We start from the raw sequence: 72089 nt of genomic DNA, 5'->3' as shown, positions 1-72089 counted from the left end.
CACCACACAAGACTTGTACAGACTAGACTCTCTCTTTGGCCTATGGCCAGGTGGATCCTGGACTCAACAGCAACAGAGGGAGGGGGAGAACTTGAAACCCTTGCCTCCACACAAAACAGATTCTCATTTTTAGGCCAAATAGCCCTGTTCTCGGGTCCCAAAGTCACCACATGTAGCAGTACTACAGCAGTGATGGGGGGGTGCCACAACATTCACAATCTGGAGATTATGTCAACCTCCTCCTGCCACAAGGAAGGCAGCCACACACACGCAAGCTGTCCACAGTCCACCATTTTCCCATCCAATCCTCCTATTCCTCACTCATAAAAATGCAATATAAAAACAATTAGGAGACTTGTATTGTGTCTTCTATGTCCACCATGCTCTCTCTTATTTCCTTTTTAAAATTCAAACAAAAACATTTCTCTGATGGGAAATTAAGAAATCTTAGCTAAAAGATGAAGCCTGGGTAGAGAACATTTAATCTAGCCTACTTGCTTCTGGCAAGAAGGATTGAAGTTCCCTAAGGCCAGGCCAGTCACCAAAAGGCCTAGTGTCGTGGAGATGTTAGATGGGAGCACTCAAATAGCAAAGATGGATGCTCTGAAGGCTGCAATTCTAAAGCCCCATAGACTTCAATAGGGCTTACTTCTGAGTAGATATGGTTTGGATTGTGGTGTTGGTGAAGCTTTGACTAGGGATCCTTTGCAAATATATCCCTATCCAAGCAGGGTTGGCAACCCCCTGCCTAGAATGCCCTGCCCATACCTTCTAACATGGCTGCCCCAAACTTCTGTACAGATTTGACCCTTCAGTTCAGAAAGAGGTTTCAGAAATGAGCAAGAGTAAGAAGATTCTCCACCCTTTTTTGTCTACCCTGTGGGCTGCTATAAATTCACTTTGACAGCCAACCCACTTCCAGTGAGTAATAATTGACAGAGAGAAAACACACATGGTTAGGTCTACCTTGACAGGCAGCAGCTTGGGAACAACAATTGCAGCCACACTTCACAGTACATGAATTCTCTTTTACCACTATTGGCTAAGAAACAAACTATCATGCATCCAACAAGGTGCATCATCATTGGGTTTAAGGGAGTTGAGCTGAACGCCTGGAACCACTGTTGTTGCTTCTGTGGATGTAAGGTAAATGAAATGCAAATTAAAAAAAAGACAGTGATGCTTTCCTAAATGCACTACCATACCAACATCAATAAAATTCCTATGAGTAAGGCAGAACACTCAACATCCCACAACCAGTCAGGATTCCTAAACAAAAACAAAACTAAAATAATCCTGGCAGCCAGGCAGCCAAGCTCACAGAAATCTCCATGCAGCACAACCTGACCTGGGGGCTGAAGTTAGTGTAGAATGCTGTGGCATGATTGTTGACATGAGTGAGACCCTATCAGCACATTACACCTCTGCTCTGAAATCAGCACTGGTTGCCAATTTGCTACCAGGCCAAGTTCAAGATGTGCTTTCCATATTACGGGTTCCACATAGTACTTGTTCTAATCTTGTAAGAAATCAGTCCTTTAGTGTGACAGTACCTATACTTTGGAACTCCCTGCCTTTTGACATTAGGCAGACACCTTCATTGCACTCTTTTCAGCACCTGCTAAATACATTTTGTTTAAGCAAGTCTACCCAGGCAGGTAGAAGGTACTGTGTTTTTATCTGTTTTTAACTCATTGTTGGTTTTATTATTTTGAATGTTCTTAAATAGCTCTTTAACTGTTTTTGCCAATAATTTTATTGTTTTAATTCCTTCTGTAAACTGCTTTGAGATTTTTTACAATAAAGCAGTATATAAATGTTAAAAATGAAATACATAAATAAATTTCAGAGTTGCTGTGACCCTTGGGTCTCTTTCCACATTTAAGAACAAAGGAATCTGCCTTATACAGACTCAGGTCATTTGGTAAAATCAGTACTGATGACATGGACTAGCATTGGCTGTCCAGGATTCCAGGCAATAGTGTTTTCCAGAAATTGAATTTTGGACCTTTGCATGCAAAGCATATGCCCTACCATTGAGCTACAACCCTTCCCCCTGTTTAAAAATTAACTTTTTTAATTGGTCTTTCCAATTCACTAATGAATGCAAAACATACCTAGGGCAGATCCTCACCATGTATTTAAAGCACATTCTGTTGGCGTGTGTGCGTTGTTGTGTGAAACAGCATACATTACGTTGGAGTTAAGTTGAGCAAGAAACTTCTTCAGAGCATGTTAAGAGTCTTTATTGAAAGACATTAAGGCCAGAGGCTTAAGAGTAAATACATGTAGAGATTCTTCAGTCACCCCCCTTCTGGTACATCTCTCTCCATAGCTAAACACAAAAGACAGCCTCTCAGCTCAGAGGCATAATTCAGAAGAACGACAACACATAGACTCTGTTAGAACTTTCCCAGTCGCTATCAGATGGCTACCATAGCAACGGCCCTGGCAGTCCGTTCCCAGACAGGGCATAGACATAACTCCCCCTTAACCACAGTTACGTCTTCACACTTGCAGGCTTCATGGAAAACTACTAGAGACAATAATGCCTACTGGTCACCAGCCCAACAGCTTCCCTTTTTTCCATTAAGACTGCAAAATACACATGAAATACATCTCCATAATACATAGTCATACAGTCATACATTTCTACAATACCTCTTGCAATACATTTCAGTACATTGCATTTTCAGTTCAGTACAGTTCAAACTTACATCTCAGTACAGTTCAAAACTTTATTCACTCAAACTTTGGTTCAACACATGTCAAATAAAGTGTCTCAGGATCCATGTCTACAACTTTATTCATTCCAGGACTTGTTATTAATCCCACAGTAAATCTGTCAGGCGGTTTGCCTAAATTCGCTCTTGTGGAGCGTCTTAAAGGAACCAGATTCTTGGCTCTCTCTGCCCCCCCATTTGTGCTTGTGCTTGGCACAACCTGCGCAGGAGCTTCCATTTCCTCAGCTTTTCGTTTCTTTGATCTGCGTTTTCCAGAAATGAGCTCATTCAAAGCATCTCTGAGAGGTATTTGTGTACCTTCCACTTTAACGTGAACATCTGGCTGAAATTTCTGTGATTGTGTTCGTGTTTGTGTTTGTGTGTCATTTGTTCCTGTAAGAAGGACTGTCTCCCTTTGATCCCAAGGCTTTTCTGAGACTTTAATGCTTCTGCTCAGAATTAACTGCTGTGTTTCTGGACACCAAACTCTGTAATATGCATTCTGAAATCCCAAAACAAAACCTTGCTGTGCTCAGGGCGCAAGCTTGCCCCTCCCTTTTCCCTGTGGAATGTGGATCCAGCACCTTGCCCCAAATTTTTGAATGTGTTGTATTCTAGGCTTTCTGCCAGTAAGTTTCTCATAAGGAGACATTCCAATAGCACTGTGCAACACCCTGTTGTGAATGTAATTCGCATAAAGAATTGCTTCTGCCCAGAAAGAATTCCCTAAACTGCAATCCAGCAGCATGGCTCTCATTGCTTCCCCGAGCACCCTATTTTTTCTCTCAGCAGTTCCATTGGAAAACGGGCTGTGGGGAACAGTGAAATTCTGGTTTATTCCCTTACTCTCCAGAAAGTCACTCAATGCTTTACTCGTAAATTCCCCACCTTGGTCCGAGCATATAGCCCCCACCGTGACCAAGTGTTGAGTTTCAATTCTCTTAATGAACAGTTTCAGCTTCTGCTCAGCTTCACTTTTATGCTTTAACAGAAAAACATGACAAAGTCTTGAAAAATCATCTACCAGTACCATGTAGAATTTCGCACCTCCTCGTGAAGCATTTATTGGCCCTGCTAAATCAACATGTACTAGCTGGTAGGGAGCTGTTGTGGTTCTCTCAGCCTCCCGGTTTATTGGTGCAATAGTCATTTTAGCTTGATTACAAGAATCACAATCCATTAACTGTCCACAATCTTTTAAACGCATGTCTTCACTGTGCAAAGGGGTTTTCCTTATCGTGTCAAGGTTTGCATGCCCCAGCCTTTGATGCCATTCATGGACGCAGCCCTGATGTACCTGTACCTCAGCGTTTAACACAGCACACCCTGCTTGACTGCTCTTTATTACAAACTGTGAATCATTAAGGCTTCCCTGCATGCACACTTCATCTCCCCTCATTATAAAACATTGGTCTTTGTGGAACAAAATTGAATAATTACAACTCACCAGTTTGCTAACTGATAAAATATTATGAGCCAATTCCGGAACAAACAAACAGTCTGACATTATGCCAAGCTTGTCAAATTTCATCAGACCACGAGCTTCAACGTTCTTTCGCGATCCATCAGCAAGTAAAACAAAGTCTTTCACTTCTTCTGAAATGTAAAACAAACGTCTGTCTTTAATTAATATATGGCTTGCTCCGCTGTCGAGCAACCAGTTCACAGGTCGTAAATCTTGAGAGTTCTGTTTACAAACAAAGTTCACACTTCCCTGCTTCAAGCCTCCGTCCCTGGAGTTTCGCTTGACTGGACAACCCCGCTGGAGATGTCATCGATCTCCGCAAATAAAACAAGCCTTCAGCCTCTGTTGCTGCTCCTGTTTATTATCCTTCGGCACGGCATGTTTCACCTCTGGCCTCCTGACAGCCTCCATCGACTCGGCTCTTTTCGCCTCCTGTCTCCGCTGCCATTCTTGGGTCAACTTTTCCTCAATAAACGCAATGTTCAAACTTTCGTCAGGCATGGCTTCGAAAGCCATTACCATATTATTCCAAGTCCCATCAAGTGAAGCCAGGATCAGATAGGTTTTCTGAAGTTCAGAGTGTTCGACGCCTCGGTCTGTCAACTCAGCAAACAGGCGTCTGAATTCCGTGAGATGCTCACTCATGTCGCACTCACCCATGAAGTGCATTTGATAAAGCTTCTGTGCCAAACACAATCTAGATCCCGCGGTCTGTTGCACATGAATGCCTTCCAACCGGTCCCACATCTCCTTGGCGTTTGTAACATCTCTCATGTGTAGCAGTTGAGAGTCAGATAGAGCCAGAAGTATAAAAGCCTGCACCTTCTGATCTCTACGTGTCCAAGCCGCAGTCAGTACTGCTGGAATGGGTCCATCTATTGTGTCCCATAAATCCTCTTTTATCAGCAAAGCCCTCATCCTCGGCTTCTAGCTGCCAAAATTCTTTTCATTAAGCCGTTCCATCGTCAAGCCTCCCCCAGACAGGTTTACAGCCATGTTGCTCACCTCCGTCTGGTTCAATCAATCAAGCTGCCCTCTCTGGAACTCCGTCTGCCATTCAGACCAGCAACTTACTCCCGTGTAATGCGCTGTGGAGCGTAACCATCCTCTGCTACCACTGTTGGCGTGTGTGCATTGTTGTGTGAAACAGCATACATTATGTTGGAGTTAAGTTGAGCAAGAAACTTCTTCAGAGCATGTTAAGAGTCTTTATTGAAAGACATTAAGGCCAGAGGCTTAAGAGTAAATACATGTAGAGATTCTTCAGTCACCCCCCTTCTGGTACATCTCTCTCCATAGCTAAACACAAAAGACAGCCTCTCAGCTCAGAGGCATAATTCAGAAGAACGACAACACATAGACTCTGTTAGAACTTTCCCAGTCGCTATCAGATGGCTACCATAGCAACGGCCCTGGCAGTCCGTTCCCAGACAGGGCATAGACATAACTCCCCCTTAACCACAGTTACGTCTTCACACTTGCAGGCTTCATGGAAAACTACTAGAGACAATAATGCCTACTGGTCACCAGCCCAACACATTCAACATACATTTGAAGCACATGAATCCCACCACAGAATCATGGGAACTGTAGTTTGTTAAGGGTGGTGGGAACTATAACTGTGAGGGGGAACTACACTTCCCAGGATTCTTTCGGGGAAGTCATGTGCTTCAAATGAAGAAATATTTATATAAGCATGATTGTCAAATATGTTTATTATTTATACAACCTGTAAAGATATTTGTATTGCAATCCTATGTTTGTTTACTCAGAAGCAAGTCCCATTCATGAACATGTTTGTTTACCCAGAAGCATGCACAAACTGCAATCTCAAGTGATAAGAAACTTCACTCACCCATCCCAAAATTCAGAATCATGCCACTTTAACTATTTTACAACTGTTTATAGTCGTTTTTATGGTTATTGGATTTTAAAGGTATTTATTTCGTGTTGTGAGCTGCCTTGGTTTCCAATCACCAACCCTATCTCACAGGGTTGTTGGGAAGACTCCATACACACACACACACACACACACACACACACACACACACACACACACACACACACTGGAAATGTAAAAATACATACAACCCATATAATAGTTTATTATTGTCAAAACCAGTTGGTCATTGTAGAACATTTTTTTTAAAAAAATCAGTATTAGTTTCCTACATAATAAGCAGTGATACCTATGTAAGCCCTGCCTAATTGCCTTAAAATAGGATTGGAGGGGGAGAAACAGATTTACAATACAAACACAATTCTTTGCTATGTTCACTCAAAAGTCCCATTAATATATAGCACAACACTAACCATGTCTACTCAAAAGTAAGTCCTATTGAATTCAATGGGGTTTACTCCAGGTATGTGAGATTAGCATTGCAGTTTTACTCCCAGAAAACCGAGTATTGGATTAAAGCTTCATGATGGGAATGTTTTCAAAAAGCTGCCCTCTTCAACAGTCCAAGAAAACTTAAAACCTGTTTGACTCCTGCATACAAGAGAGAAAAAGACTGAAAGCTATATACTTACTCGATTTATGAAATTTTCAGATAAACTGGAAAAAACAACAGTTTTCTGAACTTGCAATGTGGTCTTGGTACTGCCTAAAGGTCAATACTTATTGCTACAAAGCTGAAAGGGCAGGGTTAGAGCAGCCAGCTACAAGCTGGTTCCACAGAAGTTGCAGCAGGGGAGGGACAGCTGACGTTTTGGTGTATAAAAACCAGACCACCTACGAACTTAATTTTTTTAAAAAAATGAAAGCTGAGAGTCTAGAGATTAAGGTGAGTTACCCGTAGACCCAGAGAGGACCCCAAAAATCCAGAGTCTCCAGGCAAAAACCAGACACCTGGAAACGCTATCTAGGATTCTCAAGTTCCAATGGATTATGGAAGGATATATGGGGCAGGAAAGAGCGTGGTTTTGAGATTTTGGGGGAAGCTTTAAAAGATACTAGGCATTTCACTTGGTAGGGTAGGGTTAAGCCCCAGTAGCCCTAACAAATCAGCCTCCACTGATTGTGTGAATGGAAGTCATTCTGCTCACTCAATCACTTTGTTGGATATAGTGCTAGTAGGTGACCAAAAAGTGATCCCCCCCATCAGCTAGCACATACATTTTGATTGTGATTTGCTGCATGTGAATACCACAAGCACCTGGTACATGAGCATGGCAAGAAGCCAATGTGGAATAGTGAGGGAATGGTGGACATGAACCAAGCACACTAGGGTTCAAATCCCTGCTGAGCTATGTACCAGCCAATTTCACTCAGCCTTGCTTACCTCACAGGGTTGTTGTAAAGGCACAACAATTACCATGTATGCTGTGCAATTTCCTTGGAGGATGGACAACATACCAGCCTGACAAATAATATGTGCTTGTCTTTAGTGATGTGTGACACAATCTCTCCTCCCATGCCCATTCTACACTATTGCTGGAACTAATACATTGATATGTGTGACACAATGTGAAATTAACTATAGTTACATCCCCAAGAAGACTGGCAAAGTAGGTGCTACTTGTCAAGCATGTTCTTGTGCCGTGTGAGAACAAGTGGCTAAAAATACTCAATGTACTTTGTTAATGTTGGTATCACCCTGTTCTTGCTAGAGCTTCAATAAAAGTGAAACTGATAAGTGCATTTTCTAATCATAAGGTGTAAATGAGCATCCAGCTGAGACGTTCCCATTTCTGAAGATGTGCTACATCTATGGGCTTCAATTGCTAGAAACTGAGGCTTGATAGGGATATTAGAAATTTATCCTGGGCTGGAGCCAAACACTGCTCATTTAGCCTCATGTTTAAATAGTGATTTCCAGCAATGAACTAATTGTGACAAATTAGGTGCAACAGCCCAACATTATGTTTGAGAAAATTAAACTTCAGGTGTGTCAGATAAGTTTGAATTAAACTAATATTCACTGTCAAAAGTTTCATTTTGCGGAGCTAAGGTAAAATTATTAATAAGTTACAAAGGCACTCCGGCACAGTTCATTATGCAGATAAGATGAATTCCCTGCAATGCTGAGCATTTCAAAGGCAGAGTTTTAACACTGGAGGACACACACTGGACTACACAGGATTATATCCCCCCGCAAAAAAATGTGGTCTGAAATGTGGAAGGTACAATGAGTGTGCTGGATGGGAGGAGAGGGCAATAGCGCACATGAAAGAATAATCCAACACAGCACATTGTTTTGAGAAACCTACAGTGGGTATGTGTGTGCATGTGTGTGTGTGTGACCTTTTTTGCCTGAGGGCTACACTGCCTCATGGGCAATATTCCAGGCGTGGTGGGTGGGGCCAGAGGCAAAAGTGGGTGAAGTAGCAGACACCGTGCTTAACTTTGTGCAGTAGGCTACATTCCAGCAAAAGAGACAGATCTCCACACAAACCTTTCCCCATCCAGGTGAGCAAGAGACATTATAATAACTCAAGGACACATCCAGCCAGGTGAAAGCACTTGAGGAGGGTATGGCTTCAGGGCCAGTGAGTGATGGGGTCTCCTCAGTGGCCTGGGGATGCAGCATTGCCTGGGGAGAGTTCCAAGAGCCAGCCTGAAATGCTGCATTTGGTACCGCACCCCTGAGGTAGAGTAATGGGGAGCTGAGGCAGATGGAGCAGGCTGGTGGCAGGCCCTTTCACTTCCATCTAACATTGAGGCTAAAATGTGGGACCCATTAGAAATGAATCGGTTGGGTGTGGTTCTAAATAGGTTGCTGTAAACACAGCTCCATCAGTTATCGTCTACAGCTCCTGCATTATTCTGGACAAACTGGGCCTAAGAATATATACAAGGACCTCCTTTCTACCATTTGGTGCTGTCTCAAACTGTCCTGTATGGGTTTTAACAGACTCTTGCTATGTGCCTTTCAGAACCAATAAGGCAAAACAGTGCAGCATTCTGCATGAAGCTCACTGGTTTACACTTCTCTGCTAAATTATGACCTCTCTCTGGATGAAGTGGTGCAAAAAGGCCTTCCTGCTGCCAAGTTTATAATCAAATTAAGATGTAAGAATATTGCTACTGTATTCCACTGCGTGAGCCAGGGCTGGCCCTGGCATTAGGCAGCATGAAGTGGGATGCCTCAGGCAGAGGATTTTGGGCACCACTGCCCACTAAAGAATAAAGTGCCAGTTTGTTTTTTTATAAAGTTATTTGCTGCGGGCGGGGAGGGGGGGAGGAATTAAAATGTTCCATCTCAGGCTCCAAAGGATTTGGCATCTGTTCATTCTGGCACAATGTCTTCTTGGTATAGACAGAAAGAGCTCTCCTGGTTTGGAGAGCTGCTCTTCTAACATGACTTAGAATCTGTAATGGTTAGGGTGTTTTTGGTCCTAAGATTTCAACTATGTCAAGAAACTTCCTGGTAGCTTTGAGTAGCATGTATGTATCTGTGAATCTGAGCCAACTGAAGTCTTGTCTTGTTATCTTTCAGGATGGTCCCTGAATGTTCATTCCAGGGCAAAATGAGAAAGGCTGCAATCCGATATACACATAGGAGTGTGCAGACATACATAGGATTGCTCTGTAAATCTTGTTTTGGAGAGAAAGCCTTGCTTGTCCTGCTTCTGGAATAATTGTGCTCCTGCTGCATGAAAATGATATTATAGTGACAAACTAAGGGGCAATTTCCTCACCAAATTCATACCTGAGCAATGAGTTCTCTGAGGAGTCCATGTTTACATTTGTTATCTCTTTTGATGTCTGTTATTCCTGTACTGTTTTACATCATTGTCAGTCATTTGGCAAATATCATAAATGCATTCACAAATGCTTGCTTGCTATCTTTGTGTCACTGAGGCCAGTAATAACACCCCTACCACAATAGTCATGTGAGATTTGACCATTAACTGTGCATTTATAGTGACTCAATCCTAACACACATGCAGTTTACAGATCAGATGGGGGAGGGGAGGGGTGGCTCCTCAGGCCTCTCTATCCAGCCCCAGGGCTGTAGCCTAACACACACACCCCATACAGGTGGTGCGGGGCTAAAAAGCCCACATGCCCCCCAGCTGCCTCTTGTGTTATCTGAACATATAGCACACATGCCTGCCATCAACCAAGATGGCAGTGAGGGCCCCTTAGGAAAGCCCCCATTGCCATCTTGGTGATGGCAGGCATGCACGCACAGCACACACACAGCATTCACATTGATGGGAGAGGTAGGTGGGGCATGCATGCGGGCTTATCAAAGCCCATGCTGTCTGTATTGGGGGGGTGCCTGGGAGTTCCCGCTCCGCAATGCAAGGCAGGGTTGAGTTGCAGGACCTGACATCGCTGTGGATCACGGAATGGGAGCGCCATCCTCCCACCCTAAGCAGGGGCCCTTGGTCAGGGCCCAACCTGGCTGCCCTCTGGCGCTGCTCCTCTGTGTGAGTGTGTGCACACACATGGGCACACAGGCGCACTCAAAAGCTGAATCATATGAGTTACCCTGCCCCCTTTTATCTCTGTGCCCACCCACCACTGGCAGGCAGATTCCCCACAAAGGAATGCAGCCCTCAGACTGAGAAAAATTCTCTCCCCTCCCCAGTTATAGACCTCAGTATGAGGAGTTGTTTCTGTTCTGTTATATTTTAAATATCCTATTTCTGGTTTGAGTAATTGATCCGGCTGCTCAGTCGTGCTAGTGCCTGCGCTACCTTGATATGTGATCATACCATCCTTCCTCAGCCATTGGACCCTTCTATCAGACACTGTTCAAGTCAACTGATTACTGATCAGTCATTTGACTGATTAATTCATTGTTAGCACTGTCCAATCAGCTGTTCCACCTTCTGGGCTTGTCACTTTCTGATAAGCTGTTTGTGCAGTTAGTGGTTCTTTTTACTGCCCTTTCACTAGGCTGACTGTTTGGCCATCACTCTTGATTGGCTCCTGTCAGAGTATAATTGATTGCCTTTTCCCATTCTTCATTCTTATGGTACATTTTCTCTCTCTCTCAGTCTAGCTCCACTGCATTCTAATCAGCACTGCCCAATTCTCAGGTCTAAAATGTTCAGCTTGTTTCTCTCTCTCTCTCCCTCTCTCTCTCTCTCTCTCTGGCCCTGATGAGCTTTTCTTTGTTTATTTCTATGTGAGATACGTTGCTTGCCTATTAAAAATACTTGACATAATGTACAATTCTTAAAGCATACATTTTCATACTGTTTTTAAAAAGAAAACACTAAAATCAGCAACATCAAGCAATCCCATTTTAAATCCAAAAGTCAAAACTGTTTTAAAAGTCCTTTGCAAATGAAATGCTTTTAACCTGACAACAAAACATATAAACAGAGTAAGCCCAGTGTATCTATCACAGTAGTCTATCTTGTCTGCCTCCCAACCTGTTGACCTTTGAATGCAGGCAAAGTATTATTTAATGACATGAACAAAGACATTTTATCAGTAATGTCAATGTTATTCTCTCTCACACATACATATGTGAGCTTCAAAATCAGTTGAATGTATTAAATATACATTCACTTGGTGGCTAATCATAATTCTACTAAATAATTCCATGCTAATAAACATCTAAAACTGCACATATGATCCCAGTGGATCCAGATCAGGAACTTGATTCATATAGCATGGATGAGCCTTGCCTTCTCTTCCTGAACAGGATGGATGGAGAGGAGACCTTGGGCTACCAAGCAGGATCTGAGCTTCTGAAGTCCCACGGATGAAAAAAGAGGGTTGAGAGTCAGTGTGAGGATATTGTCAGGAGGCGTTGCATCCTGTATGGAGAGTCACTGCAGGAGAGAGTGGCCTCTGGCTGTTCCAGAGAAGTTGTCAACCAGATCCCCATCTGTGCTGGGGGGCTTGCAGAATTCTGTTCAGAGCCTCAGCACTGGCAGGATCTGACACTTAGCCAATATGCAAAAGGATTTGGGCTCAGAAAAGGAGGAGGTATCATTTCTAAACACACACACATACTTCTGAAACTTGGCGACATAACAAGGTAGGATTGGCCCCCATCAACTCATTAACTAAAACTTTAATCAAACTGGTTGAACAAATAACAAAAGTTGAATGAATGAATAAAATAAACTGCTTACAGTGCTATATGATGATGATATTCATCGTCATATGTGTGCCTCTTACACAACAGATTTCTGCTTGTGCATAGGGACTTCTTTCTTCTCTCCATTGCAGCCTCCAAAACCTATTCTGGACCATCTGGAGCAGATGGGGGTTGTAGACAGTGCAGGGGAAAGGAGAGGAAGGGGATGTCCCATTGTATCAATTGGTGTGATATTGGATCTTGCTGTATGTATTTGCATGGACCTATAGTTCATATGCTATATGTAAGTCTTTATTCAAAAGCTCCCATTCAGAAGTTCTGATTAACGTTCTTGGTACTCAGATCCTGCAGCTATTCAGTTACTTTTCCCTGCTTTGCTTTCTATTGATTTCTATTGCTTGATGCATTACTTAACTTTTACATCCCATATCTCAACCTTCTTCCACCTACTTCCATCCAGTGGTTTTTGGTGCCTAATTGTTCAACCTCCTGGAGTCTTCCTCAGAGAACTCTTCTTTCCTTCTGGACATTGGTGTTTTAGTTTTCTTCAATAGCTTTGTTTCACATTTTCAAATGAATGGGCTGCACACTTCTTACTGCTGTAAGCTCAGTGGCTCTTATTGTCCAATCTCCTGCTGTCTAATTACTTGAGGGTTTTGTGTGTGTGCAATCCTGCTATTATCTGATCAGTTACATAAATCTGCCAGTTCTGCTACTAGATTATTATAGTTCCTGCTGTCTAGTCATTTTATGGAGCTTGCTTCCATTCCTGTCCTCTTCTTAAAAAAAAATCTCAGAAAAAAGCAAATATTTCAATCTGGTTGAATTTTTGGCAGCAATGTTAGACTGTAAAGCATTTAAACAGTTTTTGTTGACTTGGGACAGGATCCATTGGCCACTGCTGGTTCAAAAGCATTCCAGCAACCTAACAGGCTGGTATTGATTTGAGTTTTTTCTCTGTCTGCAAGCCGCTGCTTTTACCGATCCTGTTTTTTTCCCCTCAACAAAAATTATAGATATTAATATCTATAATTTAAATGGAATGTCAATATTTTGAAAAGAAATGTGGATAAATTGAGGGAAATATTGGTGTAAATATTGATAACAATATCAATATTAATATCGATATTAAAATAAATATTTTAGATGTGTGTTTAAAAAGGAAGTTTCCAAAAATAGCAGTGGAAAATCACTACATAAAAATCTGATCTGCAACGATAGCAAATAAGCAAATTAATGGAAAATTCAGTACCATATCCGAATTGGGCGGAATTCTAGCACATCCTTACCCAAACTATTTATTTAAATGCTTTAGACATATATTGTCAAGGCTACTTACTAAAGTTTCTATTTTTGGAACAGAAATAAAAAGCAGGCCATAGTGCTTCTGCTGAATGGAAAAACTGGTTTTGCCCATTAGTTTGCATATTCACTAATAGGCAAAAAAACCTTGCAGTTTAAGAACGTACCTATATCCAACAGATATTTCTATCAAGCTTTCAAAAGCAGGGAAATTGGGCAGCTATAGTGAATGCACCAGGGGAGCAGGAGACCTGACCTCCTCTCTGAGATATTGTACTGCCCTACAAAATTGTAAAAATGCTAACACAATTTGGCTTGATCTTTCACAGTCCAACCCACTTTCTGTGTAGCTCTGCTTTTTAATCCAGGAGGTAAGAAATGGGATCCTGTACAAGTTTGCTGAGAATGGATTGATCATTTGCATGCTTAATAAGTTCAATGGGATTTACTTCCCTGAAATCATGCTTAGTATAGATGAAACTGACCATGGGGGATGGGGAGGGGAGGAGGAGGAAGGGCAGGGGTAGGAGAGGAGAAGGGAGGAAGGGCAGAGGGGAATGGGAGCAGGCAGGAGGGGGAAGGGAGGGGGCAGGTTTGATCATTTGCATGCTTATTGAGTTCAGTGGGATTTACTCCCATGCAATCATGCTTAGGATAGGTGAAACTGACCATGGGGGGGGAGGAGGAGGAAGAGGGAGGGGGCTGGAGTAGACAGGGGAGGAGGAAGAAGGAAGAGGGGAGGGGAGGAGGAAGGGAGAGGAAAGGGGAAGGAGAGGAGGGACAGGGGTAGGGGTAGGGGAAAGGCAGGTCTGATCATTTGCATACTTGTGGAGTTCAGTGGGATTTACTCCCATGCAATCATGCGTAGGATAGATGAAACTGACCTGGGGGAGGGGCAGGGATGGGGAAGGAGGGGGAAGGGGAGAGAAAGGAGGAAGGGTAGGGGTAGGGAAGAAGGTGGAGGGGAGAGGGGAGGAGATTGGGTGGATTGGAAAAGGGTAGGGGGGAAGCCCCTTTCCTTTCCTAAAGGAAAACATTGTGAACAATATCTTTTTTTCAGGGTTTCCCCTACCTTTTTATTCTACAGCAGGCACATGTAGTCTCCCATCCAAATTTAAACCAAAGCTGTCCCTGGCCACATCTACACCAGACATTTATTTCACCTTAGTCAGTCATGGTTTCCTCCAAAGAATCCTGGGAAGTATAGCTTGTGAAGGATGCTGATAGTTGCTAGGCAAGGCTGTATTCTCCTCACAGAGCTCCAGTCCCCAGAAAAGGGGCTGACTGTTCAACCACTCTGACCACTGCAGCTGTGTCAGGGGGATAGAAGTCTCATAACAACTTTCAGCACCTTTCACAAACTACATTTCCCAGGATTCTTTGGGGGAAGCCATGACTGTCTAAAGTGGAATAAATATCTGGTGTGGGTGTGGCCCCCTGATGAGCCAAGCCAAACAGCTCTGAGTCTGCCTTTTAGAATCTTTTAGTTTCTTACTGAGCACGCCTGACGTTAAAATAGACTTCAATGAAAAAATTAAATTAAAAATCAGCCAGGCTTTTTTTTTTTAACTTTTAAACTGCAGAAGATGAAGGTCAGAGTATGCGGCAAGGTCAGTAATAGGATTTCAGGTACTCTGTGAACATGGCTGATTTTTAATTAATTTCAACAAATTATGAAACCAGTGACAGAAAAAAGTCCAACAGAGGTCTGGATTTTTTTTCTCATGGTTTACACTTTGAACTCTCAATTCTTTTGGAGTGTTTTGTGTATGGCCATAAAAATTTAGAGGGTTGTTAAGCAAGTGTTTCTGAGTTCAGGACTGTAAGTTTTGTAAGGTTTTATTTTAAAATGAGCCTATGGGAAGGATCAGAATGGCATGGGGGTATTTTCAATTTAACATTGCGGAGTGCGAAAAATCCATGTTGGCTATAGTAGACAGCCACTCTTGTCGCTATATAATAAATTAAAAATGTAAATGTACTGCCTTCAAGTCGATTCCGACTTATGGTGACCTTATGAATAGGGTTTTCATGAGGCTGAGAAGCAGTGACTGGCCCAATGTCACCCAGTGAGCTTCATGGCTATGTCGGGATTCGAACCCTGGTCTCCCAGGTCATAGTCCAATACCTTAACCACTACACCACACTGGCTCTATATAATAAATTACATAATATCAATGTATTGAACAGGGCTGTCCCAAGCCAAATCAGCCCCATTTGGACTTTTATGGGCCTCAGCCACGTTGGGTTCAGACAACCACAGATCACCACAGATCAGATTGGATGACCCAGTGGGACCCGGCTCTGTCATGGGGGTGGAGCATCAGGTAGGAAGAAGATGCAGCCATGGGTCTCCTTTCTGCCTGAGTGCTGCCTCACAGGATTGCCCCCTCTGCTCATCAGCTCTTGAGCCAAAGGAACAATCCTGGCGGGTGCAGAGAGTGTTTTGCAAAGGGCCGTCCTACAGGTTTTTTAAAACCCTAATTAAACATTAGCCCTTCCCCCAAACTTATTCAGGAGTAGCTCTGAGCCAGGGTTGGTGGTCCCTGGGTCAACCCAAGTCAGGTCAGTCTGATCCCCCTCCCCCCAGATTTAAGCCACAAGGCAGATCAGGGAGTCTGTTCACAGCCCTGGTATTGAAACTGAAATGTATTGGAGAAGGGCCATAGCTCAGTAGTAGAGCTTTGCATGCAGAAGTTCCCAGGTGGCATCTCCAAGTAGGGATGGGAATGTCCTCAGTTGGAAATCCCGGAGAGTCATTGCCAGACAGTACAGACAATACTGAGCTAGATGGACCAATGGTTTGACTCAGTAGAAGGCAGCTTCCTTTGTCCCTAAATTACACAGACTGTGTGAGAGACAGCCTGTTTCTCTTCCCCCAGGAGCATAGGAGAACAGGCATTTTTTCTTTCTGATGGAAACCCTGCATGCCTTATGGGGTGCTACTCCAAAGGGCCTGTGTGAGTAATGTCAGTACTGCTGTAAGCAGACACGATGCTGTAATGTGAGGGGAACAGTGTGGACACGATCCCTGACCCCACCCCTTCATTGCATCCTCATCACCCGGTTCCATCACCCTCCATGTGTTGGAACATGAAGCAATGGGAAGCCTGTTGTGTATTTCCCACACAGTGGAGAACCTTGCACAATTAGGGTTCTGAATTGCATACAGCAGTTTACATGGTTAGAGCGGTTCCCCTGAAACAGACCTTCCCCCTACAATGCATTGAAGGCAATGGGACTAGATGATAGGCATAAGATGGAGGGAGTGGATCCTACTCTTCCCCCACCCCATAGGTTTCACGTTGAACAACTGAATAGGGTGTAGGTGGCATTGGACTTAGTTCTGTGTCAGTAGTTTCCTGTGTCTGCTTTCTCCTTGTTGGAACATTCAAGTCTAACTTCCGGACTAGTATATCCTCTGTATCTCCCATGACAGAGCCCCTGACCTCGGGATGTGTGCAGCGGAGGGGGGATGCTGCTGGAAAAGGGGGACATGGAAGCCCAAACTGTTTTGGATCCCAATTAATGTAACCAATATTGGATGCAATCCACACCGCAGCCCCTTTCATTTGAGAGGCATTGCTGTATGGAATACAGTGCTATATCTCCCTTGCTTATAAAGCTGCTCCATGTTACAAGTCAGGAGGAAGGGTGTGACAATGGACTTTATTTGTTTGAATTAAAAATGTATTTTGCTTAATTGCCTTGTTTGGTTAAAGTAAAAAGTGCTAGGCCTGTTTGGAATTGTATCACAGTAAACTGACAATCAACTTGCTTGTGTGATAATTTGCTGACAGTTAACTTACTTGTGAGTGTGTAAAGAGAAATGCTAAGTTGCTGACATGCATTATCATTGTTTAAAGCTGCATTTGCACAATAGATAGCTGTGTTTGCAAAAATAAGGTCTCAGGCTTTTAGTTGCAATGTCCACCTGTACTGTAGAAAAGTATCAAATATTGTTGCAACATTCAAGGTGGAATAGTGTGAAAAACAAGTTCCATATATGGATATGGAAGCGAGGGGATGTTACCAGAAGAAGATGGGCAGGGATTAAAGGGATGTAATTATGATCATAGTGATGCATGAATAATTAGTAAAACAAAGTTGATAAAAGACTTGGTTGTGCCTAGCTGAGTCAGAATTAGCTTGCTATTTCTCCATGTGCACGTGTTAGTAATAAATTTACTCCATCCTCCATTTTGTTCCATTCGTTCTTGAGCTCTGTTGGGTGAGTATTTGGGGACGAACTCAAGCCACTAGACCTCAAGAAGGGGCTAGGGCGTATTGTTTGTAACATTTTGGCGACTCCGCCGGGACGTCATTTTGCTGGCATTCCTCTTTGCCTCGGGCGTGGTCCACAGGGGATTGGGAAAAGTGCGCACCAGGCTATGTTCAGCCTGCCCAAGCCTGTGAGAGCGGATCGAGGGGATGAGGTATTGCCACAATGACTCCCTTTTAAATTGAAACAAGATTGGAGTGGAGCAGGGGTTTAGCGTTCCAACGTCCTTGGTCAATAGTGGTAAGACTCCCAGTGTGTTGAATAGTGAAGAGAGTGGTGTGTGAAAGTGTGTGTATGAGACAGGGCTTATCTGCAGCAGTTTACCCTGAAGCGAGTGAGGACCGTGAGTAGCGCGTTTCCCTACCTCCGTGAGGAGAAGGGCCGCGAAAACCGGGAAGCGAGTGTTGTATGTCATTTGTCCGTTGTTCCGTTTTAGACATCTACCCTGGTAGACAGAGAGGCTACCCAAGTGTCGTCTGAACACGGGAGAGGGGAAGGGTGCATCGGAATGTAATCTGTCTATTGTTTTGTCTCAGACACTCCCCAGGTAGACAGAGAGGCTACCCCCAAAAAGTCGTACGTCATCTGCAAAGGGCAGATAGGACTGGACACGGGAACATGGGGCAGAGTGCTTCAAAACAGGGAAAGACAGACAAGATAGGACAGAAGGAAGAGAAGAAAGGGTTTGGAAAGAGTCAAAAGAAAAAGGGCGTTTGGAAAATGACCTCCCTTGAATGTGTTTTGTAAAACTTTTCTTAGATTAAGGATGAGTGTTATGTCTTCTAGGCAGTAATCCCCCTGTGTGAGGATTACAGAAACAAGAGGTGGATCCCTTTCTTGCTATCTTCTACTGTTTCAAGAAGATTTTTCTATTCCATCAGGCTTTTGTCTAGCAGCGTAGATAGTATTTCCCCCTCTGTAGATTGTATTTCATCTGAAGGCTGTTGTTTTTTTCTGAAATGCCTGTCTCTATTGTACTGACTTAATATTGTTTTTATTAACCTGTTGTGAGCTGCCCTGTGCATTAGAAGAATAGGATAAAATTCTTCATTTAAATGAATGAATATGTAACTGCTGACTAGGGATGCTCCTAAATTTCACCTCCATCAAATTCTTTTTTTTTTTTTTTGAATCTGTCATTCCTTTTTATCTGTTGATATTTTCTGGATTTCTGGATTAAGAGAGGGATTTGATTTAGTACTCTCATCTGTGATTATTGAAGCTATTGTAACATTGCCAGCTGATCACTGACCATTCCTTTCTTATGCAGATTGCTGGCTAATAGTTTAGAATGGTCCTCTGATGGGAACAAATGCTTAGGAGCTTTCTGTGCTTTTTTAATGCAGTGTTGAAAATGCCTGATGTCTTCTGATATATCCAGTGCAGCAGTAGGTTAACTTCTGAACACACAGTGCTTTCCTTCCAAAATCGTTGGGAGGTTTTTTTAGTGCTGGATTTTATGGTAGTTATGTGTATGTGAGATACACTGTAGTGTATTTCCCATTGCATCACCTGAGACACAGTGGAGCACACCTCTATTGTAAACAGTCTACTACTATTTATTAACATTCAGAGCATGCTCAAGCAGTCTTAACAATCTCTTCTCAACAAGAAGAGACTTATGCACATGCCGCCCTGGACTCCTTTTTGGAGGAATGGTGGAATTTAAATAATAATAAGGTTTCAGGGAACATATGAGAGGGCCATATGGGCTCAACCTGCCCAAACTGTCAACACGGCTGGCAGCCATGCTGCCCGTTGTTTGCACATGTAGTATACACGAGAAGGTGCTCTACACATGAACCCACATGTACAGACCCACCATGCAAAGGCATATCATTATTAGGCCAAGATCCTTCGTCACATGGAGGATCTCTATGCACATGCTTTAGTGCATGCATAGAGCCCTCTCTTATACTTGGTGGATGAGACAGGGTGCTAATGGGGGATTGGCCATCAAAGCAAATACTAGTTTCAGAAGAGAGACTTTGCTCAAGAACACAGTAGAGGAGTGGGTTAAATTTCACCTGTACATTCGGTCTGATCCCATTAATTTTCAGACTCACTACTGCCACCTGATGCATTTTGTAACCCCCCCCCCCAAAACAGCATAGAAGATGCAAAACATTTTTAATGTCACATTAGTTTGGCTCCTGAAGAAGGTAAGAAAATAGGCTGCTACTGCAGATGGAAGCTGTATGTGATGCTTCAAAGGGGGGGGATTGGTTCACACACTTTCATTTTGTTATTGTGTGTAATAAAACAACAGAAAATCCTATAAAATAGATATTAATAATTAATAATTCCTCCTGCTGGGAGGAAGGGCAGGATATAAATCAAATAAATAAATAAATAAATAAATAAATAAAGAGGTGTCCTGTTAAATAACAGGCTGAAACGCATATTACAATGTATGCTGAAATACCTATTTGTAGGGAACTAAACTGGAATTTAGGCAGATGAGCAGAAGATGGCAAATTGGAACTCTTGGACAAGCAAATCTCCAGACTTGAAGTCCAGTTTGTATCTTTGGCTGCCACCACACTGAGAACACATTGCTCTGCACATGGAGGCCCAATTTCTATGCTTTGTGTGTCTCCATGGCAGTAGGGTACCTGTAGCTATCTCAAACCTCACAATACCACCAGCTCAAAAACCATAATGGGCATCAGGGTGCATTACTACACAACCCATATGGAGGCCCCTATTCATACCACGGACATCTCCAAGAGATCCAGACTAGGTTGCAGCTCTTGTCATAGACCCCAATCTGGTGCCCTCCAGATGTTTTGGACTATAACTCCCATCAGCTTCAGCCAGTAGACTACTGGTCAGCGATGATGGGAGCTGTAGTCTAAATCATCTGGAGGGCATCAGGCTGGGGGCAGGTTGCCACGGGCTACGAGGCAGTATCTTCCAAAAGAATAAATGAGGCCTTGGAGGTCAGGCCTATGATGGAAAAGAATCTTCATTGCTGCTTCACAATACAGCTAGCACACAAAGACCACCAAAAACTGCAGATGTCCAGTAACTGCTTCACGAGGCAAGATGTTTTTTTGCTTAAAACACATTTCATGGATTGGTCTCCACTAGGGATGGGATCCTCTTCTTGGTAACAGTTTGATTTGCATTGCATCAGTTTGCTCCTTTCCATGTCTGTTTGTTTATTGCTATATTTTGCAGTTATCAATCAATTTTTTTCCTCTCTAGAATTCGATTAAGAGGGAGAGAGAGAAGGGGGGACAGAAAGAGAGGTGGGGGGACGGCGGAGAGAGGCCACCTTCTCAGCCGGCAATTATGCACATTTACTTAGAAGTTAGTCCCATTGAACTCAGTGGGGCTTACTTCTGAGTAGGCATGCCATGCCCCTTTCTCCCATCCATCCAATCCTCCCTTTGCCATGGCCTCCTTGATTGAGAGACCCAAGCCCTTTCATGCACTTGAGGGGGGCAGAGAGAAAGAGACAGAGTCAGAGAAATGCAGGAGGAATCAGTTTTTAAAAGAGCAACAAGACTGAGTCCCAGACTTTTTCCGACTCTCTCTTGAGCAGCGATCAAACCCCTCCTTTCCCCTCTGCACACTTTTTGTTTGCACTGCCATTCATTCGCTTTCCCTCCTTTCTCCCATCCCCCCTTCACTTCCATACTGGATCTTCTCCACGCCCCTCAGGTGAAAGAGCAGGCTAGTCAGTTTCATTTTAGTAAAGCATAGCAAACAGCAAAGCAAAAGACAAGCTGAAGTTATATTCTATGCATGTTTTTTAAAAAAAATATCAGTGTCAGGAACGGCTGCAGACAAACACAGCATTCAGGATCACTCTGCCAGTGATTCAAACATGCAAACTGCTGGGAATCCTGTTTCAAATTCAGATTTAGCAGATTGCATGCCCACCCCTAGTCTCCACCATGTGGTTTACCTCCATGCTGCTGCCTGTGGCATATTTCTGAGAATGAGGAAGTTACACTTCAAAATTTTGTTAGCATCTCAGATTTTTCTAGATAGTTAGATGTTCAAATAAGAACGCCCAAGTGAATTTCAAACTTGGCAGGCTGAAAACTAATTATTGAAGGCTTTATAGAAAGGGTTGTTTCAAAACACAGGACATGCTTATAACTTCATAGAATGTCACAAACCATAGTTCAGCATTACAGGGACAAATGTTACAGTTGCAAGGTCTTGGGCAGGGCTCATATGATCCTTCTCCTCTCTTCCAGTGCACTCATGAGGAGGAGTTTGGAACCTTTTGCTTTGGTTTTAGACTAACTGCAGTTTGTCATGATATCCAAACCTGAATAAACTACATTTGATTTTAACTGTGGTTTACTAAAACAAGCCAACTTCAAATCGCAGTTCACAAAGCTGATTTGTTTTAAGAAACAATAGTTAAGATCAGGGTTTTGATCATAACCTATAGTGATAGAAGCTTCCAATCTCCTCCTTGTGGCTGCATCAGAGGGGGAGGGGAGCATGTGAGCCCAAGGCTCAAGCAGGATTATCTCCATGACACTAAATTACGGTTTAATATTGCATCAGAACACAGCCTATGTCACAACTTAATTTTCATTCAGTTTAGAAGAAACTCTGTAGTTAGATTTCCATTGTGTATTCTTCCTGGTATTCAGCACATCATTCATTGTCGCAACAAAGATTCCTTCAACTGTGTTTTAAAATCACTATTTCTTTCTTTTGTAATGCATTATTAATTTTCCATTTCTCTTTTCATTTATTTTAGTGACAGTTATTATTATAACCCATCCTTTCCCCGATAACTGTTTCCATCAAAATAGTTTATTGATCTTTCTATATGCCCCCCCAAAATAAAAAATAAAACAGACTCCATAGTGGTAGATAAAGTTTTTTGTCAGCTAGCTATTTTGAAACAGACTTGACTCACACACAAAAAGATGTGCACATGCCACACTGCTGGCCATTCAAATAAAGAATGTCTTTGTTCACAGGAGGCAGTTGCACAGAACATGGATTGAGCATCTGCTATTAAAAAACAAATAACATTTATCGTAGATGCCTTTTTAAAAAACCCTCAAATGGCTCCATTTAATACATTTTGTAAATCCAAGTTCACTGCCTAATGCTTACCTTTCTTGCGAGGTACAGGTGAAGGGGAAACAAAGCATAGCACATGCATCAGCAGAATTTGATGGCTACATAAACATTTGCTTTATCACTGTTTGGGAGCAAGAAGACAGAAACATATCAGATAGCAGTGAGAAAAGGATGCAACTTTGTGAATATCGTCTCCATTATTGCAAGGTTGTGAGGGAAATAATATATTTGTTTATTAAATTTATATCCTGCCCTTCCTCCCAGAAGGAACCCAGAGCGGCAAACAAAAATCACTAAAAGCACTCTAAAACATTTTAAACAAAAGACTTTAAAACATATTAAAACAAAACATCTTTAACAATATATTAAAACAAAACATCTTTAAAAACATATTAAAAAGCAATTCCAACACAGATGCAGACTGGAATACAGCTAATATATCAAGGACAGTGGCTGCCAAAAGATTTTAAGCAAAATGTCACCCAACCCTGATAACAGATTTCAATGAATGGTGATAATGAACTTTCAAAAAAATGTCACTCCAGAGCTCAAATGTTTTACTAAATATTTGCAGACTCCAGATTAATTAGGAGTTCCAACATTTTAATGTGTTTGCTAGATAGAATAGTGCAGGCATTTTACCACAAACCATCTGTCACTGGTAGCATGTGGGGGGCGTGTATTAGGAGATTTAGCTTTACATTTTTACACAGCCATTAACTTGCAACTTCACCTCAAGTGATAAGTCACCATCTTTCAGTTTCAGGTCCTCATCATAATATAGTGATACCAGCAAGTGCTATGTGGATCTGTTGTATAAAGAACTGTCATCTGCCCTGACTTTCAGGCATCTAGCAGGTTATAAAATTATATAATGCACTATTCATAATACTTAAGGTCTGCACTTTGCTCTATGTTCTTTGATCCAAGAATATTAATTGATTACACTTTGGCTAGTCTTTTATTGGAGAAATTTATTCAATTCAATTGAAGTAACAGATTGAATGAAAATGGCTTTTTACAAATGCTTTTAGCGAGAAGAGTCGTAGCTCAATAGAACATTACATGATTTGCATGTAAAAAGTCCCAGATTCAGTCACTGATTCATATATCTCCAGGTGGGGATGGGAAAAACCCCTGCTAGAAAACCCTGGAGAGCCACTGTTAGTCAGTGTAGACCAGGCATGGGAAACCATTGGCCCTCCAGATGTTGCTGAACTACAACTCCCATCAAACCTGGCCATTGACCAACATTCAGCAACTTCTGGAGGACCAAAGGTTCCCCATGCCTAGTGTAGACCAAGGGTAGCCTATATGGTGGCCTTCAGATATTGTTGAACCCCAGCTTCCATTGTCCCTGGCAACTGGCCATACTCATTGGGGCTGATGGAAGTTGTAGTCGAAAAACATATGAAGGCCACCATGTTGACTATCACTGTAGACAATACTGATCAAAGATTTGATTTGCTAAAAGTCAGCTTCTTTGTTCACATGGTCACAAAATACAGCTATTCAGAGTGAAAATTATTTCCAATATAGGTACATAATGCCAACTCACATTTAATTTAATGAACCCATTGTTGGTCCACAGTTCATTTTATCTCCACTAGAGATGACATCAAATTTCATCAGGGCTCTTGCCTATTAATTCTCACCTCAAACAAGAAGTGAGCATTAGAATCTTGTGAATTTCCTTCAAGCTGTTAATATTTTCATAGCTGATTCCTCCTTTGAAGAGCCAACTCCTGGGAAACTTGGGGCCGGAAACAAAAGCCCAGAAATTTGGCCTCACGTTCCAATTTCTCCAATTTATTTATTTAACTTTTTTAAAAAATATAGATTACTTTTCAAGAAAAGGAATTTCCCCCAAAATGGTTTACATGCAATACATATAAATTAAAGGTGAGGGAGAAATTCAATTCAGTTCACATTTAAATCAGAATCTGTCAGATTCGCACTTTCCAGAACAATATGAGAACCAAGACACAACCGTCCTTCAAAATTTCGATTTATCTGAGTTTTGTGATGCAGTTCACCAACCAAGCAATGTTTACAAAAATGCATATATCGTGGAAAGGTGTGCATAAAAATGAATATATTCATGAAAATAACATACAAAAATGAATTATATTAGGAGAAATTGCTTGCAAAACTCTCTACTGCACACAAAAATATGTTTTTTAGTAGAAATTCACACTAAAATGCTGGAGAATTTTAATGAGGATTTTTAAAAAATGCTGCAGAAATGTGGAGAACTGAATTTAAAATTGGGAAAATGAGAAATGGAGAGAACTGGAATGGACAGCTCCTTCCCTCCCTAATGCAAATACAAAATCAATAAAGTTTTAGAAAACGACTGAAAACATCCATTTCATTTCAAGTACCGCTAAAAGGGCAGCCCAGCACAAAGCAGCAACAACCCAACATAATTAAGCACTTGAGAGCCAGAATATGACACTTTAGTAATTAGCCACAGTACAAACATGGGTCTGCAAGGCACGCTGGAAAGGGTGGCTCTTCGAAGCAATCCCCTAGCAAAGCAATGGAAAAAGGTATCCCTTCCTTTACAAGAAGGCTAAGCTGAAGACCTTCTCCATGAATACTCAGCGTGGAGGGCAACACACACTGTATACAAGGAACCCTTGGGGTAAATGGCCCCCTCTGTGCCAGGGGCAGGCTTTAAAGTAAACTTTGAAAGCATGAGTTTTCAAGGCAAAGGTGAGGACCCTTTTTCTCTCAAGGGCCACATACCCTTGAGGCAGAGCTTGGAAAAGTTACTTTTTTGAACTACAACTCCCATCAGCCCCAGCCAAGCATGGCCACTGGATTGGGCTGATGGGAGTTGTAGTTCAAAAAAGTAACTTTTCCAAGCTCTGCCTTGAGGGCTATCTGTCTGGGGCAGAGCCAGTGCTGGACAAGATCCAAGCCAAAAGTGGGTAGGGCCAAAACCAAAAGAAGGCAGAGCATCCCCTTCTTTGTCCCCTACTCTCTCCTCCTCCTATTGCAGCATCTTCATAGGTCTGGGATTTTCAGCTGTCACATGGGGGCTTCCACACTAGGACTACTTGGCACAAGCTTGAGAAATTGTATGAATTTATAGCATAACTCTGGGTTTAAGAATTATCTGTTAAATGTGTGTTGTGGAATGTGGAAATTTTGATACACAATACCAGAGCCACTTGTTTAATCTCTAAGGATCCAATACTCAAAAGTTTCTACACTGCTCATTAAAGATGATTTTTTTTAAAGTGAAACTGAAATCTACTTGTTTCTCTGGGAAATTGTTTAAAGATGCCCCGCTCGCCACGCAGCTGACGAGCAGGGCATGGTTGCAGATGGGGGCGAAGCTGCCACCTCCATCTTAGTATGGGGCAAAGTCACACGTCGTGCCTTATTACGCACGCACGATGTGCAGCATGGAGGGGAGGGGCTTCTGTGACTATTTAAGTCCAGCCGCCCCTCCTACCTACCTCTTTGCAGCGCGACGAGGGACCACGAGGGAGAGTGAGTGTAGAGAAGAACAGCGGCGGCCGTTTTAAGGCGGCCACAAGATCGGCACCATTTGGAGGCGATGATCTTTGGCAGCACAGGCTGAGTTGGTGGTCTCCGCGCCATTAAGCGCTGGTTTGCTGCAGCTCAGGCTGCTTCCAGTGGGCCGTTTAGGCCTATTCTATTCCCCAAGGGGAGTGGTGATTGCGGCTGAGCGGTGAGGGGCTTGAGCAGCGGCTGCAGCTGGAGTAGGCCTTTTAAAAGGCTTGCGAGCCGAACACTGTGCCCCCCCATCGGGAGGGGGAGGGAGGTGCACCACCTCTAAGGCTATTACTATAGCCAGTTAAAGCAAGATCACACGTGAAGGCTTTGGTTTTCAAGTCCTTGAATATACAAGGCTTTTCCTGCAGCCAGTTAAGCAAGATCACACATTGCTTACAACGTTGGCTTTAAAATACTCAAGGCTGTTTCTGCAGCCAGTAAAGCGAGATCACACTGCTCCAATATTGACGTTAAAATAGAATCAGTAATTAAAATACCTCTTGTTATAAGCTAAGGACTGGGAATAAGTGAATTACACCATATAGTCAGTGGCTTATAATAATAATAATAATAATAATAATTTTCTCATAATTATTATTACAGGACAGGGAGGATTTAAGTAATCTTGCCAATTGAGAAAAGAAAGGGGGGGTGAAAGGTCCTCTCATTAAATGCAGGCCTTTGGGCAATTTTAAACCACCACCACCCCGTGCACATGGGATAAGTTTCTGGTAGTGGTTGAGGTGTCTGGACTGTGACCCGGGAGACCAGGGTTCAAATCTCCCCAACAGCCGTGGGCTGCAGGCTCAGAACTAATTACGGGAGAGGAGGTTGCACAAGCCTTTCTAGTCTCAACAGGCCCTATTTACCCCCCTTTGGTTGCTAAGGCTGGGTGTGAGTTCAGCCTAGGTAGGGGGCGCAAGACAATGAAGGATGTGGGTGAGGCCTTGGTACCCTCTCTTGGCCGTTGTGAAGGGTTATTTGGTTAGGCTTGCGGCCTTTGCTTGACTCGGGCCTATATTAGGTTCAAGGTACTTTATTCTATTAATTTTATTACAGGGTGGTTGCTTGGGGGGGTGGAGCTCTTTGGTTAGGCTTCTGACTTCCTGCTAGGCCCAGGAATATAGTAGGTTGAGGTAGTTAATTCTATTATTATATTACATGTGGCCTTTGAGGGGCCAGGTGAGCCTTTTGGGCCTTTCATATTTGGATACTAATGGTGTGCACAAATGACAGGGTTTGCTGGGAAATGTCTAAATCACAACCACTACTTAGGTGACAATGATCCTTTTCCAAGTGTCAGTTACACATTCCTTGTTAACTCTGAGTCAGAAGTTGCAGTTATTTGAATTTGGTCTCATCAAAAACAAAGCATATGGCATTTGTTATAGTTACAGAAGGACATGCAAAGTTCTGCAGGGAATTGCAGGTCTCGCAGATGATAGTGTGGCTGGATGGGTGGATAGCGATAAAGAGGAAAGACAGATCACTTATCAGGATCTTATCCTCATTTCCAAGATCTTGGACTTTACTGAAACAGGGGCTGCCTTGATGGAAGATTAGACTCTGTTTTTGACACAGAGGCTGCATTTTAAGATCCAGGCAGACTCTTCACCCTTTCCTGATGACTTCACAACAATAACAAAACCTTTCTTTGTTGGGATTTTTGATAACAATTACCTGAAGTCTCTGCTTTAAGGGAACTGGGTTCGCTGCAATGAACTAGTAGTTGGTAAAGTGTACTTACTCATAAATGATTTCCTATCCTTTTGCAGAAGAATATATGCAACAGTGAGATAGGAGACGAGCCCTTCAAAGGGGTAAGAAGAAGCCCCCAGCATAAGCTGCTCAAGGACATGTGTCCCTCCCCAGTTAGACTCAAGGTACCATGAACTTTGCTTGCTGGCTACCCGGTTTAGGGGAAGGTTTGTCTGTTATAGTGTTTTCCTTTTCGTTTCCTAGTCCCATACTCCAACTCCCGACTGGCCTTTATGGCCTCCAACTCCGGGCTGGCCTTCATGGCCTATAATCTTTGATCTGTTTTCGTTATGGCAGTAATTTGCCAGGGACAGAGTGTAAAGATGCAAATTACACCTGATTCACCACCAGTCTTATTGAAGGGGTTCGGCTGTAAGTGGTTCATACCTGATAGTCTAGGTACCATGAGCTACACTTCATTTAACATGGTGCGCACATGTGGCAGAGGTGCTTTATGCCTATGGACTGCTATATTTCTTACATGGAGTGCTTCAGATTCTTCTGGGAGGGAGCAATCAGGAGACATGTGGGCCCAGAAGTAGTGGGGCACTATCTGTGTGATTGGCTGTTCAGGGGTATGGCAGATTTTGGGATGCATGTTAGCACCTGAGGTCACAGCTTATAGTATGGCTATGTACCTGGGGATTCCCTTGACAGCTGGGAGTAGGGATGATCTGCCCCAGTCGGAGATGGCCATAAGCATATCCATTGCCCTAGTGTGATCGCCAGCTATCAGAATGCAGAAAGGGCCGCAGAGGTTGTGCAAAGATGGCCTATTCCTGTGAACTGCGCACTGGAATTCCTGTAGATTCCATTTCCCCCGGCACGCTCGCCAGCTACCACAGAGCAGGTAGGGCGATTCAGGAATTCTGGGCCGGCAAGGACTATGTGCCAGAATGGCCTTTTCCATTGAGTCACCTGTTGAAATTCCCAGTGGATGGCAGGAGAAGAGGCCTGTTAGTCCAAGCACCTCAAGGTAAGCTGGCGGGACTTTCCTTCATAGCTAAGCTGGTGGTTTTTCCCTATCCCCGTCTACTTGTTTCTCTGGGAAATTGTTTATAATATAATCTGTATTAATGGAAGAGACAAAAAGCTAACAGTTTCAGAACCAGGTTTCTTTTTTAGAAAACTCATTTATTGAAAGCTAGGCTTTTAATTAGTGCTCCAGATACACTCCTTAGTTGCTAGATTAATTGCAGAAAGCCTGCTCATTGTTTCAAATCCCCAGAGATATTTTTAAATCTAGTGGGCAGTAAGACTGCCATCTGTTTTGTTGGCTGATGTTTGCTTCTTAATGGAATAAATAAAACCCAGAACATCCCATTTAGAGACATGGGCTTTTCTTCTGATCTGCCATTCATGCCTTCTACCAACTTTTCTTGCCACCACACCTGCACCAGCTGGCTACGTAATGTGAACAAACTGCCTGCCTATTTGGTTCAAAGAGCAATGAATGACATGGAAATTACAGCTGCGCGTCTTTCAGTTAGAGAATTGCTCTGGAAAGGATGTTCTTTAAAATGAGGAGCCTTTAAATAACACTAGTCTTCAATTTTCTCATGTTTCTGTAAATATAAGAGAGCCAGAATTTGCTGCCCTAGTTCATTTCATAGGTTCTCAGGGCTCACACAAGATGACTAAATAATATCCTCTGTGTGTGTGCACACTCAACTGTGGGCAAGTGGAGAGGAAACAACTAAAGAGTTCCAATTACAATAGTTGGCTCTCCCTGTTTCCACTTGAAACATTGCAACCAGTACCAGGCAGATGGGGCACATCCCATACAGACAAGGACACTTGATTTCCACATTTGTCATAGTCCTGCCACTCAAATGGCAGCTGTCAGATGGGAACAGGAAGTGAAGGCAGTGTGTATTTCTAATCTCTTCTGAGATATATGGTGAACAGAGGAAATTAAGGCCACAGCCCTATGCCCACTTAGCTGAAAGTAAGTCCCATTAAACTTAATGGGACACTTCTGTGAGAAGATAAAGGATTGCACTGTTCAAGGTCAAGAAAAAAGACAGATCAAGACAAAAAAAAATTGGTTCACAGTTTTGGTGATTGTTATACCCAGAGTAATGATATAAAACACAAAGGATGAACCACAACAAAAACAGGAAGGGATGGCATTTCAGTTTTAGGAAGGAGAGGAGGTGAACCTGGCACTGCTAATAAGTGGTTGTGCATTTGAAGGAGGGACTCCTGTGGGAGGGGGCAGGGCTGGGAAGGAGGTTGGGAGAAGTAGGGAAACTCTGGTGGCATGAAGCAAGAGAAAGATTCTATACCAGAGCATTTCTACTCACCCCATGCAGCTCTTTCACACCTCCAAATCAACAGAGGTGCAAGTTTTTCATTGATTTCATCAGAAGAAAACCCACATAGAATGTATTTGTTAATGGCTGGTCTGGATGCTTAAGAAACTGAGGGATAAAAGACATGATGGAATGATGCATCATTGAGGCTAAAGCCTCTTGTTTCTCCCTTCTTCTACATCAGCAAGCTCCAAGTGCTTTTTTAGACCAAGACTTCTTGTTGAGTGAGGTGAACCAGATGAAACGAGTGAGTGGAAGCTGGGTACTGCTTATGTCTCCAGACCAGGGATGGGGAAGAATTCCACTGAAGTTGGATTTGACACCTGATTTTTACACAGTTTGCATTTTTACAATCTATCCAGAGTGAACTTGTTTGCTGCAATTGTCTACTGCTTTTCCTCACACCGGATTTAAAACAAAACAAAACCTTGTCAAATATATCAATATTGTTATTGTTGAAAACAGCATTGTAACACACAGCACAGCAGTCATTTAATATAGTCAGTACACCCAGTTTCTCTCTCCCCCCTCCAGTCAAATTATCTAAGTGATCCCCCATCTCATTTGTGATCTCATCTTACTCATACACATGCCACTCTATTCATTTCAGCAGCAGCCAACACAAAGAAAGATTCTCCACCCCTCCTTCTTTTTTGCGATCTCCCACTCTCTCACACACACACACTCCTGACCACTACCACTACCATGCTTGTTATTAATATTAAAATAGCAATAACGACAACTTTAGCTTCTGCTGGGGGAATAATACAAACCAGTAAGAGCAGAAGATAGTGTAAAACAAGCAAACACAGAGTGGAGCTGCCTGCCAGTTTGACACAATGCAGTTGAACTGGGACTAACAAGCAGATCCCATCCTTAGTCCAGACTCCTCCAAAGGAACATGCTTTCGTCCAATGCAAAATTCATTCAATGTGACTACTGAGTAAGCTTGAAAACAGTTCCTTAAATATAGCATCCTAATTTTGTGTTGTTAGCACCTGCTACCCAGTCATTCTCATTGTTCCTCATTATTAATAAAGTGCTGTGCAACAAACACTAAATAATATAACATAAGGAGTGAAGGGGAGGCTCTGTTTCACAAATCCACAGAAATCTAGAGTTGCTTTTCTCAACAAACCCACCGAAACCAGTAAGACATCCTATATCTTGCATTTCAACATGTGGAAGCAAACTATATATTATATAAAAATTCTACACAAACATGTATGTGATGATATCCAATGTACTATTTTTGTTTACAAAAAAAGCTTTTGCAATTTTGAGAAAAAGGGCAGGGAAAATATACCTAATCCTTTTCCTGTCTGCCCCTTTCCACTCCAAATCCCTCTATAACTGTTTTTTTTTTACCATGTGGGTCTCCAGATATATGTTTTTCCTTGCAAAAATGCATCTGGAACTCCATTTATTTATTAAAATTATATCCTGCCCTTCCTCTCAGAAGGAGCCTATAGGGTGAAAAGTGACTTGAAGGACACAATTTGGATCAGACGAATGAAAAGGGTAAGCGCACACAACATCACCACTTCACTGATCAAAATGAAAGTGTTCTGAAGGTGCTTTTCTCAACAAAAAATGTCAGAAGGGCATAATTGCACACAAGATGGTGACTCAACACCCAAGTATAAAATCTTATTTATGTGAAGTTGTGGCAAATGTGGTCATGTCAGTTGTCTTTTTGTGCTGCTTTTAAGAGTTAGTAAATATCTAGAAGAAACATAATTAACTATTCAGATAATAGTATATCAACCCTCCCTTTTTTCCAAGCTGTTGTCTTTTCAATGTTATTCATGTAATATTAATCTTTTTAATGATATCCACTGGGAACAAGACATTCCACATTAAGCACAGCAATGTTACATGAGCAGATTCAAGCATTTACTAAGTCCTTTTTGCCTAAGATGCCTTTACTGAGAAGACTTGAGGATGTAACTTATCAAACAGTGGGTGGTTGAAAGGATTGGGAAGAGTTTCTGAATAATGCAATATTTTGTTCTGACCCGAGTCTTTCTTTTAGACGTCAGATACCAAATGTGCAATATCACTGGGGTTAAAATGGGAACATACAACATTCAGGCAAATGGAGCACAGCAGAGAGCAGAAGGGATCAAGATTCATTATGAATTCACAACCATAAATAGTGGGAGGATGAAAATGATTTGTTTTGGTACACTGGAGTGCCCATCCATCATCCCTAAAATCAAGTTTTCTTAACTTATTTACTACTTTTTAAAATGCCATTTTCAAGCCAATGCTATTCGTACTACCAATCAGTGTTTGCAATTTTCTTTTCTCACTACCAGTATCGCAGATAACGTTTGGCACAGCCAATGTTGGCTAATGCATCAACATTTTTTTTTCAAAGCTACTTGTTGTACAAAAAGGAATTTCCCAAGTGGGTCTAAATAGTTGGTTGTTTGAAACTGTATACTTAGTGTGTTCTCATGTCAATGTTTTGTGCATAGCCAGGAAAGTGCTGATAAAGCATTCCTATATATAAACAGGAAAACAGCTCAAGAAATATTAATTTTAATGCCTCATTAAAATGTATCTTAATACAAAAGGCAGACACATTTTAAGAAAACAGAGGGAAGTTTATCTTTGTTTTATATTTTTCTACTGTGAAAGAGAATTGAGGATGTTTATCTTCTATGTTTTCTGCAGGTCTGTGTGCTCCTTTCCTCTTTCCATATTCCTCTCCTTCATGAGATGTCCCTTGACTTTCTCCTTGAACTCACTGCTAGAGATAACTTTGAACCTTTTTGATAGTAACACAAAAGTGAGTTGACAAGTCTTCCATGGAAAATGATCTGTGCCTCTGATTTTAAAGAAATATTTGCCTAATACCTGCTCTGTATTATTCCTTAGATGGCAATCCTATGCACACATAGGGGTCAGTGTGTGCAAAGGCACGCAGGGCATAGCCCATTAAGGATTTTGAAATGTACCATGAATTGGATTCAAAAGCAAATTCAAAGCAAAATGTAGTAGATGGCAAATGGGTGCAGTCATAGGCCCACCGCCACCCCAAAAAATGATATAGTGTTACCAGGGGCAGTTTTTTATTATTCTTTTGAACATTCTTTTCTTTAAAAAAAAACAACCTTTGGTCACCTCCAATTTGAAAGGTAAGATGAAATTCCTTAAAATTCAACCATCACCACCTCAAAAGTCATCAAATACTTCCACCCAACCTTGTGCAGGAGATGAATGGTCCCGTGAAAGCGGGTAGGGGAGATATGTGGCACACTGTGAGCTCTAATAGCACCATTAGTGCACATTAGGGAAATATTAAGAGGCTTGGGGGCTGCTTAAGGAAGGCCCAAACACAACTCTGTGAAGACTGAGCATGTTCCGTGGGCACAGAATGCTGACTGAATGTTCAAGAGAAACAGAACTGAGTATCTAGACGATATTGTCTGGCTAGAATTTCAAACTGCAACATTTGTTTCACATCCCACTTGTTTCTGGGTCCTGGGTCCATCTTCATTATTTTAGACTCAGGTAGCCTCAATGGCTGGCATGGAGTGCTTTTTACTAGCTACATTTGGTGCACCGATTATAACTATTCTTGGACAGGGATAGCCTGGCTATGGCGATTCATGTGTTGGTAACCTTAGGACTTGATCATTGCAATGCACTCTATGTGGGGCTACCCTTGTGCCTGGTCTGGAACGTTCAGCTGTGGTACAAAGTGCTGTGGCTAGACTGTTGATGAGGACAGACTACTAGCAGTCCAAAACTTTAATGCTTGAAAGCTTGCACTGGCTGCCCATATGCGACTAGACCAAGTTCAAGGTTCTTGCATGAATTTACAAGGACCTTAACAACTTGGATCCAGGCTATCTTAAGGACTGCCTGATCTCTTACATCATGGCCTGATCACAGGTCTTTGCAGGACTCTCTGATGGTGGTTCCCCCATGGGTCAGATGCATGGCTCCTAATTATGATTAGGCAGGCTTTTGGGGTGGGTTAGGGTTTATTATTATTGTTGAGATTTTTAATGTTTTAATGTATTTGTATGTTTTTATTTTGTACATCGCTCAGAATGGCTGGACAGCCAGCCAGATGGGTGACTAATAAATTTAATAAATAAATAAAATAAAATAAAATATGAGAAGCTATGCATTCAGTGTTGTGGGTCTGTGGAACTCACTCCCAGCTGAGATTAGACAGGCACTCTCCCTGCTGAACTTCAGGCACAAGGCTAAGACTTTCTTGTTCTAGCAGGCATTTTAAGGTGGTGTTCATTTTTATGATGGATTTTATTGTTTTATTATTTCATTTTCTGCATAGTTTATTTTTATGTACACCACTTAGAATTGCTAATGATTAAGCAGTATATAAGTGTCTTACATAAATCAATAAATAAAAATAAATAATATCTATCCTTACCTTTGATGTAGAGCCCCTCCAGATGACCTGTATATTCAGCGCTCATCCTGATTTGCCTGCACAAAATGTACATGGTGATTATATTATGAACATATATATTTTATTGAGCATTTGTTCTGATTTGTTTGTGGGGTGGTTCTGCAACAATGAGCATTCGTCTTGCATTCACCCTGATTTGCTTTGTTTATACATCTTCCCGTTAGTCATTTGTTCATCTGACACTTTGCAATGAACTTCCCTGTTACTTTCCAAACTGTAAAAAGCCTGGTTCGTTTTTTTGTAAAGTGGATTTGTGCTAGGGTGACAAAGGCCTTGCACAACTCAAAAGTTCCAGTAGGCCTTTAAATCCCTCCTGCAAAATCATGACCGTCTGGAGGCACCCCTCATCTCTAACCTCCAATCCTCAAGGACATTTCTCAGCTTTGGAATCCTAGTGTGTGTGGCAGGGGGGCATATAACATTGGTTTAAATTCACAGTCACAAAAATAATAATTAACATTTTCCAAACTCAAAGTGCCACCTTTCTCCTGGAATACTATGAAACTGTGAAATCTCTAGAGCATATGTGTGGGGAGAGGGAGAGGAAGTTCCATTGGTGACCTGAAGTCATTTCATTCATGCAGTGACCATTAGAGTCCTTAGGCATTTCAACACTAGCACACTTTTTAAAGTGCAGTTTAAAGTCCTGGGAGAAGATCCAAATGAAATCAATGGAGCTGACTTCTGAGTAGACATTTACAGGATAGTACTGTGTGTAAACTTCCAAATTTGTTCACATTAACAGATGTAGGGCTTTGCTTTAACAGTAATTATACAGCCCTGGGAGTGACTGTATACTATAGCCAGCATGGATTTTTTGCATTCTGCAATGTTAAATTGAAAATACCCCCATGACATTCTGATGCATCCCATAAGCTCATTTCAAAACAAAACCTTACAAAACTTATAGTCCTGAACTCAGAAACGCTTGCTTAACAACCCCCTACGTTTTCATGGTGATACACAAAATACTCAGAGGGAATTCAGAGTTCAAAGTATAAAACAAGAGGAAAAAAAAATCCAGACCCCGTTGGACTTTTGTCTGTCAGTGGTCTCATAATTTGTTGAAATTAATTAAAATTCAGCCATGTTCACAGAGTGCCTGCAATCCTATTACTGACCTTGCCCCATACTCTGACCTTCATCTTCTGCAATTTAAAAGTTAAAAAAACCCTGATTTTTAATTAATTTAAGAATTTTGACATTGAAGACTATTATAGCATTGGGCATGCTCAAGTAAGAACCAACTTTCAGTGTTCTAAAAGCCAGACTCACAGTTGTTTGGCTTGGCTAATCAGGGGGCTATACCCATACCAGACCTTTATTTCACTTTAGACAGTCATGGCTTCCCCAAAGAATACTGGGAAGTGTAGTTTGTGAAGGGTGCTGAGAGTTGCTAGGAGATGCCCTGTTCCCCTGACAGAGCTCCAGTGGCCAGAGTGGTTGAACAGTCAGTCTCTCTTCTGGGGATCTTTGAGGGGAATAGGGTGTCTCCTAGCAACTCTTAGCACCTGGTGTGGATGTGGCCAGGGACAGCTTTGGTTTTAATTTGGGTGGGAGACTATATGTGCGTGCTATAGAACAAAAAGATGGGGGAAACCCTAGAAAAAATTATATTGTTCACAATGTTTTCCTTTTAGAACGGAAAGGGGCTTTCCCCCTGCCCAGTTCCCACCCACCCAATCATTAGAATTGCAGCCTAAGCGTGGGATGTGGAGCTTGGAAGGAAGGTAAGAAAGCTTTCCTGATCTTCTTAGGCTGCAATCCAATAATGTCTGCTCAGACGTAAGCTCAGTTGGGTTCAATGGGACTTACTCCCAAGTAAGTGTGCATTAGATTGCAGCCTTGATTACATAATCATAATTGCCTCTCCACCCCCTTGTTCCCTGTGCCATGCTGATCGTGTGTGTGTATACCTTTCCCCTCCTTTTATAAGCAAGCTTCCATTGTTCAAGTCTGTACTTGGGCTTTTATATATGTATTCCCTCTTGTCCCCCCCTTGCCTCCACACCACCCCAGTTGTAGCTGGGAAGCTCCTATTATTGTTGTTGTTATGTGCCTTCAAGTCGATTTCAACTTATGGCGACTCTGTCAGCGACCTCCAGTAGCATCTGTTATAAACCACCCTGTTCAGATCTTGTAAGTTCAGGTCTGTGGCTTCCTTTATGGAATCAATCCATCTCTTGTTTGGCCTTCCTCTTTTTCTACTCCCTTCTGATTTTCCCAGCATTATTACCTTCTCTAGTGAAGCATGTCTTCTCATTGCTTATTTCCATTTATATCCTGCTTTTTCTATGAGGAGCTCAAAGATGGTTCTTTCCCTCCCCAGTTTTTCCTCTCAATACCCCTATGAGATAGGTTAGAATGAAAGACAATTACTGGACCAAGGTCACCCAGTGAGATTCATGGCTAAACAGGGATTTGAAACCAAGTCTGGCAGGAGGTCCTAGTTATTATGTATCTCTTTAACTTGGAAACTTGTACATTTATGGTGCCTGATGGTGACACGGCATGTTCAGAAACTAATAGTTTATCCATAGAAATGCCTTTTTTTCAGTCCTTCATACAAAGCACTATATTAGTAGTACTAAGAGCATTAAATCTCCACCATTGCTGTGTGTTTATTCTGCACTAGACATCAAAGGTGATTCCTCTTATTAGACATTTTTATGAGTGTTTCTGGTAGACTGAGGCATGCTGGAGTATTGTGTTGCATCTATATTTATATGGGTCTACAGTATCTGAAGGTTTCTCTGCATGTAAGCCCTGTGATGTGGAGGTACCCTTTAGAGTCATTTTTGTACATTATACACACTTCTTAGCATATAGGATTATATGTGAATGCCTTTTTTCTTGAGAAATGGAATTTTCACTTTTTAAAAATAGTATTCGTTTAAGCGGGTAGCCTTTCATCTACTGTTCTGTCCTTGGCTTGCCATGGTGCTCTGATATAACAGTGTCATTTGGCTATAAGGGTTCTAAGATTAATTCTAGAATGCCTCCTAATATCCCAGCACAGTTGTGAGTGCTGGGGGAAAAAGCCCATTGCAGCATCTGCCTTGCATGCAGAAGATCCCGGTAGGAGAGGTGCCATAAGGAACTGACCCTGAGAGAAGTTCTGGGAGAGACTCCTGCCTGAAACTCTGGAGAGTGGTTGCCAGTCAGTGTAGACAGTACTGGGCTAGATGGACCAAGGATCTGGGTCAATATAAGGCAGCTTCCATTGTGAGTAGAAAATCCTGGTGGAGAATTGAAATGTTTATTTGAAGTTTGCAAATGACAGGAAAGGATGGATTCAACCCCTCCACACACACACTTTTTTGTCTGTGAAAACATTAGAGAAGCAAACAAAAACAGTGAAAAATGAGAATTATTTCTCAGTACATTTTGTGGAAGATCCCAGGCTCTGATACTATTCTTATAGTCTGCCTATCATTAACGTGGTAAACCAGAATAAATTTATAGGAGCTGAGGCGTACAAAATAGGTAAATTTACCCCAACAAATTAAAATAAATCAAAATTTTGTATTTTTTGTTTTATAAGAGAGGGTTGCAATATTGGCGAAGATCTGTTTTCTTTGAAAGGAGTGGAGCCACAATGGAGGAGGAATGTGGTTTGAGGAGGAAAGGGAGGGGACAAGGGCCCACTGACACCCTGTGCCCAAGGGCCCCCAGAAACCTGGAGCCGGCCCTGGATTTGAGAGCATGTAATACTTTGGCAGGTTGTGTTTTGATTTTTGCACAGAGGCTTTAGGAAACTAAAAGAAAGTTTAATTAAGTGTATGTATGTTAATTGCTTGACTTTTCTGACTCTTTTTTTGGAACTTGTTCCCAGCTTTCTGCGAAAGGATCTTTTGGTGGCTCTGTTGAGGTTCAAAACCTTTGCATGAGATCACACCATAAGCTACTGACAATACAAGCTAGCAGATTTTTTTTATTATTATTCTCTGGCCTGAGTCTTAACCACAAAAGCCCATATTCCCTTGTTATTTGGGAGTGTTTTATTGAGCAAAGATTATCTAAACAGCTCAGGAAGCTAACTCCGAGAACACTTGGTTCAATGGGCTTCATTGTGTTTATGTTTGAATAGAATTGTCCCAAAAACAGGAAGAGATAGCTGATATATCTATACATTAAATTATATTTTTCTGTCAGTTACATTTTTTAAAAAAGTATCAGCATGACTCAAAAGGGACAAGAGATTTCTGCTTGAAGAGATGAACTGATGCTGCATCTGTGTGTGTTTCTGAAAACCACACACATCACTGAATTCAAATACAGCAGAGTCCTGCATTTTTACCCAATATCTTGGTAACTTGTGAAACCAAAAACGATACTGAACATTAAGGGGGGGGGGAGTATTACCTGCTTGTATCTCATGTGAAAAATTGTAGACAAGAATATAAAAAAGAAGCTCTAGAGCAGCCTTTCCCAACCAGTGTGCCTCCAGATGTTGTTGGACCACAGTTCCCATCTTTCCTGACCATTGGCAATGCTGGCTGAGGCTGATGGGAGTTGTGGTCCAACAACATCTGGAGGCACACTGGTTGGGAAAGGCTGCTATAGAGGAAGAATCCGAAAATTGAATGTTAGCATTAGGCAGAAGTGGCAGCCTGCTATATAACCTGCACCAACAATAAGGCCAGCTGAAGATGTTTTGCTACCTGAGGCAAAGGACAAGATGGCACCTTCCATCATGTTCAGAAGATAACTGTGCTAGCCACTCAATCTTACTTCAAAATTGGCAATTGGATAATGTCCTCCACTGCAATTGAAAGCAAAAGTCTAGTTTAGAGAGTGCATGGAAGGTCATATAATAATAATAATAATATAATAATAATAATATGGTACAATAGAGGTGAATGGCTAGTGGGGGGGACAGTGGTGCTGCCCCAGTGTGTGCCGCCTGAGGTGATTGCCTAACTCTGCTTACTGGTAGGGCCAGTCCTGACCAACAGTGCTATAGGAATGTGAGCAACACTGAATCAGAAACCCTGGTATTGCATCAGCAGCATCACAAGCCAAATGAGGACATCAGATGCACACTAGTGTAGTCATAATTGTTCTACTATATACATTTGGTTTTGATGATGAAAGGCGAAAGGGTACTCAGCACAGAAAGGGTTCTCACCCTGCTCCCTAGCCTTCAGCTGGTGTTTCCAATTCCAATTGGATGTGTGGAGATGTATTTCCAATTCCAAAGGAAATTCACACACACACTCCAGACATGGTAGTACTGGTACAACACTTTTGTCAGAAAAGGTAGTAGTAATGCATCCCTATATGCATCACATATGTTGAATAGTTTTGTAACAACACCATCACATGCACATTACATGACATCTGGTGTACCCACTGGAAAGCAAACTAAGACACCCATAGTGGTCCTTTGTTCACATAGAAAAAGAAATCATTTTCTTATAATGGTCTCAGTGTTCCTTCAGTGAGAAATCTCTCTGACACTAGAAATACTGAACACTTTAAAAATCTTGCCTAAAATGCAAATCACTAGGAAACCAAGGCAATTGAATATTTGAGGCCCTTGGAGAAAAGTGCTAAATCTTTTCTAAGTGTTATTTTGTTGACTCTCCTTAAGTCTCCTTAGAATGGCAAGATGCCAGATCTGGTAAAAGATCATATGGCCTTGAACTGTGACTATTAGATGCAGCCAAATCTTTCTCTTTCGTGTTATGACCTGGTATCTTTAAAAAAAATTATGCAAGCTTTCCGATTGTGTCTGAATTCTTTTTGTATTTCTTATTTTCTTTTTTAAAAAATCTGATGTTTTGAGATGGTTGCAGTTGACTCCTGGTAAGCTCACTCTGTTCACCTACCCCCACCCAACCCTTCCATTCTCCTGCCACACACCAATCCTCCCACCACCCCCACAGGCAGCTCCACTCCCCTTGTCAACCCCACCACACCACTCCCCTTGACACCCTGCTTGCCTTGCCAGTTCTGCCACCACCACTGCCCCACACTGCCCCTGAACAAACACTGCCACCACGCAGTGCACCTAGGTCACACACTGGGCTCCTGCCCACCTGCCCAGGCTGCCATCACTGCCTAGGCTTCATGCCTAGGCTACACATTGGCCTCCCACTAAGCCTACCTGTCCAGACTGCCCACTGTACCTGTACCTCCTGCTTGCTAAGTCTGCCAATGCTGCCTTGCTTGCTGGCCAACGAGGGTGTTGTGAGCAGCTTGCAGGTGAGGGGCAGAAGTGGCCACGCTGCCACCCAGCTGTGGCACTGTGAACTGCACAGCATAACGCTTACATTTTTATTATACTGTATGTATAGAAATTCCTGATAGAATGTCAAACTCCTCTGTGATCAAATATCTACTAAGAATGTTCCTTCAGTTAGTCACCCCTGTTACACAGTGCTGATTGCAAACACAGCACAATTCACCAGAGTTCACCACTAAACCTTTATGGCTACCATAATAGGCTCATTGAGTCAAATACAGCTTTCAACATAAGAAGAAACTCTGCAGGTTCTCTCAAAGATTTATCTGCAACAGGAGAACCAAAACACAGCTATCCTTCAAAATTTGCACTTATCCAAACACTGCAATGCAGTTCTCCAACCAAACAATGTTTAGAAAAATCATGCATATATGTTGTATCCAAGAGGTGAGGCATCTCTGTCTTTCTTTTTCTCATCAGAATGAAACTTCTCTCTTTCAAATTTTAACTTTTCTGCCTGTAATTCCGCATCCACTCTCATTCTCTCAAATTCCAACTCCTGCTGTTTTTCCTTCTCTGCACCTTCCATCCTCAATCCCTCAGTTTCCAACTCTCTCTGCTTGTCTTTCCCATCAGCTTCCATCCTCATTCTCTCAGTTTCCATCCTCAACTTCTCTCTCAAATACTCTATATAAGCGGGATTGCTTAAGTATCCTTCTGGGGTCTCTTCCCTGACAGGTTGTTTTTGCTGGGCAGTTGCAAATCCTATAAGTGCTACCCTCAATTCATCTACCCCTTTATCCTCGTGAGGTAAATTGAATGTTATGCACTTCTCCACCAGCTCCTCTCTTTTCATTTTTATATATTCAGCCATGGTGAATTTGAGTTCACTCACTCTTTGCCACACACTCTTTGCCAGTCACTCTCACAAGTAATCTTGTTTTGTTATTTCTGTTTGCCACACCACTGGTAGGGATTCTCTAGTATTCGTATCTCACTGCTACAGCCAACACCTGTGACGTATTCTCCTGTGTTCGTATCTGGATTCTCTGTTGTTCGTATCCCACCGCTACTGCCACCACGTGTGACGCCCTTCCCTGGCTCTCCCTGTCAGGTTCCTACCTGCTCGTGGTTACTGCCTGTCACTAGGCACCACCAGGGACTCCACCAGTCCGGACCGCTCTCTCTTATGGTTTCTCTCCCCGCTCTAGCACAGATCTCAACAGATCCCCCTGCTAGGCAGCACCACCAGTCGCGTCTTATAACCAGTATTCCCAGAGACTCTGCCTGAGTCTCCCTCAATCTGGTTACCTCTGTGACTGAGTGCTAAAGCTGTCTCCAATCCCTTTGATTTACTCAGACTGCTTATAATTCTGGTTTGCTCTGAATACTTGTGGTGTTATATTTCCCTTCCCCGCTGCCACCATATTATCCTTCAGCCTTGGTATTTACCTCATCCTCCCTTCTGGTCTGTGAACCCCAGCCAAGGATCAAGCCTTTGGTAAACCAAATTAAGTATTTATTAAATAACACAGATAACAAGCTAACAAGATTTCTTCATAAGGCACATAAGCATATGGTTTTATCTAATACTAATCCGAACTCCACCCCTCTCCTTCTCCACACTCTCCTGACAAACCACTCTCTCAAACCCACTCTTTCTCTTCTCCCCCCCATTCACCTCACATCCAGCCATTTATACTGTCAGCCATTTTAAACATTCAGCCAATCATCCAGCATTCTACTGCCCATTCACTCCCCCTTCCTCTTTCATTCTACTTACCATGTATCTCCTATACAAACAACACTTACCCTATTTACACTAATAGAGGAACATCACAGGGGGATATAAACATTGATCAGTAACAGAGATAAAGACTGCATAATAAGTAGTACCAATATAGTGATATTACTACAGGGGGAGATGTTGACCAATTGAACTGACAGAGAGGTAGAAAGTAGAATTACTAGGCCTCCTTTTGCTCTGCCTTTGTTTTCCGCTGACGTATATTGTGCTGGGAGATCAATGGAGGAATAGCCATCCAGAGTTGTAGCTACTGTATTCCATGTCTCCTGAAGAAAGATAATATCAAATTGTTGTAGGTATCTAATCAAATCAAAATTACTGATTTACGACCCTATCTGGATAGGGAGAACCTTGCCACAGTTATCCATGCTCTGGTAACCTCTAGATTGGACTACTGTAATGCACTCTACGTAGGGTTACCTCTGAAGACGGTTCGGAAACTTCAGCTGGTGCAGAATGCTGCGGCCAGAGTTCTTACTGGGACAAAAAAATTTGATCATATAACACCTGTCCTGGCCCAGCTGCACTGGCTACCAATATGTTTCCAGGCCAGATTCAAAGTGTTGGTTCTTACCTATAAAGCCCTTAACGGCATCGGACCGCAATACCTGGCGGAACGCCTCTCCCGCTATGTACCTACCCGGTCGCTGCGCTCGACGTCGAAGGCCCTTCTCCGTGTCCCAACGCATAGGGAGGCACGGAGAACGATAACTAGAGCTAGGGCCTTCTCAGTGGTGGCCCCCGAACTATGGAACGCCCTCCCTGATGAGATACGCCTGGCGCCTTCTTTGTTATCTTTTCGGCACCAGGTAAAGACCTACCTCTTTGCCCAGGCATTTAAAAAAATTTTTTTTTAAATTTGAATTTAAAATTGAAAATTTTTAATTATGTTTTATTGTGTATTGTATTTACATCCACTTGTATTTTAACCTGTTTTATTATGCTGTACACCGCCCTGGGAGCTTATTGCTATAGGGCGGTCTAAAAATGTAATAAAATAAATAAATAAAATAAAATAATACTACGTTTGGAGGTCCAACCCGCTATATTCCATGAAATGAGCTTTAGCTGTAAATCCGACAGAGTTCCTTTGTTAGTGCTGGTTGTAGTGGGGATGGCGGGGAGTGATGTTAAGCTGTTTAAGGTAGATAATGCATTTGGGGGAAGTCAATGTATTTCTTCTATTCGGTTCAGAGAGCCTGTTGGGTCTGCAAATATTACTCCAGATGATTTAACAGGAACTTGTATGATATTATTCTTTTCCTGTGAATCAGCTGGTAGGTGTGCTGGAAGGCTGTGAAAGGACTGCAACGGAGATCCGGAGTTACTTCGTTCATTTTTAGTGTCCAAGAGTCGATGTATTAGTTGGTAAAGTTTGTCAATAACCAGCGAACGTTCTGTATCAGATAGTTGGGAGTAAAGTTCTTTAAGTTGTAGCTCTTCCGGGTCCAGCTCGCTCTGTAATATTGTTGAAAATTGGGACCGGGGGACCGAGGTAGATGGATTCAATTCCATTAGAGTTCTTTGGTGTAAGGAAGATCCCGAAGTATCATTGGTGGTAGAGGAGCCTGACTCAAGGATAGAGCTGTTAACAGAGTGAGTGACAGGTAATACTAGCGGGATAGGAGAGATGGAATTAATATAATATCTCTTTATAATTAGGCCTCTTTCCTCAAAGTTCTCTCTTATAGAATATATCTGATTAGCAGCTGTTGTAGAGTGAAATGTAACTATCAGACGAAGGAAGTCTGTGTCTGAGGAAACATTAACCAATGATTTAATGTAATTGGTACTGTATAGAGGTTGAAGCTGCTGGGAGAAGCATTTATCCAAGAATGGGATGCTTGGAAAAAAGGGCTTGCGGCCTGGGTACTTTTGCTTGTATGCCACTACTAATTTGTTCTTTTGTAATACAAGTTTCCATGGATGTATTTGAGGATTAATAAAGAATGACCTTGAATGCAGTTGTGACGACCCGGGGGGGGTGCATGGATTGCCGGTGCTAAGCTGTGTTTCCGTGGAGGGACTTTTGCCCCTTTGGATGGACAGGTTAGCAGACCTATGTAGGTGTCTTTTATTATATTGTATGAGTGAGTGTGTGATTGCGTATAGAGTATGAATTTTATTATTTATTTTATTTTTATTATGTGCCTGGGCGAGAGGATAGGGAGTTGGGAGGGAGGACCAGAGGGGGCCCCAATCAGTGCAGTGACGGGTAATGGGAGGTATGGCGCTGTGAGGAGGACACGCCAGTTAAGGGGAACTCGGCCCAGACAATTGGTGGCTGTGCCATGTTCCGGTCCTCCTCACGTCCACAGGATTGCTGGTAGTTCTATCAGCCAACTCTCGGATCTCCAGCTGCTGCTTTTTAATGCCAGATCGGTAAATAATAAAACCTCCCTCATCTATGATTTAATTGTGGATGAGGCGGCCGATCTGGCATGTATTACCGAAACCTGGGTGAGCGATCTGGGAGGTATTAATCTCTCCCAGTTATGCCCACCTGGGTATTCGGTTCAGCATCTGGGTAGATCCGAGAGTCGGGGAGGGGGAATCGCTGTGGTCTATAGAAGTTCCATCTCTCTTGTTAGGCACCCCATCCAGGTGGCTAATGGCCTGGAGTGTCTGCACATTATGTTGGGTCAGCAAGACAGACTGGGAATACTGTTGGTGTACTGTCCACCCTGCTGCCCAACAGCTTCCCTAACTGAGCTGACAGAGGTGGTCTCGGACTTGGTGTTGTGATCTCCCAAACTTTTGGTATTGGGGGATCTCAACATTCATGCCGAGGCCGCCTTGTCTGGAGCGGCTCAGGACTTCATGACCTCCATGACAGCCATGGGGCTGTCTCAATTTGTTACTGGCCCGACGCATGTGTCAGGACATACTCTAGACTTGATTTTTGCCACTGGGATGGGGGAAGGTGATCTGGAAGTGAGGAATCTTACATCTATCCCTTTGTCATGGACAGATCACCGCCTCTTGAGATTTAGACTCACATTGTCTTCTCCCCTCTGCAAGGGTGGAGGACCAATTAAGATGGTCCGTCCCCGGAGACTAATGAATCCTGAGGGATTTCAGAGGGCTCTGGGGAATTTTCCGGCTGATAAAACTGACGATCCTGTCGAAACCCTGGCCACTGGAATACGGAAATGACCCGGGCAGTTGACACAATCGCTCTGGTGCGCCCTCTCCATTGCAGAGCTCAACTGGCTCCTTGGTTCACCGAGGAGCTAAGAGTGATGAAGCAAGAAAGGAGACGGCTGGAGGGCAAATGGAGGCGAACTCCCGACGGCTGTAATTATGCACTTGTGAAGGCCTCTACCAAACGTTATGTGAGGGCGGTGAGGGCAGCGAAGAAGCAATACTTTGCTGCCTCCATTCAGTCTTCTTGTAACTGCCCAGCGGAACTCTATAAAGTTGTCCGGGGACTTTTACACTCTGGTCCTCCGGATGCAATATTACCATCAACGGCCCGCTGTAATGAGTTTGCGAGGCACTTCCAAGATAAGATCATAAACATCCGTTGGGACCTTGACTCCAACATTGTAACAGTTGAACCTAATGAGGTGTCCAGAACACAGTCTTGTCCTGTTTTACTGGATGAGTTTCAGTTGGTACAGCTCGAGGATGTGGACAAGGTGCTTGGACAGGTGCGGGCGACCACTTCTGCTCTGGACCCTTGCCCCTCGTGGCTAATAAAAGCTAGCAGAATTGGAACAGCCGGTTGGGCCAAGGAGGTGATTAACGCCTCCTTACGAGAGGGAGTGGTCCCACTTTGCCTGAAACAGGCGGTAGTGAGACCGCTCCTAAAAAAGCCCTCCTTGGACCCTGACAATTTTAACAACTATAGGCCGGTAGCAAATGTTCCATTTCTGGGCAAGGTTCTAGAGCGCGTGGTCGCTCACCAACTCCAGGCTCTCTTGGATGAAACTGATTATCTGGATCCATTTCAATCCGGCTTTCGGCTGGGGTTTGGTACAGAAACAGCCTTGGTCGCCCTGTATGATGACCTCTGTCGGGAGAAAGACAGAGGGAGTGTAACTCTGTTGGTTCTCCTTGATCTCTCGGCGGCTTTTGATACCATCGACCATGGTATCCTTCTGGGGCGACTCGCGGATTTGGGAGTTGGAGGCACTGCTTGGCAGTGGCTGTGCTCCTATCTTGAGAATCGTCTCCAGAAGGTGATGCTTGGGGAACATTACTCGAGTCCCTGGGTGCTCCAATATGGGGTCCCGCAGGGCTCAGTTCTGTCCCCCATGCTTTTTAATATCTATATGAAGCCGCTGGGTGAGGTCATCAGGAGTTTTGGAGTGCGTTTCCAGCAATATGCTGATGATACGCAGCTCTATTTCTCTTTTTCATCTTCTTCAGGTGAGGCTGTTGCTGTACTGAACCGCTGCCTGGCCGCGATAATGGACTGGATGAGAGCTAACAAACTGAAACTCAATCCTGACAAGACTGAGATGCTGTTGGTTGGGGGGCCCTCTGCCCAGATGGATGATGTCAGACCTACCCTAGATGGGGTTACACTCCCCCTAAAGGAACAGATCCGTAGTTTGGGGATCTTATTAGATCCGCTCCTGTCACTCGAGTCCCAGGTAGCCTAGGTGGCACGAAATGCGTTCTACCAGCTTCGGATGGTAGCCCAACTACGACCCTATCTGGACAGGGAGAACCTAGCCTCAGTTATTCACACTCTAGTAACCTCTAGATTGGATTACTGTAGTGCTCTCTATGTAGGGTTACCTTTGAAAACGATTCGGAAACTTCAGCTAGTGCAGAATGCTGCGGCCAGAGTTCTTACTGGGACGAAGAAATTCAACCATATAACGCCTATTCTGGCCCAACTGCACTGGCTTCCAATATGTTTCCGGGCCAGATTCAAAGTGTTGGTTCTTACCTATAAAGCCCTTAATGGCACTGGACCGCAATATCTGATGGAACGCCTCTCTCGCTATGTACCTACCCGTTCACTCCGCTCGACTTCCAAGGCCCTTCTCCGTGTCCCAACTCAGAGAGAGGCCCAGAGAACAGTAACTAGATCTAGGGCCTTTTCGGTGGCGGCCCCCGAATTATGGAATGCCCTCCCAGATGAGATACGCCTGGCGCCTTCTCTGTCATCTTTTCGGCGCCAGGTAAAAACCCACCTCTTCGCCCAGGCATTTTAAGCTTATTTTAATTTTAATTTAATTTTATTTTTATTTTATTTTTGTTTTAAATATGTTTATAATTGTATGGCACAATACTCACCTGCTTGTATTTTAAATATTGTGATTTTATCTTGTTGTACACCGCCCTGGGAGCTGTTAGCTACAGGGCAGTTTAGAAATGCAACTAAATAAAATAAAATAAATAAATATTAGCAGGATTCGAAATATGAGAATCAATAAGCTTAAATAGCGGCTTGAAGTTCATTTTATTGTTAGAGGAGGTTTTTAAGTTTTTGAGGTTTTTAGATTTCTTAGTCTTTTTAATATGTTTAGAAGATCCATCCCTTGTACGGGTTTTCTTGGAAGCCTTATTGCTTTTTTTCATTATATCTTTCGCTTCCAACTCCGGTTGTAACATGTTAGTAGAAGGTGTTGTTGGGGGCACTTGTCCCTTTAAGTCCTGGAGGAGATGGGAGCCAAGTGAATTCACCAAGGTAGTAAGTAGGCTGTTTGTTTCAGCAAGAAAGTCTTTAACAAGTCGCAGTTCTTCAGATATGTTGACTTGCCATTCTTTAATAGGGTTCTTAGATGCCAAGAAGGGGGTAGGTGTTTGGATAGTAGTCTCTGGGCTCAAAACAGATAAAGGTATTAAATGACTTTGGGAATCCTGTAATGAATCGATGGTAATCATCTCAGTAGTTGGACTTTGGAACCTGGAGTCTGGTGTGCTGTTGAAACCTGCGTCAAGGAGTTTCTCCGCCAGAGATTTGGCGGTTATTTTTGCAACATATGCTTTCACAGAAAAGGGTTTTCCTAGTGTCCAGTCATGAATCTCAGAAGAAGCAGGTCTGGTTTCTTTTTCTTTTTGAGTGGATACTGGTGAGTGATATAAGTCGTTTTTATGTAAAAAATAATCTGTAATTCGTGTTTGAGCTTTAATCTTCATTTTGTCTCCCTCCATTGCACTCCCACTCCTGCTGGTATTTCTTTAATGGTCGGAAACCCGGCTGTGTTATGTAGAGTTGTAAATGTGGGCAGGGAATTTCTTCTCAAGGACAGGAGTTGCTGAAAATTTGCTTTAAGTTTGTCTCTCCAAGAGACTCAATTGTAGATTATATTGTATGTATTTATAGTTAGAATGGTAGCTTAATTGGCTAATGACTGTTTCTGCCACCAGAAAGGGAAACTATTCTCACTTATCAGACTTCCACATCGGTAGAGTATATAATAAAATAATTTGAGGATATTTTCCTGCTGCTACTGCTGCAGAAGCTTCAGACAGACCAACCGTCAATTATAAATTCCTTTCAGTAATGTTAATTGAAGGTTTTTAAAACAAAAAGCGGAGCTGCTGAAAAGACGTGTCTTACCGGAAGGAGTCCATACAGGAAGTCATGCAGCCCACTCTTGTGAGTGGACCAAATTGCTGTGAAATCTCTACGTTGGAAGACTTTACTTTTGAACCATTCTTTCAGTTGCTTGTTTATTGCATGTTTCTATCATACCTGTCACACAATGGCCTGAAAGCAGCATATAATAAAAGCACAAATAAATGAAATGAAAAGTAGAAGAATAAAAATATTCCAAATGCTACAAGAAACCATTAAAGCCATGGTTTCTGGTAGCATCTGGAGTATTTTTATTCTTCTGCTTTTCATTTCACTTATTTGTGCTTTTATTGTATGCCTAAAAGATGTCCTCAGGTGAGCATGCTTGTGAGTATGGAGTCCCCATGTTTGGTTGTCTCAACTAAATAGGCTCCTCGCTAGTAGCCACCCACCTAACTATAGATGGCATAGGCCCTGTTCACACGTTACAGTCAACGAGTGTACAGTCTGTGTACCTGGGTACAGAAGTAGCTGGGCTGTACACTCGTACAGTTATTCACATATAACATTCAACGAGTGTACAGTCTGTTATATACACATTTGCTGCCAGGGAAAGAAAATGGCTTCAATAACACTTTTTAAATGCGCCATTGAAGCAATTCCCTTTTACTGGCAACAAGGCAAGGCATGCTGGGTCTGTTATACTTCCTGAAACTGTTTCCTGTCAAGGGGTACATTCAATAGAAAGAGTTTTGGCAGAAACAGGAATGTAGTTTTACTCTTTTCATTTTTCCTGCAGATTCTTAAGTTTTTAAAATCAAAACCCCAACTTTTATTAGAAAATACTCACCTGTAACTATCATAATTATAGTTATTAAAATATTGCATTTTTCATTGCCTGTTATTAGAGTATGTATGGTTTTTGATGTATGCTTTCATGAAACAATCCTATACATGTCTATACAGTTCTATAGAGATCAATATGACTTACTCATAGATAAATCTGTGAAAGTGCAGACCTAAATATATTGAATATTTATATATGAAAATATTTTGAGGGGGCTGCAACAAAAACAAGCTGCTTAAAAGGGTATAAACTGAAACTATCCTTCCAACATGGTACACCTGATTCTTTCTTGAGGATATCATGCGTTTTAATACACAAAACTACACTCAAAATATAAATGTGAGGGAAATTATTTATCAGTTGGGCTTTCCAGCCTACTGCTCCCACTGTAACATACTCTGTCCCCTGTGACCTCCTCCCTCCAGGAAGGCAGTTTGGCTGCCAGGAAGGAAGGGGGAAAGCAGCCTTTGCTTGCAGCCTTGCTTCTTTTTGCTTCACTAAAAGCCCTCTCATTCTGAGTAAGGGCATCAGCAGCAGTGATAGTGTGAGGAGACGGAAGTCAGTGGTAGTAATTCCCTCTTCTTTCTGGTAGCTTCACCCTCAGCCTCCTTTGGTGTCTGCCATGTATTTTATACCTTTGGTGCACCTGAAAGATGCTCTAGCACTTCAGCAAAAGTCCTCCCCTCTCATTTGGAGCAAGGAGGAGGTGTCATCTGTAGCGGCAATGGGGAGCAGACAGTGTCCAAGGAGTGAAGACTATTATTTATTGATAACTATCATTTCTGAGCAATGTGTTACCTAGCCATTAAGTTATTTTATTATTGCAGTTGTGATAGCAGCTATTATTCACAGAGCTTGGAAGATTACTTTTAAAAAGTAATAAATTACAGTTACAATTACTTGGCCCAAAAAAGTAGTAATTACTGTTACAATTACAGTTGCTCTGAAAGTAACTGATTACTTTACTTTTTCTCAAAAGTAATCACTACAATTACATTTCAGTTATTTTTTAAAAAACTCCTACAAGGTGCTGGCCTTGGCTCCTGCACATCTAAGAAGCCTAAAACAATATTAAAAATAAACACACACACACAGGGGGTAGTAGAATAAAAAAAATTATCTGTAAGATTAACATAATGGCATAACAGAATCTCAGATCCCCCCAAGCAATGAAGATACCCCAACACTTGAAGATTAACATAACGGCATAACAGAATCTCACATCCCCCCAAGCAATGATGATACCCCAACTCTTGAAATCAAATTTTACACTTGAAATGCTTTTATAATATGTTTCTGTTATGTCTCAAAAGAACAAGATGCTCAAAGAGCATGTCAGACAAGGAATGTCTTTTTACAGTCATTATGTTGCCACCAGTACTGAACAGGCGTTCTACTGCGGCGCTTGAAGGCATGCCTGTGTTGTGCTGCAAAAAACACTGCAGCACACGTGGAAAGCCATGGAGTGATGACACTTCCCTGCTGGGAGACCTCAGGTACCTCACCAGTTCCTCCTCAGCAGTGTCCACTGCTGACTTCTTGCCCTGGGGCAGAAAGTTAAAGAAGTCATCTTCTAAGTCATCTCCTTCCTGGTCTTTATCTGAAGACTGATCACTGTCCTCATTAAGTACACCCATCTTTATTTCAGCTTTCAACAAGGCTTCCATTGTGTATCTAAGAAAGAGAGAGGATATGTTAACACATATATGTTAGGAAACCATCATCTGCTCTTCATTTCCTGATGCTTGTCATGTCCCCTGGTTCAGGGTCCAGCCTGAGCCTGTGGATGATGACATGGAAGGTAGGAAGGTGACCAAGTCACCATACTCATGGGGCAGCACAGCAGACCCTTAAGGATTACCTGCAGCAACCCAAGGTTGTGATGAGGAGCCCCAGGAAGAAAAGGCCCAGCCCCTGCCTACCACCTTAAGCCCTCTGATGCCTCCCTTGAGACATTTCCCTTGGAGTAATCCACCCAAAGGGCTTCCCTAATGTTCTTACTTGTTGGTATGGGTGGTGGCCTGACACGATTCCAGCCAATCTAGTTTGAAGCGAGGGTGTAGGCAGGCTGCCAGAAGAAGCCTCTTGTCCTCCCAGATAGCTGCAAACCGCTTTCTTAGGGCTTCGCGCACACCTCTCAGCAGCTGAAAACAGTCTGTGTACCTCTCAGGTTTGTTTTCCAGTCCTTCTAACTTGCGGTCCAGATTGCAAAGCGTTGGTAGCAAATACCCCATGAACATGCCGTTCTCCCATTGCAGGATATCTAGGGACTGGGCTAGTGGCTCCATAATCTCTGTGTATTCCTGTACCACTTCAATCTCAGCAGCTGTGATCCTGGACAAGGAGCAGCAGTCCATTATGGCATGCATTTTTAGTGGCACAGTTGACAGGAGCTCATGTAGTTGCTTCAACGCATCAAAGGTGGAATTCCACCTGGTCTTATTCGGTACCTTCAGATACACACCACATTGTGGACGGATATACTCAGCAATCTGGGCTGACTGGTTCTGCTTGGACCACAACTTGCTGCACTTTCTCATCAAGGAATGAAACTATTTCTTGAAAGGACCAAGAAGACTACTTTTGGAGGAGTCAGAAAGCATGGCCTCTATGTCTTGTGTTGCCACAAGGTTGAGGGTGTGGCTAGCACATCTCTGGTGTGGTGGTAAAACAAAATCCTCTCCTGAGTCTGCAGCTTCTTCCTCTGCCTCAGGTCCTGTGTCCAGGATGTCACAGATAGGCACAAACTCCACCTCAGCCTCCTCCTCCTCCTGGTTATCACCATCATCGTCACTGGTGCCTGCAGCTTCCACTGGTTCTTTGGCCATGAAAACTCTGAACACTTTCATAAAGTTGGAGCCATTGTCTGTAGTAGTGCACATAACTTTGTTGTGGATCCTGTACTGCACATGTACATCATGCAGTGATTTTGAAAGGACATCGTATGTATGGCGCCCCTTCAGACGCTTACAAGCCAAGGCCCCGACCTCACGTTTCAGGGTAGTTGGGTTGATCCAGTGGGCTGTTACCCCAAAGTAACTCTTCTTGCCATTGGTCCAACAATCTGCAGGGGTTGCTATATATGCCACAGCACCCATTCGGTTTGCAAGAGTTTCTCTCATGTGGCATGCTCTCTTCTCAATTCTGTCTCTCAGAGTCTTGGCACATATGATGGTGAGATCTTTGGGGAGTCCAATGCGAACCAGATTAATGAATGATGGTTTGTCCACAGTCTGAAGTGGTAATGTCTCCTCTACAATGAAATCAATGATTCTCCTGTTGAGATTGCTCTGGGTGACAGGCTCCCTGCCAGATCCCCACCTCTCAAGGGTTGTCTGCTGCTGCTTCAGCATTTTGGGAGGAGGGGTGTCATGCATTGGTTCAGGAAGGCCACGTCTCCTTGCCTTCATTGCTTCTTCAATTGCTCTCAGCTTCTCAGGGTGTGCCCTCTGAGGAAGAAGAACAAAGCATGAATCCAAGAAAAAATGGAAGAGGAACTTCACAATTTAAACATAAATAGACAATGGACACTCTTTGAGGACCAGCATGACAAAGGCTTACCTCAAAATGTTTCTTCACATTGGATGAGGAGGAAACAGCTGATCTCAGATTTTTGATCCTTGGAAGGCAGTAATTGCATCGTACAACAACATTTTTCCCACTCTGGCTCACAAATGTACAAGCTTTCTCAAAGCCAAACCATGGTACTTGCTGTTCTGCAGATGTGGCTGTGGGCAACTGGCACTGCTTCATGCCCTCCTCCTCCTCGTGCACAGGGCCTCCTTTCTGAACCTCACTTTCTAGTTTTGCCTCCTCAGGATCAACAAGCTGTGACTCAAGTGGCCACACAAACTGACTGCTGCTCTCAGCAGCAAAACCTGCAACAGGCGTCTCTGTAGTAAACAAGAGATAATGCTCCTATATGGGTGAACTTCAGCTGTGATGTGCCCCCATCTCTTCCCCATGCTGCAAGATGCCCCAGTCAGAATGGAAGTAAGCAGGTCGATAGCACAATTAAAAGAGATCCTATTTGCCTCATTTTTGCTCACTGAATAACCCTGCCTGGGCCAGTCTAACCTACTATCTCACAGGGTTGTTGTGAGAACAAAATGAGACTACGGTTCAAATCCCCACATTTTTTCACATATTTATCACAAATAGCCCATTTCAAAGCCAGGAACTCTAACTTGTGCACTGGGTAATTGCATTCACTATGGCTCAATCCTCTACTGGCATGAGCAATGACACAAAGATTGCCATTCTGGATCTGGTACAATGCTGCTCCTAATCCAGTAGTACTGGCATCTGTATGCAATATATATGGAAGTCTCCAATTAGCAAACCCCAAAACTGGTGCGGTAGTCAATTTTTGTTTCAAGGTTTCGAAGGCCTTCTGGCAACTAGTATCCCATCTATGTTCAAGAGATTGGTTCCTGGAACTTCTATTACCTTTAGGATTCCCCGCTAAGAGAGAATTTAATGACTTAGCTAAGATCGAGTATCTCTACAAATCTTCTATAGTAGCCAGCAAATCCTAAGAATCTCCGAAGCTCTCTGAGAGTAGTGGGCACTGGCCAAGTAGTAATGGCATCAGTTTTCTCTTTATCTGGCTCTATCCCTGCCACAGATATTACATGGCCCAGATATTTCACTGATGTTTGAAATAACTTACATTTGGCAGGGGGTAATTTCAGACCATAATTATGAAGTCTCCTCAATACCTTTAGAAGCCGTTCCTCATGTTCTTCTTGGGTGGCTGAGAAAATGATCAAATCATCAAAAAATGCAACTACTTCAGTTAAATTTAAGCCATGCATAACATTCTCCATCATTCGTTGAAAAGTTGCTGGAGCATTTGTCAGACCTTGGGGTATCATTTTAAATTGCCAATTTCCAAATGGAGTGGTAAAAGCTGTCTTTTGACGATCTGCTGGTTCTACAGGAACTTGATAATATCCGCTCTTCAGGTCCAAGACAGAGAACCACTTAGATCCTGCAAGCAATGCAAATGTCTCCTCTATTCTAGGTAGGGGGTAGGCATCTTTCTTTGTTAAGTTATTCAGTTTTCTATAATCTACCACCATTCTAAGCGCTCCAGTTTTTTTTTCTTACCTATACCACTGGGGATGCATAAGGGCTGCTAGTTTCCTCAATGACCCCCAACACAGCTAATTCCTGCAGATGTCTTCTTAAATCCTCAAAGTCAGCAGGTGAAACACACCTGGTTCTTTCTCTGAAGGGCACATCGCTTGTTAATTCAATTCTATGTGTCACACCCGAGACCTTGCCCAGGTCTAAATCATGTGCTGCAAAAACTCCTGGGGCTTCCCTCGCTATAATTTGTGAAATTCTGTTCTGCTCAGACTCACTCAATATTGAGGCTTCAAAGTTAAGAGGTGGGAAAATTTCTTTATTATTTGCTGTAGCAGAATTCTGCATACATAGGGCCTTTGCCCATTCCACCTCACAAGCCTTAGCCACTACTGTGTGAAGATTCAACACAATATCCCTCATTGTTAAATTTTTAATGTACACTCCTATCCTCATATTAGCTGCAGTGAGCTTCACGATCTGTGGAAGAACAGCTAACCCTCCTGGTCCCGCTACTACTTCTGGGTCTTCCAGGAGGACTGTGGATTCTGGGCCTCGTCTTGGCATCTGTAACATACCTGACACTGTACACGATCCACCAGCTGGGATTTTAACAGGTTTTCTCCGTTGTAATCGTATCTCACTCCCATCTTCTTCTCCCAACTTCTGGCTTCTTGAATAATGCCTACAACCCATCTTTCACTGATATGGCAAGTCTATCTGGTTTAGAGGACTGGAAGACTTTGGATTAAAATGGACTTCTGTTACACATTTCAGTACATTTGTTCCAATCATAGCTGACACTTTTTGGTTCATGCACTGATCAGGACATACAAGGGCTAGAATCTCATACCCATCCTCCATGTCATCATCATGTGGAATCTGCAATGCTAGCATTACAAATCCTATATAAGGCACTAGCTGACCTCCAGCTCCTTCTATTGCTAGTATATCACCAATGGGGTGCAATTCTCTATGAGACAGGTGATCTTTGTAAAAGGTCTCACATATGCAGGTTACTTGGGACCCAGTATCTGTTAAACAACTACATTTTGCCCCATCCAAATATACATAATCATTGCATTCAGGTCCTATCAATTCCTGCAATATTTCCTTTTCACATTTAGTTAATCCTTCCTTTTCATAGGCGCACTGATTAGCAATATTGCTCCAAGTCATTTCCCTTGCAGCTGCCTGCTTCTGGTCCCTTGTGTCGTTTGTTAAATTCTGATGAACTAGAGTTGAGTTAGGTTCATTAATACAGTCTCTCTTAAAATGTCCTTTTAATCCACAATTGAAACACCATAGTTCCCTGTTAGGTACTCTAGCTGATTCAGATCTTCTTTTTTCACTATAGGTTTGAGGAAAGACTGACCTTGAACTCCTGAGCTCTCTTTGCTGAGCAGACATTTTGAGCTTAGCCATTTCTCTCTCAGATTCTAAATATTTAGTTTTCCAATCTACTTCCCTCTCTGCCCTGTCCCTTTAGGCCTTCCTTTTTCATGCAATTCTTGTTTAAGTTTCCTCTCTTGTTTATCAAGGATTTCCCGTTCTAAAGATCTTACTGCATAAAGGAGCTCTACATAAGGCACTCCTCTTGGCTTGCTGCCAGAGCCTATGCCTTTGATTTTGAGGGCAGTTAGCAAAGCCTCATGCCAGCAACCTCTAAAGAACTGTTCCTGTACATACAGGTTAAACTCTCTTTCCGTTATCCCCTTTTCTTCAAGAATCTCCATAGCCAAAGCATGCAATCGATTTAAGTATCCTGAAGGAGATTCTTTAGCATGTTGGTAAGTCTCATAAAATTTTGCTCTTAGCTGGGAAACTGAAACTATATTACCAAATGCTGTTTCCAGTATTGCAAAACATTCTCCTGCAGTGGCTTTCCTTCCTGCTCCTAAAGCTACTCTCTATGATTTTCTTCTTTTTATGTTTTCAGGGATTTTGCCATCTTCCACTAGTTCCCTGGCTCGCACTTCCAAACAGCATAATCTATTTCCCCAGATGGTTTGGGTATAACTCCTGAAAACATTTTAAGTTTCACTTTGAGATCTGCTACTGCAGCCCCAGTTGCACCTTCACTTTGCAAAACTCTAGCTAACAGTTGCTGTTGCAATGCAGGGGAAAGATTTATTGCAGGAGTAGAGGTTGCTATTGGAGTATTTTCTTCTTCATAATTATCACATGCTTCTTCACCCAAAAATGCTGTGACTTCTGCATCTACAGGAATTACCTCCCATTTCCCATGCAGTCTTTTATTCCAGCACTCCCTTTCTATCCTACAAACAGCACTAGGAGTCTGGAACTCACACAGCAACATTCCTTTTCCCCTTCCCTGTATCTTTTGCATTTTAGTGACAATACCATATTTTTGTACAGCATTCTTAACCTCACCCTTCTCATCCCCATGATCCATATCAGTCAGCAATACAGTTCAGTGCAGATCAAAACCCAACTTTCTGCACACCTCCATTACAGCAATTTTATGTTTGCAATTTCACTTCGAGCCCCACACTTGTTGGGCACCACTTTTGTACCTCTTTCTTGGGTCCTGTGGGGCTCTTTGAAATGAATACTGCAAACACAATTACAAAATTGTTTTTTTATATTAAGTAATAATTTAAAAGAACATAACACAATATATGCCAACAGAATATATCATATGTCTTCATAACATAATAATCCCCAAAGTCCTATGCATCCAGCAAGGTATCAATGAAGAAGTTGCTTGTAGAAGGTCCAGGAGAGAAAGTTCAGAAGTTTCCCATACACAATCTTAAAGCCCTAAATAAAATATAAAATGTATTCAAATACATAAAGCCACAAAAAGAAGAAAGAATTTACTCTTCCATTCCCTTTTACACACATAATTTAAAACCCCATTACCTAATTCAAGGTGACAAGGGCCTAATCCTTACTCCCTGGCAATAACAGCTCCTTTTCTCTTCAGCCCTCACGTTTGCTAGTCTCAAACTCCCAAGTACGATCCTTCCTTAAGGTTTCTCCACCCACTGGACCAAACCAATAACCCATAGGGGTTACACTGGCACAAAAGAAGTCGGTGTAAGATTCCCCCACATCCAGCTGAACGCTGGCTCCGCCGAGAACTGAACACAGGGACCAGAAATTAAAAGCCTGCTTTTCCAAATACCCCTACTGAGGAGTAAGCCCTCTCCATTGACTTCTATTGTATTTATTTTTGCCTGAATTGGGACCTGCAGGAGTTGAATGTGTCCTAAGTCCCCTCACCTCAGACTCCTCCCCTGACCCACTCCCAGAATGTCCCTTTTTTGGGACTCCCAGTTAACACTCAACATCTAGGCCAGGTGTGGGGAGCCTTTGGCCCTCCACATGTTGCTGAACTACAGTTCCCACCATCCCTGGCTATTGTCCATGCTTGCTGGGGCTGATGAGCATTATTGTTCAGCAACATCCAGAGGACCAAATGTTTCCCACTTGTGATCTAGGCATTCTTCACTCAGATTCACGACTAGTTCACACTAGAGTCTCTCAGGCTTCTAGAAGGACTTCTGGTTTGGTCTTCATCCTGGTCCAGCACCCTCTTCTGCCTCAGGAACTCAGCAAATCCACTGACTCTTGGCTGCAGAACTCTCTCAAAAACTGCCTCTTGGAACATAAGCTATTCCCCACAGACCTCCTCCACTGAAAGTGATTTCAGCTCTTGCCTTCCCTCAGGCTTCCCATACCTTTAAGCCTCAATGCTCTCTGCCTGGCTCCAGCTCCCAACTCTTCCTTCAGCTGATCTTCTTCTGACCTCATCTTCACAGTCACTCTCTCTCTACTACTCTCTGTGGCTTAAGATTGGCCTTTTACTTCCAAATACTGTATATCTTCAACCAATATTTCAGGTTTGGGTGGAATTTTCCCCTCCATCAAGCCATGGCACTTGAGATGAGACAGAATGCCCACTGAGTGACCAATTAGAATTCACCAGTTTTGAGTCCACTGTGCCTATGTAATGAAAGTCTGAAACCTTGCTCCTAGAACTGTCTTAGTTTTGGTATAATGTAAAATGGCAGCTGAACTGATATTCAGCCACCTGCAGAACTTCTGTTGATAGCTTGCATCACCACAGCTCTCTGCAGAAAGTTAAGACAGTTTACATACAGTTAATCCTCTACATTCAGTCATGTGAAGTCCCTTATTTATTCCTATAAAACAAAACGTTACCTCAGAAATAAGAAGTAATTTCTCCACAGAGCTCTACAAGTTCTCTTCCCTTGCTCACTTTCAAGCTGAATCATGATAGAGAGTAATAAATATGTAAATTGGGAAAATTCTAAAGAATGAGTTTTCCTGATGTCCTGTCTAATAGTAACAGGGAGAATGGGGAGATAGGTTTGCTGAGACTTTTGTCCCCAAAGTTACATATCTCAGAATGCATCCAGAAATTATATACTCATGGCAAAAGAAGACAATATCCCCTTGTTTCTACAAAATTTATAAAACCAGTTATTCTGGAGAACTATATTTACTGACTACCAATTTTCAGAATTTCAGGATTGAAAAAATTAGCATATTTCCCTGTATGGTTATTTCTCGGAGGTACCAATAGCAGCTTCCATTCTGGGCCAAATAGCTGCTTCAAGAGGGTGATTTTTATTAGGACAACAGCACAGGAGAAAGGGTTTAAAAATACCTTCTACCTGTGCCACAGTCCCAATTTGTACTCAAGCCCCCACAGTTTTATTTTTTTAAAGTATACACCTGCACACACACATAAATTACTATTATTATCATCATTTATTAGTTGCTTTTTCACAAAAAGTGACCCAAAGTGATTTACAAAGTGAAACGAACACAAAACCAAGTATAGAAACCAGAATAAAAGAAGTAAAAACCATGGCTGTATACTATAGCCAGCATGGATTCACACTCCACCATATTAAATTGAAAATACCCCCATGCCATTCTGTTGCTTCCCATCAGCTCATTTCAAGACAAAATCTTACAAAATGTATAGTCCTGAACTCAGACATGCTTGCTTAACAACCCTCATGGTGATACACAAAACACTCAGAGAGATCCAGAGTTCGAAGTCTAAAACAAGAGTAAAATATTCCAGACCTCTGTTGGACTTGTTTCTGTCAGTGGTCTCATAATTTGTTGAAATTAATTAAAGATCACCCATGTTCACAGAGGACCTATAATCCTATTACTGACCTTGCCCAATATTCTGACCCCCTTCTTCTGCAGTTTAAAAGTTTTACAAATGCATTTTAATTATTTAAGAAAATTAACATTGGAGTCTATGATAGCACAGACATGCCCAGTAAGAACCAACTGTCAGTGTTCTAAAAGCCAGACTAACAGAGCTGTTTGGCTTGGCTAATCAGAGGCCACCTCCATGCCAGACATTTATTCCACTATAAACAGTCATGGCTTCCAACAAAGATGCCAGGAAGTGTTGTTTGTGAAGGGTGCTGAGAGTTGTTAGGAGACTCCTACTCCCCTGACAGAGCTCCAGTGGCCAGAGTGGATTAACAGTCAGCCTCTCTTCCCAGACAATTCTGGGGATTGTAGCTCTGTAAAGGGAATGGGGCATCTCCTAACAACTCTCAGCACCCTTCACAAACTACACTGCTCAGGATTCTTTGGGGTAGCCATGACTGTTTGAAGTGGAATAAATGTCTGGTGTGGATGTGGCCAGGAACAGCTTTGGCTTCAATTTGGGTGGGAGACTACATGTGTCTGCTGTAGAATGAAAAGTTGGGGAAATCCTGAAAAATGATACTGTTCCTAATGTTTTCCTTTTGGAAAGGAAAAAGGAAAGGAAAGGGGCTTCTACCCAATGCCCATCCACCCAATTCCTTACCCTCTCCCTCCCCCTTTCTTTTTACCTATTTCCTTCCTCCTCCCATCCCTCTCCCCTGCTCCTTCCTCCCCCTCCTCCTCTTCCTCCTCTCCCCTTTCCTCCTCTTCCAGCCTCCACCCCCCTCTCTACCCCTCTCCCAGATCACTTTCATCTATCCTAAGCATGATTGCACAGGACTAAATCCCACTGAATTCAATAATCATGGAAATGATCAAACCTGCCCTCCCCTCCTTATCTCTCCTATTCACTCCCTTCTGCCCCTCCCTTCCTTCTTCTCCTTCTCCCTTCCAAGCTACACAGAAAATTCTTCCCAGCTACCCAGTAAGTTGATTGGACTATGAAAGACCAACTCTAATTATGTTAGCATTTTTACAAATTTGTAGGGCAGTACAATATCTCAGAGAGGAGGTCAGGTCTCCTGCTCCCCTGGTGCATTCACTATAGCTGCCCAATTTCCCTGCTTTTTAAAGTTTGATAGAAATATCTATTGGCTGTAGGTATGTTCTTAAACCGCAAGGGTTTTTTTGCCTGTTAGTGAATATATATAAAAGGGGAGATCTAACGCAATCCACCCCATGAACTAGATAAGCAAAAAGAGGCCACAGATTTATCTAATATGCATTTAATATGACTTGTAGTTTGGCTCATTTCTTTTCAACAAAAATCTATTAGACAGGAAGCCTCTTTTGACAGATCTCAAGGAGGAAATGAGGCAGTAATGGGGAAAATAGGAAGTCGGTTTTGAAAACTCTCAAATGACCTTGTTAATTTTTGGAGGGCATGAGAAAATTACTTTCCTTTGGAAAAAGGTAGTCCAATTAAACCAGGACTCCCTGCTGTAATATATCATAGTTAGTTAAATTTTAAAACAAAAGCAAATCCTACATTATCTGAAAGTCTAACATTTAATTGCAGCTAAACGAAGTGGATTGCTGAATGGTAGTCACATTCGACCTAATTGCATTGGTGGGAAATGGCTTTACTGGCAGTGGCTCTTTCCAAATACACTACAGAGACAATGTGCCTATCAGAAGAACATGTGGATGCCTGTGGAAGTGACAAATAGTTTTGCAAGGCACATTAATCAGACAAAATTTAAAAGACATTTGCTTCTGGCCTTAAACTCTTCAGTCTGGAACGAATTGCCTTGGGAATCATTCACAATGAAGCTTTGGACTGATAGAGGGAATGTGTGAATACATATCCCCTCCACAGCAGGAACTGGTTTCAATGTTTATCATTCAAAACATCTGGATTAATGTGCTTTCTGTTGGCCTTTCCTGTGGAAATTTACCAACCATTGCAAAGTTGCTTTAAAAGAATGAGAGATGACAAATAGGCTTTTCTAAACACTCCTGGTTATTGAGACCCTCAAATGGGAGCCTGTGTTGCCACAGGGTAAATTTAGTGCATCACTATTCTATATCTGACAACAGCAAAACTGATCCAAACCCAGAGTCAGCGAAACATAGTCTCAGCAATCTGCAAACATCTTTTAAAAAAAATTAAGATGTCAACCAACTGCCAGACTTGGAAATTCTGTTTTCTAATGTTATGAACTTCTTGGAGAATGAATAGAAATTCAACGGACTTATTTATTAAAGAAGGAAGAGGTGGCAAATTGTGTAACCTTTTAAAAGAATGCTTTAATGCTATCTTGAAATGGTAAACAACAACATGCTTCTGTCTGAGAACCTGATATATTAACCTTTGTCAGCTGTTCTTACGAGGAAGCTAACACAGCTAAAGCACAGGGGCAAACATAGGCGGCTGTGTATTGCCCAAGTAGATGTAGAACTTGGATTGCTCCAGAGAGGTATTATTTTTTTCAACAGAGCAGTGCTACATGTTACAATTGTTGTGGAAAGCATTGCAGTTACCTTTATGTTTTGTATGCCAGAAACTGTGACATAAAATGTGTGTGTGTGTGTATATATATATATATATATATATATATATGTTAGCAGCTGATGAAGGCGGAAGCTGAAACGTTTTGTTAATATAATAAAAACCTCTGTTTGGTTAATCACAATTACATTTATATATATATTTTAGGTGATTAACGGGATCCAGAGCAAGCTTGAGTGAAGTTCTGTTTGTTGCTTTCAAAGCTGTCTTTTATATATATATATATATATATATATATATATATAGTAAATCCCTGTGATTGGTCCAGGTTCCCAAGGTGCATACACCAATATTTAAAGATTTTTTAAACGTGAATATTTTACTTCCACACTTTATGCACTTGCAGCAGAAAATGCTCATGTAATGCTAGAGTTTCCTTCTATAATTCTGATTATGTAGTGCTGCCCTCAGGTCTTGGAATATGTAGAAAGTTATCCGATTCACGGCTTAAGATTAGGTTGCCTGACAGGTTGCAAAAAAATGGCCTCTGGTGTAGTTTTATTTTTAATGTCTTGGATACTAAGTAAAGTTAACTTTAGAAAGTTCAAAAGGAACGCTTCCCATCCCCTCCTCCCCTGCTCCCTTCCCTAAGAAAACCTAAACCAACAAAATGCACTAGAGGGTTGGGAGTCCTCCTGAACAATTGTGGAATGGAACTCAGCATGCTGAGAGGAGGATCACCTAAAATCAAACAGTGGCCAGTATTAAAAGCCGGACACCAAGCAAGTTCTCACTGCAAGTGTAAGGGGACAGAGGCAAACATGGAGAAGATAGATATCCTTTAAAATTATGCAGAACTTGGACTATTATGATTTAATTTAAAGGTCAGCATCATCACGAGTTAAGAAACAAATATGTAGACATACCAATTGGATTAATAGTTGTATTATGTGCGTGTCCCCTGAATTCTGCATCAGAGACATCTCCCAGACTGTCTTCAAAGGTGGCTCCACATGGAATACATTGCAGTAGTTCCAACAGGAGCTTCCCCAGGCATGAATGACAAAATTCTTGTCCAAAACAAAAGGCCACAACTGAAGCTTGTAAAAGGCACTTCCAGTGATTGCTTCTATCTGGAATCAAACTTGAAGTCAAGGCCATGGGGCACCCCCAGGATGAAAAGTTCTATACATTGGTTAATTTTAAGACTCTTAAATTCATGATGATGACTTCTCTGCTATTATTTTTTCCTCAGAATAATAGTCAAAGCAGTAAATTATGGCATGTTATGGCAGCATGTGTGACACAGTAAAAAAAAGGGGGAGTTACCAACTTTCGGTCTTGAATAATCCAATTCCTTCCGAGCTGAAAAGTAAACCAAATATGTCTTTTAAGATCAAGATCTAAAATACTGTTCTTTTATAATGTAATCAAGTATTACAGATACACTAAAAATGTGGCTCCCTCCTGAGCAAGTAACACTAACGATCAAGTTTTACCTGCTTTCCCAAATTACCCGTTTGAACTCTCTCTTATGGTGATTTGCAGAGGTCGAGCAGGAGGAAAGCACCAAGGTCTGCAATTGCAGCTGTAGATTTTGTTGAAGTCACCATTAGTGAAATTTTAGGTTGCTAGACCAGCGAAGGACAGTCTTGTGGAATATACTTTGATTTTTACTAGGAGCCGGAGATCCACCAATCAGAGCCAGGTGCAAAAGACATACCTTTAGCATTAAAGAATTCTGAACCCCGGAGTTTGTTTTGAGTAACAGAACTGAACAAAATTCCTTTCCATGCAAAAATCCACTCCTGGTTATCCACTCCATTTCAGCTGTATAATTTTTTGTGGGGAGGGGGTCATTTAGCTGTTACCTTTATTAAATTGAGAGTCAGAAATCCTTGCTTGTCTACTTCAAATCACTCAGGGATCTACCTGTAGATCCTGACCCATCTTCTGATTTTTTTTCCTGCGATAGGCAGTATAATTTTACTACTCACATCAAACAGAGAAGAATTGGGGACCTGTTTGGAAGTCCCATGGTAAATTTCCAAAATAGATTTCTGCTGCTGTTGTGGCTTTCCCTAGGTGTGTTACACAAACCATCTCATTCTTTTTAATAAATTCCACAGACAAGGTGGGTTGATTTAAATCACTCATTTAAATAACTGATGTAAGACAAGTTTCTGTAATTTGTATCTGTCCTGAACAAATGTGCATTGCTCATAATAAATGGGGATATTTCATTCCCCTCCCTCACCAAAATGCTCATGATGATCTTGAAACTGAAATCAGAAAGGCCATAAAGGTTTGTCATTAGGGGGATAGCTATTTCCTCCTGTCTTGCCCCATTTTCCAACCCTAGAAGCCTTCATACAGGAGCTGCTGCCAGAAGAACTGTGAGGAAACTTTCTTGCCTGTTGCTCTTTTTTGGGGGGGGAGGGGTTGCTAAGCACCAATGCCATCAGCTTTAGAGCTACTTTTTGACATGAAGATACTGAATATTGTTAATGGACCTATTCACATCTACTTGCTTGATATGTTTTCAATGATACAATTTCTTTATGATTACTCACTTTAGTGTAGACTATTTTTTCTGAACTGCTTTGAGCACAAATGTGTTTCTGGATAATGCAGTATATAAATACACCAGGTAGAGATGGCTGAGAAATTCTCAAAAAACAAACTTGGTACTGGAATTTGTTACAATTCACACGTTTGCTAGCTTTATGGACCGACCTTGTTGCCTAAAACCACATCAAATAACCAACTTGTCTTTCCTTGCTAAACTGAAATTGACCACTATAAGGGAAGGAGACCTTGCTGAATGAAACTTATCAGCCAGTCTTTCCTTGCTAAACTGAAATTGACGAGAAAAAAGGAGGAATACCCTGTGTGAAAGAAACTGATCAGGCTGTCTTTCCTTGCTAACATTGACCAGGAGTGGGGAGGGAGACCTTGTGTGAAACTGAAGCTGCAATATTAAACACACTTACTAGGAAACAAAGCCATTCTTTCCTCCTCTTCCTTCCTCCCCCCCCCAAGGATGTTGGTGTGAGGCTCAAACAAATGGGCAGCCCTGTCATTCCCAGCACAAGAAGCCATTTGCCTGGAGAAGCAGGAAGGGGGCATGCACTGTGGCAGCAGCGCAAGTGGAGGTGAGGTGTGCCTGCATTTGCCCCCACTTGCAAGCCTGCTCCTTCCTTTGAGTGCTGCACTGGTTGTCCCTGGAGGGGAAAAAGAAGTAGGAAGCAACTTTGGTGCCTCCCTCTCTCTCTGCCAATTCCTCCAAGGCCCTTGGCTAAGTTGGGCTGGTGGGGCCAGAGGAACCTGGAGGGAGAGTTAGCTGAGCTCAAAAGGGTGAGTGCTTGTTTGCTTGCCAGCTCTGCTTTGCAACCATGTGGTGGAGGGGGCCCTGGTGCTTTGATAGGACTGGAGGAGAGGCTTGGCTTTGCCTTGCTGCCACCACCACTGAATCAACTCCCCACTTGCTTGCTTCCCCCTGAGGAGAGAGAGAGAGAAAATGTGAGATGGCAAGGTTATTGGGATTTTGTGCTCTGAAGCTGAACAAAGGTATCTGCAGTCCATGTGCAAAGAGGTGGGAGTTTGAGGCGCACATGAGCACATACTCTATGGGCACACAGGCAGGCAGGTGATCTCTCATTTTCCATGGCTGGGGGGGGATAAGAATCAGATAGGAGGGGGAGGGGAGAGGGAGGAGGCGGATTGGGTGGGTGGCACTAACTACCACAGAGAAAGCCTCTTTCTTTCCCTTTGTGAGAAATATCGATATTTCTTCAAGAGGGAAAAAAAACCCGGGGTGGTAAAAGTGGAAAAGAGCAGAAAACAAACTAAAGTGGAAAGGAACTGCCTGTCAGTCCATGGAATGCAGTCGGACTGGCTGCAACAACTGGATCCCATCCCTAACACAAGCTGACTTGACTATGGCTTGTGTGGATCCAGGGTCTGGGTTGGTGGGCTTTGGTTCATCAGCCTGAGTTTCAGGAGCTGGGTACAGCTCTTCAGCCAATGATGCAGCAGCCTTGGACTCAGCCTGCACATCCTCCTCCTTTGACTCTGGGCTTGAAGCCAGTTCTGTTCAGTTCTGGTCATGACAATTATGTAAATTGTCTATATTCCCTCAAGGAAGTAGCAGCTGGGGAGGTGTGTGGGTTATAGCTATAAGCTATAAGCAGAACTGTTGCCCTCTCAGCTTCCAAACATGACAGATTGCTGCTGCTGACCGTGAAGGAGAGGGGCGAGGCACAGGGAACTTGGTGTGCTGTAGCGGAGCCAATCTGGTGCGAGACATAAGCGTTGTTGAACCTACTGAAAACAGTGCTATCAAATTCAAATATATGTTAGCGTACAGTTGCGAAGAAAATCCAACACACAGTTGCATTTTACTTCTCAACAAAGGAGGGGATTAGAAGAAGATGAAGATGGCACTGACAAAGGGAAAGCCAAGAGAGTCGAACCTCTCCAGAAAGCTTGGGAGTTGTTTAAAACCATGATAATAGAATCTCAGCTAGAATGCACACTGGAGATCAGGAGAAGTACCACCAAGGCCAAGAGGATGCCAGCATATTTAACAGACATAGTCTGGTGCAGTGGAAACTGGTCACCATGTTTTACACTCTTGTAATTTGTCCAGTGAATGCAAAAAGAAGAAAATTTCCCCCCTATTAACTGCTTTGCCTAGGGATATTTCTGCAAATTTGGTATTGTTCTGTTTAAGGGATGTTTCATCTTCTGTTACCAAAAGTGTTGCAAAGTTTTTTTTTATCATAATACAAATTAGGAAAAAATGCTGCCAGTCCTCTGCTAACGAACTACTTAATTTATATTTATTTGGTTTGTAGTGATTATCAGCAGTTGTGTTTTATATTATTTTAATTTTTGTGGCTTTTATACTGATTTTAATCTTTTGGTCTGTGACCGTAATAAATGATTCATTCATTCATTCATTCAACAGACAGGGTCAGGGAAGCTAGAAAGAAGGAAAGGGAATGGGGGAAAGCCAAAATGGATGTGGCAATGGAAGAAGGATGGGGAGAAACCTTCTGTAAATGATCAGGTCAGACTTCTGCCAAAAGAGATCTGGCCATCCCCTGGCAGCCTCTGGATGTGGAAGAAAGGGGAGAGAGGGGGAGAGAGAGGGTGTCAGAAAGATAAAAGGTGTGGCTTCACTCTTTGTCCAGCATGCCACACTACCCATCAAGCCCTGACAGAACAACGGTACCCAACCCCTGGTATAAATATTCATAGTTCATACAATAATAAATACAACTTACACAAACTCTATATATCATTTAGAATTATTGGTATCAGCAAATATTTTGCTCCTGGTTCAAAAGTAGGCTTCTAACTTAATGGCTTCAGGACCCTGAAATACCCTTCTGTGAGTGGAAGGGCTTTCAGTCAGATAAACTGGTTCCCACTAGCAAAAAAGGAAGGATAGGTGATTTTCACCAGTTCTCTCTCCCCCCTGTACTCCCAGCACCATCTTCTCTGCTGTTCTGGATGGCCCTCCAAGCCCAGAGGCCTGCAGTGGGAACCTGGAATTTGCAAAAAGAAAAGGAAAGCTTCCTTTCCCCCTTGCACCAGTTAGAATATCCTTCTAGTGATGGATTAGGTTTTAATAAATGTTGAGCATGAAGACATGTTTGTATGCATCAAGATTTGATTTTAAACCAGGTCATTTAAAATGGAAGGTTAATATAACTGAAAATTAAAAGCAGCCCATTTAAATTTAAAAAAATATATAGATTTTTTTTAAAAAAAACCATTTCCTTCTATCCAATCGTCTGTACAAAATGCCACTGTGTCTAAAAGATATCTAAAAGATAAAATATTTATCCCAGAAATGTACATTTCTTCTTACACTTTCCATGTCTGCCTGACCTTACTATATTTTGTTATATATATTTAACTGACTTGTATGTGGACTAGGGTTACCAACCGTACTCTTTTAAGAGTACATGTACTCTTTTTGAGATGGTGCAACAGCATACTCTTACTTTTCACTTATTGAAGCCAAATGTACTCTTTTTGAAATGATAAAATGATGGACCTAAGTGCTAAGGTATGTAATCATGAATATGAACGATTACTCACTTGCCATCTACATAAGATTGCAATTAAAACCAACTTCACTTTTCAGTCCCCACCTCTTGTCAAAATGAACTGGTTTCATATTCTATCTGTTCGCAAAGAGAGGCAAAATTTCTATTGGCCCTGCCTGCATCTAGAGCAAAATGATCACAATACTCACCCAAAGCCTTTTCAAATTCAAAACCCTTATTTTTATATAATAATTTTTATTCAAATTTTCATAAAACAAACAAAACAAAATCAAAAAAACATAACACAATAGAAATGAAAATAAAAAACTTGACTTCCGATTTGTCACAGATCAGCTATAAGTATATAATATATATCAAACCTGTCCCTAAATACATACAAGATCACTTTTCTCTATAGTCTATCTTAATTAATCGTCAAATCCCATTATCATCATTTCATTTTTATCTTTCAACAAAAAGTCTAAGAGAGGTTTCCATTCCTTAAGAAATGTATCTGTCGATTTTTCTCTAAGTAAACATGTCAATTTATCCATCTCTACTAAGTCCATTAATTTCAATAGCCATTCTTCTGTTGTTGGTGTTGATTCCATTTTCCACTTTTGTGCATATAATAATCTTGCTGCCGTAATCATATATAATATTATTCTTCCATATTTCTTTTCTATTTGTTTATCCATAAAACCCAATAAAAAAAATTCTGGCTTTGACTGAATATTTATCTTTAGAATTTTTTGCATCATCCTACCTATCTGTGCCCAAAATAATTTTGCCTGTTTACACAACCACTGCATATGATAAAATGATCCTTCTTGTTGTTTACATTTCCAACAAACATTAGAAACGTTACTATACATTTTTGACAACTTTTCTGGAGTCGTGTACCAATGGTACATCATTTTATAGAAATTTTCTTTAAGATTATAGCATAATGTAAATCTCAAGCCTTTTTTCCACATATTTTCCCATTGATCCATTTGTATATTATAACCAAAAAAATTTGCCCACTTGACCATACACTCTTTTACTTGTTCTTCTTCCATATCCATTTTCAGCAAGAGTTTATACATTTTCACAATTATACTTTCATCATTTGTACACAAACCTATTTCAAAATCAGATTTACTTATTTCAAACCCATACATTTTCTTATCCATTTTATATCTTTCTAACAATTGTAAATAGGCAAACCATTGAGAACTATATCCCTCCTTTATCAGTTGCTCTCTCTCTTTCATTATATATTCTCCATGTACATTTTCTAATAGTTCTTGATAAGTTAACCATTTCTCTTTTCCAGCCATTTCTCTTCTGTAAAACGCTTCAAGACTTGAGACACATAATGGTATTTTCGAATAAAACTTTGGTTTATATCTATTCCATATTTTCAACAGAGAGCGTCTTATAAAATGATTATTAAAATCCACATTAACTTTTACTTTATCATACCATAGATATCCATGCCATCCCCACTTCAGGTTATGGCCCTCCAGATCCAGTAGTCTTTTATTCCTCAATAAAAATCATTCCTTTATCCAGACTAAACAACAAGCAGCATAATAAAGTCTCAGATTTGGTAATCCGAGTCCTCCTCTTTCTTTGGCATCTTGTAATAATTTAAATTTAAACTCTTGGTTTTTTTCCCTGCCAAACAAATTTAGAAATATCTTTTTGCCATTGTTTAAAAGGTAAATCAGAGGATATTACAGGTATTGTTTGAAACAAAAACATCATTCTCGGCAATACATTCATTTTTATCACGGATATTCTGCCCATTAATGACAATTGTAATTTATCCCATCTTAACAAGTCTTTCTTAATCTCTGTCCATAATTATTATGAAACAACTTTGAGTTTTTATTTGTCATAATTATACCTAAATATTTCAACTTTTCCTCTATTTTAAAATCTGTCTTGTCCATCAACTCTTTTTGTTCCCTTGAAGATAATTTTTTCACCAACATCTTTGTTTTTTGATTGTTGATCTTAAATCCTGCTAACGGTCCAAATTCTTTTAATTTGTCCATCAATGCATTAATTCCTTCCAAAGGATTTTCTAATACAATTATCAAATCATCAGCAAATGCTCTCAATTTATATTCCTCTTTTTTTATCTTTATTCCCGAAATCCTTTTATCTTACCTTATATCTCTAAGCAGCACTTCTAAGACCAAGATAAATAAAAGGGGAGATAACGGACATCCCTGTCTTGTACCCTTTTGTATTTCACATGAGTCCGTTAAACCCCCATTAACAATTATCTGTGCCTTCTGAGATGTATAAATAGATCTAATCCATTTTATAAAATTATCTCCAAAATCCATTTGCTCCAAGACCTTAAACATAAATTTCCAATTCAAAAGACATGGAAGAAGATAAACTCAAAGATATGGATATAATTCCTGGGAAACAAAGTCAACAGGAACATGCAGAGGAGGGAAAGGAAGATGGTGGATTAAAGGGAGCATCAGGTACATTTTAAAATACACGCTTAAAGATGGAATACAAATATCTAACTTGGAATATAAATGGAGCCAACACGGCGCAGAAGAGAAAGTGTTTCATTATTTGAAAAAATTAAAATTGGATATAATTTGTTTACAAGAAACTCATATTAAGAAGAAAGATTCCTAATATTTGATTTGTAAAAATTTGGGTGAAGAATTTATTTCGGCTGGATTAAAAAAAAATGGTGTTGTTCTTTACATTAACCCACAATTGCTTCCTAAATTGATATTATTGGATGATAGTGGTAGATTTGTGGGGGTTGAAATTACTTTACAGGGCATAAAAACTTTGATAGTGGGTATTTATGCCCCCAATGAAGATAAAACAAGGTTTTACACAGGACTTATGGAAAAATTGTTAGAGTTTTCATATGATCATTGTTGTGTCATGGGTGATTGGAATGGGGTAATCTCACCAAAAATTGATAGACTTTCTGAGAAAAATATTAAAGAGACACAGGGTAAATTACCGAAGATTTGCTTTGAATTGATGGAAA

This window comes from Rhineura floridana, chromosome 3 (genome assembly GCF_030035675.1).
Source record: "Rhineura floridana isolate rRhiFlo1 chromosome 3, rRhiFlo1.hap2, whole genome shotgun sequence".
NCBI lineage: Eukaryota > Metazoa > Chordata > Lepidosauria > Squamata > Rhineuridae > Rhineura > Rhineura floridana.
Note: the sequence above shows the minus strand (reverse complement) of the source record.